This window comes from Schistocerca nitens, chromosome 5, assembly GCF_023898315.1.
Source record: "Schistocerca nitens isolate TAMUIC-IGC-003100 chromosome 5, iqSchNite1.1, whole genome shotgun sequence".
Classification (NCBI taxonomy): Eukaryota; Metazoa; Arthropoda; class Insecta; order Orthoptera; family Acrididae; genus Schistocerca; species Schistocerca nitens.
In genome coordinates, this window is record NC_064618.1 from 456,576,976 (window position 1) to 456,649,064 (window position 72,089).

The window sequence follows — 72,089 nt, forward strand, 5'->3', positions numbered from 1 at the left end:
CCAGCGTAGTTGCTTCAATGTATCCATTTGAATAGCACAAGGGAAACGCCTGCACTAAGCAATTTAGAATGTCCTGTCAGGAAAACAAGAGAATGTTCACGGTAGCAGGCAGAAGCGAGAGTGTCCTCCACTTTTTTCACAAGTCGTGCAGGATCTTGCAAACCAATTCACCACCCGAAGCAATTTTATTGGCTGGCTGAACTCAGAGTTTAAGCAGCGTATTTAAGACGTGCCTTTGCTGTTCTCAACCAAAGATGAAGTTATTTCACCAGGTGGAACACTGACTGCATGGACTCTGAGAGACGCAAGTGCTTATCCATACGCATATGGATACATAGTATGAAAGATATCTATAGCGCATGGCTTTCACGTTTCTGGAGCATGTGAAGCTTATTACGGAAGACATTATTTGTAGTCTTTCCGGAACGAAAAATTCGTTTGGGATGCATCCAGAGAACGAAAGCGCTACAATGATTTAGGAAATTATGCTGCTTCTGAAAATAACATGCTGTTACTTAATAATTGGCCAGGCCGTATGCGACGTACAGTAATATGCACTGATTAGTCAGAACATTACGACCACCTACCTAATAGCCGGTATGCCCACCTCTGGCACGTGGTGATATGGAAGCAATGAGGCCCTGATAGGTCGCTGGATGGAGGTCACTTAATGCCCTTACATTCCGGGGAGGGGTGGGGGAGGGGTGGGCGATGAACTCTGATCCCACGTTCAAATGTGTTCAAATGTGTGTGAAATCTTATGGGACTTAACTGCTAAGGTCATCAGTCCCTAAGCTTACACACTACTTAACCTAAATTATCCTAAGGACAAACACACACAACCATGCCCGAGGGAGTCGGGACCAGTCGCTAAGACCATGACTGCAGCGCCTTAGACCACTAGGCTAATCCCGCGCGGCGATCCCACATCTGATGTGTTCGATCGGGTTCAGACCTGGTGCGTTGGAGGGTAAGCACATCAACGTCACGGCACGAATTTCCTGAAATTCTGTTATATGCATGAGTTGTCCTCACAGCACCGTCTTGACACGTCTTCCATTCTAAATAATGCAATAAGGTGCACGAAGGTTGTCATAGTTAAAGTTGAATTTAATTACTTGGGACTTAATCGAAAAGTTCAGATTTCAAACACATTTCTACAAACTGGGAGACTATATCATACTGAAGTCAATGACGGCTCATAAGCATGCATACTCACTTATCTCGCAAATGGTTCATGTGCGGACCCATGAAACGTTTTTGGCACGATTATTGTATTACTTATTTTCATTTGTGTTTGTTTCTGTTATTAATTATAAACCCACCTCCATGTACTCAAGTAGCGACCGGTTGCCATGTCCTCCTATGCCAATGTTGTGACTTGGCTGTGGTCTGGAGGGGCATCGTCTCAACACACCAGTTTCCCTGCCCTTGTAAGTTTCCCAGACCCTACTAAAGTGACCTCTCAGTTGACATCACGACACGACACTGAGTCCACGCCATTCCGTTCTTCCCATCAACGAAAAATCCCTAATAGTAGGGAAGAGTATTGTACCTTAGAAGACTTTTCAGATATTCACCTCTAGTCAGACTTGCAGTGCTTCAGTATCTCTTCTTATCTATTTTCAAAAGATAGCATTCACTTTGTGCATGATGTAGTCTTTTTCTGAAATTGCAAAAGTTAATCCGGAAACGTAAAGTTTTCCAAATCTGAAAAATTGTTCCAAGGTACAATATCGTCATGTAGACAGGAACAAATATTCTATTCAAATTCAAAAGTGCTGCAATCGAGAAAATATAGTAAATATTGTATTTAATAGCTTATGTCTTACATTATTATTTTACTGGACACCAATATGCGGTAGGTGGAGTTACGTTAAGAAGAAGTATTATCAAAAACTATTTACGAGTAAAAAAACACTTTGAAACAGAAAGCTTTTGGCAACTAACACAAATTACCTTTTTCAACATAGAGAAGATTATCAAGACATTAAAAACTCAGTTCATTTGCATGGTAGAAGACCGCCTTCCTTTTCAAGGTGTAAACGGTGCAGGACCGACAAAGTAAGGCTTAACCGTCACCACGTTGTGCAATTAGTTTTAAAAATATACAGAATTTTACTCGACATAAAACTCAGTCACCGTGTCTTATTTCACAACAACAATAAGCAGAAACACTGTGATTCTAAAATCCATCACTAGATTGAAACATCGACCAGGAAACATCAGCTGGTCCTAGATACACGATCCTCCATCTGGTACACTTACCCGCTCTGGAAACTGAACCCCGTTCATCTGCATAAGCTGGACACACTAACAACGCAGTTATGGAGGCGGATTATTAATTGTAGCAGATTCTGTATACTCGTATTATCCAAGGGAATTTTAACCGTGGCCAGCATTTTCATAATAATTAGAAAATCGTCGATAATATTCTATTTTTAACATGCAGTATTTACTTCGGTCATTGTTCGTTGTGAAGAACTACTAATAGTCGTCGGACAACACTGTAGAAGTGGAAGGGAGGAGGCGATGGTATTATGTTCCTTGCCGCCGTTACATTCTTCACACTGTTCATGCTCAATTGATGGTGCCAACTGGCGTGCGTTTCATGGCACTCAGCCAGTACAGGCTGAGTTCGGGTTTGACGACCACAGAATTTCAGCTGGGTGCGGTCAGTGCCTGCAATACATTAGCACCTTAGGCTCTGTGCCTCCTCCACTTACCACTCGTGCCTATGGCGGTCGCAACGAGTGTCTTGATTTACCCTTCTGAATCGAGAGGAATGAGTCTAATATTCAGCGGACGGGTCGATTTATATTTTAATATCTAATGCAGTGCTACTTAAGACGGCTTCTGACACAACGAAACATACTAAGAGATTTTACCGGAACAAATCTGATCTCAGACGAGCTAGGCGGGAGAAGTTTGTTCTGTAGGAGAAGGGATGAATGAGAACAAACTGGAAGAAGTCCACGGAAGATCTTCATTGATTTCTTATTTCAGATGTCGATGAGAAGGATTGCACAAGATATCATAAGAAATTAAGACAAGAGCCTGAGTATTTTTATGAGAATGCAGTAGCCGTATACCCATGGTGGAGTCTGGATCAGCATCGAAACATATGTGCAGTGGAAAACATAAGAGCTGCAGATCCAGATGCCGTACGAGGGAAAATGGTGCAGATACTATTTCCTTACGTTGTCCCTCATGTTATCAGTTTACTCAATGAATTCACGATCCAGACGCTTTCAAATTGGTGTAAAACGCCAGACACACATTAAATGGAAAAAGCAAAGATCCGAAATTTCAAAAATCACGTCATCCTATTTCCGGGTAACAGTATTGAGAAGGATAGTGGAAAAAGCATTAATCAAAAAATTAAAATTTTACAGAATGCTGACTGGATTAAACAACTTCGAGTTCGGCTTCAGGAAGGGAAATCTGTAGATGGCGTTACTGATGAAACGAAGAAAGTAGTATGCGCCATAGCCGGCCGGAGTGGCCGTGCGGTTCTAGGCGCTACAGTCTGGAACCGAGCGACCGCTACGGTCGCAGATTCGAATCCTGCCTCGGGCATGGATGTGTGTGATGTCCTTAGGTTAGTTAGGTTTCATTAGTTCTAAGTTCTAGGCGACTGATGACCTCAGAAGTTAAGTCGCATAGTGCTCAGAGCCATTTTAACCATTTTTAGTATGCGCCATAGGCATAAAATATGTAATAGGATTCTTTATGCGAACTGAATTCTGTAATATTAACCTGGAACCACTATGGAAAACTTTAAAAAAACATGCAGTAACTGGTATGAGTTTTAGTTTTGCATGAATGACATTTTACTTTTAGTACGCTGGCACATTGACATACAATAACAAATATCGGATGGTAACAATTAAACGGATGCTGTTTCGAATGCTGCAGTGCGGGCTGTCAACATCGCAGGTCGCTGTAACATAGTAGGAATGTGTGGTGTCACCGCCAGACACCACACTTGCTAGGTGGTAGCTTAAATCGGCCGCGGTCCATTAGTACATGTCGGACCCGCGTGTCGCCACTGTGTGATCGTAGACCGAGCGCTACCACACGGCAGGTCTCGAGAGACGTACTAGCACTCGCCCCAGTTGTACGACGACGTTGCTAGCGACTACACGGACGAAGCCTTTTCTCTCATTTGCCGAGAGACAGTTAGAATAGCCTTCAGCTAAGTTAATGGCTACAACCTAGCAAGGCGCCAATTATACCATTGCATGTACCTCAAGATAGAGTCTCACTTGTATCATCAAGAATGCTGTATACCAAAGGATAGATAAAAGTTAAGTGTTCTAGTAGCTACGTTCTTTTCTTTATCACATTCATTACGAATCCTGTTCCAGACTTAACGCCAGACGGCGTGAGTTGACGCGTGCCCTTTCGGCTACTTCACTGTGGACTGGCTGCCTTAACAGTCCACTACATTGGCGACGAGTCTAAAAAGGGACTTTAGCGTTCGTATTGCACTAATTTGCTTGTGTCATGCCTTCGCCACAGAATGTGGAGCAGCTACAGAGTGTGTTGGGTAAAATTAACTATTATCATCGCTTTCTGCGCAATGCCTCTTCCATTTCAGCTCCGCTTCATCGCTTACGCCGTAAAGGTGTTCCGTTCGTCTGGACGACGGAATGCGAACGCGCCTTTCGCCAGTTGAAATCGGCGTTGCTTTCAAATACTTGCCTTACGCCGTTCGATCCCCAGAAACCCCTTTTGTTGATGGTAGATGCGTCGGATTTCGGGATCGGTGCTGTGCTTGCGCACACAGATGGATCGCATGATCGCCCTATTGCCTTTCCGTCAAAATTACTCTCATCTGCGCAACGCAATTATTCACAGATAGAGAAAGAAGCTTTAGCTCTCGTGTTTGGTGTTACTAAGTTCCATGATTTCTTGTATGGTCGTCACTTTACCATCATCACAGACCACAAACCTTTGACATCGCTTTTTCATCCGAACAAGCCTGTACCTCCACGTACAGCGCAGAAATTCATTCGCTGGTCTATTTTCCTCTCGCAGTACCGCTACGATATCTTGTATCGGTCCACTGCTAAGCACGGAAACGCTGATGCGTTGTCCCGTTTGCTTGTTGCTGAGGATAAAGCTTTCGATTCATCCGAACTTGCTTGCATGTTCATTGATTCGGAAACTGATGACGTGGTCGAATCGTTTCCGATTGATTTTCGTCGTGTAGCTACAGCCACAGCTGCTGACCCTGTCCTTGCTACTGTTTTGCGTTTTGTTGCTACGCAATGGCCCTTGTCAAAGTCACGGATCGAGGATCCGCTAGTTCGCCGATTTTTTGCTCACAAGGAGAGACTTTTTGTACGACATGGTGTTTTGTTGTTGCGTTCTGATAATGATCAGTCCAGAGTCGTGGTCCCGCGTTCGTTACAGTCCTCTGTCTTACGGCTCCATCACCAAGGACATTGGGGTATAGTGCGCACGAAACAACTTGCTCGTCAGCACTGTACTTGTTTCGGAATCGATGCTGCGATTGCGAATATGTGTTCTTCTTGCATGGCGTGTGCCGAACAACAATCCGCTCCGCCACGAAAATTCTTTGCATGGCCGAAAGCCACTTCCCCTTGGCAACGCTTACATATCGATTTTGCTGGTCCATTCTGGAATGCTCGATGGTTGGTTGTGGTCGATTCTTTCAGTAATTTTCCTTTTGTTGTCCGGATGTCTTCCACGACGTCTTCTGCCACCATCCAAGCGTTGTCTGCTATTTTTTGCATTGAAGGTCTACCACAGACTATCGTTTCCGACAATGGCCCACAATTCATGTCTGCAGAATTTCAGTCATTCTGCAAGGCCAATGGTATTCAACATCTGACATCCGCGCCGTTTTCGCCTCAGTCAAACGGTGCCGCTGAACGGTTGGTCCGGACTTTCAAGTCACAGATGTTGAAGTTGAAAGAGTCGCATTCTCGGGAGGACGCGTTATTGCTCTTTTTGTCCTCGTATCGCTCTCAGCCCCGCGATGGTCGCTCGCCAGCTGAGTTGCTCCACGGTCGTCCTCATCGAACCTTGATGTCTTTGCTGCATCCGCCGCATCAGGTTCCTGTGCAGCGGCAGACTCCTGCTTTTGCTCCTGGCGACGTTGTATTCTATCGCAACTATCGCGGTTCACGGCGTTGGCTCGCAGGGCGCATTCTTCGCTGCCTCGGCCGCGCGATGTATTTGGTTTTGGGGGCCTCTGGTGAGGTGCGTCGGCATCTCAATCAGCTGCGCCTCTGTCGTCACTTGGGTTCTGCCGCTCCCCGTCTGCTTTCAGCGACGGTGCCGTCCGGTCAGCGCCCTGGGGACCCATCTACTGGCTCGCCTCATCCCCAGGTGTTACCGACGATGCCTTCCATTTTGCCCCATGGCGTCGCGCCGCCGCCGCAGCCGCCGCAGCCGCCACCGGTGCCGCCCGCAGTGGACGCTTCGCTGCAACCGCATGGCGCCTCCCTGGGTCACGCGCCGCCGATCGCTTCCCGTGACCAGATGTCCTCCGCAATGGAACTCTTGCCCGCTCCGGACCAGATATCGTCTTCGCCCGTCGGGTGCCCCGACCACATGGAGGTCGACCCTTCGGCCCCTCCTGTCTCTCTACGGGCGCATACTCCGCATGTTGACGTGCACCCTGGACTAGGTTTTCAGGCGTTTCCTAGCTCCCCTCGGACCGAATGGCCGGGTGCGGGTGGCACAGCCTCACCTGTTGTTAGGCTCCCCACCTCATCGCATACGTCAACATGGGGCCCTCCCCACGGCGGGCGGAAGCCTTATAACACGACCGTTCGCCGATTTGCGGGGGAGGAATGTGGTGTCACCGCCAGACACCACACTTGCTAGGTGGTAGCTTAGATCGGCCGCGGTCCATTAGTACATGTCGGACCCGCGTGTCGCCACTGTGTGATCGTAGACCGAGCGCCACCACACGGCAGGTCTCGAGAGACGTACTAGCACTCGCCCCAGTTGTACGACAACGTTGCTAGCGACTACACGGACGAAGCCTTTTCTCTCATTTGCCGAGAGACAGTTAGAACAGCCTTCAGCTAAGTTAATGGCTACGACCTAGCAAGGCGCCAATTATACCATTGCATGTACCTCAAGATAGAGTCTCACTTGTATCATCAAGAATGCTGTATACCAAAGGATAGATAAAAGTTAAGTGTTCTAGTAGCTACGTTCTTTTCTTTATCACATTCATTACGAATCCTGTTCCAGACTTAACGCCAGACGGCGTGAGTTGACGCGTGCCCTTTCGGCTACTTCACTGTGGACTGGCTGCCTTAACAGTCCACTACAGAATGTTCATTAATCGGCGCGCTCGCAGAATATGGTTGAAATAAATAATAGTTACACTTTGTGCCATCAGATGAAAGTAACGAGCTGTAAGCAGTCAGAATGTGAATTGTTGCCTGTTTCCGCATCAGTATGCTGTTTGTCGCTTGAAGACGTGTGCTGATTTCTTTTGTGAAGTGACTGTTGATAGGCCGACCGGATTGGCCGTGCGGTTCTAGGCGCTACAGTCTGGAACCGAGCGACCGCTACGGTCGCAGGTTCGAATCCTGCCTCGGGCATGGATGTGTATGATGTCCTTAGGTTAGTTAGGTTTAATTAGTTCTAAGTTCTAGGCGACTGATGACCTAAGCAGTTAAGTTGCATAGTGCTCAGAGCCATTTGAACCATTTGACTGTTGATGTAAGGTTTCAGAAGACTGAAGCGTACGAAACGCAATGGCTATTGAGAAGAAAGACTGTGAACTGCTGGTAAAGTTGTTTTATCAGAACGGCAGCGATAGCAGCGCTGCATTGTGAGAATATCGCCGAGAGAAACAGCTGCGAAGAGGCCTCACGTCAATAAGTAGGCTAAAGAACATGATCAAGAAATCTGAAGAAACAGGTATAGCAGGGAGAAGGAGGTGGCCCACTCCCATGGCAGTTGCTGATGATGTTGCTATATCTGTAACCGACCGTGCTGCACCTGCCTCAAATTCTGCAGCTACACTACTGGCCATTAAAATTGCTACACCACGAAGATGACGTGCTACAGATGCGAAATTTAACCGACAGGAAGAAGATGCTGTGATGTGCAAATTATTAGCTTTTCAGAGCATTCACACAACATTGGCGCCGGTGGCGACACCTACAACGTGCTAACATGAGGAAAGTTTCCAACCGATTTCTCATACACAAACAGCAGTTGACCGGCGTTGCCTGGTGAAACGTTGTTGTGATGCCTCGTGTAAGGAGGAGAAATGCGTACCATCACGTTGCCGACTTTGATAAAGGTCGGATTGTAGCCTATCGCTATTGCCTATCGCTATTATCGTATCGCGACATTGCTGCTCGTGTTGGTCGAAATCCAATGACTGTTAGCAGAATATGGATTCAGTGGGTTCAGGAGGGTAATACGGAACGCCGTGCTGGATCCCAACGGCCTCGTATCACTAGCAGTCGAGATAACAGGCATCTTATCCGCATGGCTGTAACGGATCGTGTAGCCACGTCTCGATCCCTGAGTCAACAGCTGGGGACGTTTGCAAGACAACAACCGTCTGCACGAACAGTTCGACGACGTATGCAGCAGCACGGACTATCATCTCGGAGACCATGGCTGCGGTTACCCTTGACGCTGCATCACAGACAGGAGCGCCTGCGATGGTGTACTCAACGACGAACCTGGATGCACGAATGGCAAAACGTCATTTTTTCGGATGAATCCAGGTTCTGTTTACAGCATCATGATGGTCGCATCCATGTTTGGCGACATCGCGGTGAAAGCACATTGGAAGCGTTATCCGTCATCGCCATACTGGCGTATCACCAGGCGAGATGGTATGGGGTGCCATTGGTTACACGTCTCGGCCGCCTCTTGTTGTTGTTGAACAGTGGACGTTACATGTCAGATGTGTTACGACCCGGCTCTACCCTTCATTCGATCCTTGCGAAACCCTACATTTCAGCAGGATAATGCACGACCGCATGTTGCAGATCGTGTACGGGCCTTTCTGGATACAGAAAATGTTCGACTGCTGCCCTGGCCAGCACATTCTCCAGATCTCTCACCAATTGAAAACGCCTGATCAATGGTGGCCGAGCAACTGGCTCGTCACAATACGCCAGTCACTGCTCTTGATGAACTGTGGTATCGTGTTGAAGCTGCATGGGCAGCTGTACCTGTACACGCCTTCCAAGCTCTGATTGACTCAATGCCCAGGCGTATCAAGGCCCTTATTACGGCCAGAGGTGGTTATTATGGGTACTGATTTCTCAGGACCTATGCACCCAAATTGCGTGAAAATGTAATCAGATGTCAGTTCTAGTATAATATATTTGTCCAATGAACACCCGTTTATCATCTGTATTTCTTCTTGGTGTAGCAATTTTAATGGCCAGTAGTGTAGTACTCGAGCTGTGTCAAGAGAATTGTTTCTCTCATGGCCAACAGTTCAAAAGATTTTACGGCGCCTTTTACATTGCACCAAATAAAGCCCTTAAATTGGCTACAACACCGTGAGTTTGGCATTCGTTTTTTAGCATGCATGGGAATGGATGACATGTGGCCGGGGAATATTCTTTGGGCTGACGAGGCACATTTTACTCTACGTGGTGCTGTGAATACACAGAACTGTCGCATATCAGCTTCTACTGACTTTTACTTGGCCCTTCTGCGATCGGTGGAAGTCAACTGACTTCGGGCCGCCCCGGGATGTTAACAGACGCTGCCAACATTAACTACATAACAGGATTGTGCGCTGTAACAACAGACAGCCATTATGAATATAGTGTTGATACGTAGGAGGTGTTGTGCATAGTGGTTGTTAATATGCATAGTGATTGTTAATATTGTTTACCAAAATTAACAAAGAGGCTGTACCTAGTACGTGACAATTCCAGCTACTGACCATCAACTTTCGTGTCACTTCTGCGGCGCGTTAACCTATTACACGTTCGTTTCTTTTATAAGGTTTAAGCTCGCTGCTCTGGGAGAAGGAGGCGAGGCTTGTTTCAGTAGCCAGTGTGCTCAGAGACAACCGCAGGCTTCCGCTCCCAGCTCCTCCAATCAGGTGCCAAGCAAAAGTGAGCGATCAGTACTCCGCCACGTGTTGTGCAGGAACAGCGCCTTACACTCAGATAATGTGGACTGTGTGTAGTGATTTCATAAGCTCCTTCATTCTCGGTCCGTTTTTCTTCGAGGAGATGACACCTCGTGGTCAGTGAGGTGTACAGCGACATCTGCACGTTGTTAGGACTTTTTTGTGCAACACGTGATTCCAGCTTTGCGAGAACGCAACTGTGCCCACACCACTATCTTATTGCAATGTGTGGCCTTCCAGATCCCCACATCTAAATCAATATGACTTCAGGTGTGGCAATATTTGAAAGATCGTGTCCATCAGGGATGTATCCGGACTCTTCTTGATGGGAAGATCAGCATAAGAAGACGTGTTGCTCCGATTACACCAGATATGCTGCCAGCAACTGTCGACCACGCTGTGTTATGGATGCAGCATGTTGTTGATTCAGGAGACCGTATGGAACACATATTGTGACTTGTTACCATATCCTAATAAATGTGCCAGAACCACTGTTATCAGGTGTTTCATCGTTACTCCCATTTCCCTCCACATACTCAACACTGTCACTGCTAACAACGCCATATTTTCACCTGGTGGCAGAAAGTCGAACTATTATTTTTTTCAGCGTACACTGTGAGCCCACAAATTAATGAACACGTGTACGATGTTTCAGCGTCTTGCGATGTACACACCCCGCACTGCAACACTTCGAACGCCGTCAGTTTAATTACAAGCACCAGGTATCTGTGGCAAACTCTTTGAAATACTGGACACGAACTGCGATTCAGTTTAACTCTACAGAAATTGACTTATACACTCCTGGAAATGGAAAAAAGAACACATTGACACCGGTGTGTCAGACCCACCATACTTGCTCAGGACACTGCGAGAGGGCTGTACAAGCAATGATCACACGCACGGCACAGCGGACACACCAGGAACCGCGGTGTTGGCCGTCGAATGGCGCTAGCTGCGCAGCATTTGTGCACCGCCGCCGTCAGTGTCAGCCAGTTTGCCGTGGCATACGGAGCTCCATCGCAGTCTTTAACACTGGTAGCATGCCGCAACAGCGTGGACGTGAACCGTATGTGCAGTTGACGGACTTTGAGCGAGGGCGTATAGTGGGCATGCGGGAGGCCGGGTGGACGTACCGCCGAATTGCTTAACACGTGGGGCGTGAGGTCTCCACAGTACATCGATGTTGTCGCCAGTGGTCGGCGGAAGGTGCACGTGCCCGTCGACCTGGGACCGGACCGCAGCGACGCACGGATGCACGCCAAGACCGTAGGATCCTACGCAGTGCCGTAGGGGACCGCACCGCCACTTCCCAGCAAATTAGGGACACTGTTGCTCCTGGGGTATCGGCGAGGACCATTCGCAACCGTCTCCATGAAGCTGGGCTACGGTCCCGCACACCGTTAGGCCGTCTTCCGCTCACGCCCCAACATCGTGCAGCCCGCCTCCAGTGGTGTCGCGACAGGCGTGAATGGAGGGACGAATGGAGACGTGTCGTCTTCAGCGATGAGAGTCGCTTCTGCCTTGGTGCCAATGATGGTCGTATGCGTGTTTGGCGCCGTGCAGGTGAGCGCCACAATCAGGACTGCATACGACCGAGGCACACAGGGCCAACACCCGGCATCATGGTGTGGGGAGCGATCTCCTACACTGGCCGTACACCACTGGTGATCGTCGAGGGGACACTGAATAGTGCACGGTACATCCAAACCGTCATCGAACCCATCGTTCTACCATTCCTAGACCGGCAGGGGAACGTGCTGTTCCAACAGGACAATGCACGTCCGCATGTATCCCGTGCCACCCAACGTGCTCTAGAAGGTGTAAGTCAACTACCCTGGCCAGCAAGATCTCCGGATCTGTCCCCCATTGAGCATGTTTGGGACTGGATGAAGCGTCGTCTCACGCGGTCTGCACGTCCAGCACGAACGCTGGTCGAACTGAGGCGCCAGGTGGAAATGGCATGGCAATCCGTTCCACAGGACTACATCCAGCATCTCTACGATCGTCTCCATGGGAGAATAGCAGCCTGCATTGCTGCGAAAGGTGGATATACACTGTACTAGTGCCGACATTGTGCATGCTCTGTTGCCTGTGTCTATGTGCCCGTGGTTCTGTCAGTGTGATCATGTGATGTATCTGACCCCAGGAATGTGTCAATAATGTTTCCCCTTCCTGGGACAATGAATTCACGGTGTTCTTATTTCAATTTCCAGGAGTGTAGTTTCTTAACGGAAGACTGATAACAGACCCACCTATTTAAAAAAAATCAGACAATAATTGAAAGGCATATGGTGAGTACATATTTAGATGTGTAACTGCACGAATTCTGGACATTCCAAGCATATGTTGAACATGCAAAAAAAGAGTGGCTGATGTATCACTTATAAAATTATTAATATAGGCGAACTGAGACTTTGTCTCTTAATGTAATTAGGCTCTGTAACGATTGCACGTCAAGAGCAGTTGTGGGCTTGGGGGCCGATATATGGTTGTTGAGACCCACTGCTGCCATGAAGCGGAAAATAGCTTCGTTGTTGTGGGGTCTTCAGTAGCTACCGACGGTCCAATTACGTTAATGTGGATAAGTCCCTTTGACTTAGGAATAAGGAAGTTATTTTCATTAAGTAATTTAAAAATAGACGGTGCAGAAGGGTACAAGAAATCCACGAAAAGCCAGCAACGACTCCAATATTTTGTCAATGGCAACAGAGGTGAAATTTCAGTCACATTAAGGAGAAGTTTTCAGTTTCTTCACTGTTTTACAGAGAGGCTTAAATTAAAACACTAGCTGCGTGCCTGGCATTGTCTGGGAATATGTTTATTCCAGTCTTCTATTACTCCATCTCCGCCTCCTCTTCTCTCTGTCCATATCCTCCTCTTTCCTTCCCCCCCCCCTCCCTCTTTGTGTCTGACTCCGCCTCTTCCTTTTCTCTGTCGATTTCCCCCTTCCCCTTCCTCTGTCCAACTCCTCTTCCCACAGATCTGTGTCCATGTCTTGCTGTCTCTCACTCTCTTCCTCACCTGTTCTCTCTCCACTTTATCATGGGCAAGCCAACACGAATGCTTGTTCTTAACCCCACAGTATTTCTTTCCAGTTAATTAGTAATATGTGTACCAAGTTTGTTTCAAATCGATCCTGAGGTTTAAGAGGAGGTTTTTTACACGTGGCTTTGCCGACATATGCATGTGTTACATACACTCCTGGAAATTGAAATAAGAACACCGTGAATTCATTGTCCCAGGAAGGGGAAACATTATTGACACATTCCTGGGGTCAGATACATCACATGATCACACTGACAGAACCACGGGCACATAGACACAGGCAACAGAGCATGCACAATGTCGGCACTAGTACAGTGTATATCCACCTTTCGCAGCAATGCAGGCTGCTATTCTCCCATGGAGACGATCGTAGAGATGCTGGATGTAGTCCTGTGGAACGGATTGCCATGCCATTTCCACCTGGCGCCTCAGTTCGACCAGCGTTCGTGCTGGACGTGCAGACCGCGTGAGACGACGCTTCATCCAGTCCCAAACATGCTCAATGGGGGACAGATCCGGAGATCTTGCTGGCCAGGGTAGTTGACTTACACCTTCTAGAGCACGTTGGGTGGCACGGGATACATGCGGACGTGCATTGTCCTGTTGGAACAGCACGTTCCCCTGCCGGTCTAGGAATGGTAGAACGATGGGTTCGATGACGGTTTGGATGTACCGTGCACTATTCAGTGTCCCCTCGACGATCACCAATGGTGTACGGCCAGTGTAGGAGATCGCTCCCCACACAATGATGCCGGGTGTTGGCCCTGTGTGCCTCGGTCGTATGCAGTCCTGATTGTGGCGCTCACCAGCACGGCGCCAAACACGCATACGACGATCATTGGCACCAAGGCAGAAGCGACTCTCATCGCTGAAGACGACACGTCTCCATTCGTCCCTCCATTCACGCCTGTCGCGACACCACTGGAGGCGGGCTGCACGATGTTGGGGCGTGAGCGGAAGACGGCCTAACGGTGTGCGGGACCGTAGCCCAGCTTCATGGAGACGGTTGCGAATGGTCCTCGCCGATACCCCAGGAGCAACAGTGTCCCTAATTTGCTGGGAAGTGGCGGTGCGGTCCCCTACGGCACTGCGTAGGATCCTACGGTCTTGGCGTGCATCCGTGCGTCGCTGCGGTCCGGTCCCAGGTCGACGGGCACGTGCACCTTCCCGCCAACCACTGGCGACAACATCGATGTACGGTGGAGACCTCACGCCCCACGTGTTGAGCAATTCGGCGGTACGTCCACCCGGCCTCCCGCATGCCCACTATACGCCCTCGCTCAAAGTCCGTCAACTGCACATACGGTTCACGTCCACGCTGTTGCGGCATGCTACCAGTGTTAAAGACTGCGATGGAGCTCCGTATGCCACGGCAAACTGGCTGACACTGACGGCGGCGGTGCACAAATGCTGCGCAGCTAGCGCCATTCGACGGCCAACACCGCGGTTCCTGGTGTGTCCGCTGTGCCGTGCGTGTGATCATTGCTTGTACAGCCCTCTCGCAGTGTCCGGAGCAAGTATGGTGGGTCTGACACACCGGTGTCAATGTGTTCTTTTTTCCATTTCCAGGAGTGTATATGTCACACATATTTGTACACAATTTCACATGAATCTCTAGCGAATTTGGCCCTACAGTTTCGTTTTCACGCAGCTCAATGTTTATGACGTCAAATCTCCTGAACTATGTTTCGTACAATGAAATACACTCCTGGAAATTGAAATAAGAACACCGTGAATTCATTGTCCCAGGAAGGGGAAACTTTATTGACACATTCCTGGGGTCAGATACATCACATGATCACACTGACAGAACCACAGGCACATAGACACAGGCAACAGAGCATGCACAATGTCGGCACTAGTACAGTGTATATCCACCTTTCGCAGCAATGCAGGCTGCTATTCTCCCAGGGAGACGATCGTAGAGATGCTGGATCTAGTCCTGTGGAACGGCTTGCCATGCCATTTCCACCTGGCGCCTCAGTTGGACCAGCGTTCGTGCTGGACGTGCAGACCGCGTGAGACGACGCTTCATCCAGTCCCAAACATGCTCAATGGGGGACAGATCCGGAGATCTTGCTGGCCAGGGTAGTTGACTTACACCTTCTAGAGCAAATTGGGTGGCACGGGATACATGCGGCCGTGCATTGTCCTGTTGGAACAGCAAGTTCCCTTGCCGGTCTAGGAATGGTAGGACGATGGGTTCGATGACGGTTTGGATGTACCGTGTACTATTCAGTGTCCCCTCGACGATCACCAGTGGTGTACGGCCAGTGTAGGAGATCGCTCCCCACACCATGATGCCGGGTGTTGGCCCTGTGTGCCTCGGTCGTATGCAGTCCTGATTGTGGCGCTCACCTGCACGGCGCGAAACACGCATACGACCATCATTGGCACCAAGGCAGAAGCGACTCTCATCGCTGAAGACGACACGTCTCCATTCGTCCCTCCATTCACGCCTGTCGCGGCACCACTGGAGGCGGGCTGCACGATGTTGGGGCGTGAGCGGAAGACGGCCTAACGGTGTGCGGGGCCGTAGCCCAGCTTCATGGAGACGGTTGCGAATGGTCCTCGCCGATACCCCAGGAGCAACAGTGTCCCTAATTTGCTGGGAAGTGGCGGTGCGGTCCCCTACGGCACTGCGTAGGATCCTACGGTCTTGGCGTGCATCCGTGCGTCGCTGCGGTCCGGTCCCAGGTCGACGGGCACGTGCACCTTCCGCCGACGACTGGCGACAACATCGATGTACTGTGGGGACCTCACGCCCCACGTGTTGAGCAATTCGGCGGTACGTCCACCCGGCCTCCCGCATGCCCACTATACGCCCTCGCTCAAAGTCCGTCAACTGCACATACGGTTCACGTCCACGCTGTCGCGGCATGCTACCAGTGTTAAAGACTGCGATGGAGCTCCGTATGCCACGGCAAACTGGCTGACACTGACGGCGGCGGTGCACAAATGCTGCGCAGCTAGCGCCATTCGACGGCCAACACCGCGGTTCCTGGTGTGTCCGCTGTGCCGTGCGTGTGATCATTGCTTGTACAGCCCTCTCGCAGTGTCCGGAGCAAGTATGGTGGGTCTGACACACCGGTGTCAATGTGTTCTTTTTTCCATTTCCAGGAGTGTAATTTGGCAGGTACATTCAGTGCGATATGTGAAGACTGTGTGCAATATGTGTTTCGAATAAATAAGTTGTAACGAAGTAATAAATTTAAACGTTATGCCTGCTGCGGCTGTTATACTGCAGGAACAACGAAAATGTGCTAAGCGATAAATTTTTTTCATTTCATCATTTTGTGGGGGCTGTCAGCGAAAAAATGTTTCGTAAAGGTTTGAAGTTATATGTTAACTTTGTTACAACTCATTAAGTGCTCTCACCCTCAAATATTAGATTGAAATATCTTAGTATTCGTGCGTCGTAGTCTATAGTTATTTTTCATCTCTACCCCCACCACTTTGGAAGGTAGGTGATTCTTACCCCCACAGCGAGTATTTTTACACAGTAAGGGATATGTGCACCAAGTATGGTTGAAATCGGTCCAGTGGTTTAGGAGATGTGGGCCATACATATATACATCTTCAAATATGTATAGTTTTTGAACCAAGTAGGGGACTAGTTCAGTACCTCTCCGGACACGGGCTGCATTCGACGTATTTGAACATAAGTGGCAGGATGACAACGAGAAACTGTGCATATAGCGAACTGAATACACCAGACCATGTCTTATAGAAATGTCCGCTAGATAGAGACGTACCAAGAACGCCACGACAAACATGTTTAAGAAATAATTAGAGTAAGAGAGGACTTTATTAGACTGAAATCTTTTAAGAGATGAAGTTTGAGTGAAGTCAAGGTGTAATTATAAGCTACAGTTATCACAGTAGGGACAAGGAAGGCTACTAACCGAGATCAGAGGACGAGAAAGAAGCCCATTAGACCTATGATATCTTGGTCTTGTAACGTGCTAGTGAAGGGAGGCAATAAGGAGGGGAGGAATGAGCGATACAAGGCGGAAAGTGAAATGGTGCTTTTTGCCCCCTCGTCATGCGATTAGGAGGCACAAAAACGTTGCAGGGACCGACAGTAGAAAGGTTACAAACCTAGATGTCCATTAACGTCCCTCTTTATATAACCACCTTTTGCGAAAATATGTTTGACCGTGTTTGCGTGTGCCTAACAGAATAGTAAAATTTGATATGGCTATCGTTTCCGAATAAGACGTAACACCGATTACAGAGGGAAAGGCTTACAGTAAGTTATCTCTAATTATTCAGCCCAGTGTATTTTCAGTTAAATTTAGTTCAGTTATCAAAAGCTGTGCAGTCATTCACGTTATGTTCCAACGGAAAGGGTGCCACGGGACTCGGGATACAAAACAGTTAACTTTAATAATACTTTCGGAGTACATGAAAATACGGTCACCAGCCAAACTGGGCACTGTCTGTTCACTGAGTAATTAAAATTGCGAATAGCAACGAGCAAGGAATAATTTTAATACGTGCTGCAGCAGAAGACTACACACACGTCTGCAGTAACAATATACGTCACGAAATAATAATGAGAAAGTATTTGAGTTATTACTACGCTTGTTATTAAACACAATGAAATGAATTTGGAATAAATAAGTCTCTCACTGACTAACTGGAGTCCGCCTACTATAATGCTAAATAGTTGCGTAAGCTCACAGTAACGTTTACTCACTTTTGCTGACTTGGGAACTGGGAATGAAACACGAAAAGGAAATTCAGTTGACTTTAGAATTGTTTAAATGAAAGAACTACCACTGAATATCAACACAAGTGCAACTCCAAAATACCAATTAGGCCAACACACAAAACAGCATCACAGGTTTTCGTGAAATTAGCCAATATGAATGATTGTTTTCTTTTAAATAAATTATTTGTTTGAAGTGCCAGGAATTAACATACTTTCAGATAACTGAATTTGCCAACGGCCTTGCCGCTGTGGTAACACCGGTTCCCGTCAGCTCACCGAAGTTAAGCGCTGTCGGGTTGGGCTGGCACTTGGATGGGTGACCATCCGGTTTGCCGGGTGCTGTTGGCAAGCGGGGTGCACTCAGCCCTTGTGAGGCGAACTGAGGACCTACTTGATTGAGAAGTAGCGGCTTCGGCCTGGGAAACTGACATATGGCCGGGAGAGCGGTGTGCTAACCACATACCCCTCCATATCGGCATCCAGTGACGCCTATGGGCTGAGGATGATACGGCGGCCGGTCGGTACCGTTGGGCCTTCATGGCCTGTTCGGGAGGAGTTTAGCTTCGTTTTAGATAACTGAATTTACTTTTGATCTGCAAGAATAACTTTGCCTCTTAACAATATTTATCTCGACAATGGAGTTACATGGGATCTGCTTGTAATGATGACTTGGGATAATGGTTAGGTTAAAGTTTGTAAGTTTTGCAGTAATTATGATTCATACTAACGGTTCATCAGTATCACTGGGTAATGCCGTTAAAGTTCTAAAAAACGTGTACTAAGTAGTACAGTCTTATAGTCGTTCGGTTTTGAAGAGATGAAGCCGTAGCCGCCGTCGACAAAATCTGCGAGCACAGATTTACTTAGCAATGACCACTGGCGGAGCAGGATCTTGATGTGAATGGAGCTGCCTTTTCACCTGCCCACGCTCGTCGATTGCTATCGTGCCGCTAATTAACACTTCTCCTCACATTGACTTAGCACACGACTCGAGCGTTCGATCACGTCAGAAGTCCGCAGCCAAGTGTTTGTGCAGCTTGCGCCTTCTGACGTCACTCCCCTCGCGTCTTCAGACGCCGATACACAACGCGTTTTTACTCTTTGATGCACGTCCGTAACATTTCCCTAACCAGCACTCACTCAGTATAAATTACAGTTGTTTATATTGTTATTTAGACAGGTCAGTAGACATTCTTTACACAAAAAAATGTCTTTTAAGGTTTACAAGAAAATCGAAATACAGGGTGTAGCAAAAAGAATCATCCGATTCGGCACGTCTACATTTCTGAAACTAATAAGCATAAACAATGAATTTTGTTTTTGATGAACGGGAAACTCATAAGGTGTTTTTCATATCTTTTTATAGGTGTCCAATATGCCCTCTTGAGTGCACGGCATATGACAATATGGTATTCAAATGGTTGCCACAATGCAGTGAGCATGTCCTGAGTTACAACTTCCACAGCTGCTGTTATGCGATGTCTCAGTTCATTGACTATTGTTGGTAACGGAGACACATAGAATCTTTTATAAACCCCCACAAGAAATAATCGCATGCAGTTAGGTCGGGTGACCTTGGAGGCCAAAAATGTAAGACTGAATCATTTTGCCCAGTGCGACCGATCCATCGTTCAGTAATCCTTTGTTTAAAAATTCCCGCACTTCCAGATGCCAGCGTAGCGGTGACCCATCCTGTTGGTAAATGAAGACGTTCGAATCAGTCTCCAACTGTGGGAAAAGAAAGTTCTCAAGCATATCGAGATATGTGCGTCCTGTAATACTGTTCTCGGCAAAGAAAAATGGACCATACACCTTTTCCCGTGAAACTGCACAAAACACATTAAATTCTGGAGAGTCTCTCTCATGATGTACAACCATGTAAAACTCGAGAGTTTGCTCTTTCTAACAGTACGTTGTTGACGCACATATCTCAAGTAAGATAAAAGTTATTTTTTTTAAAAAAATTGTTGTACCAACATACAGTGAGACTTCCAGAGCTGGTGGTCCAGATTTCTGTGCACACCGGGGCCGGCCGAAGTGGCCGCGCGGTTCTGGCGCTGCAGTCTGGAGCCGCGAGACCGCTACGGTCGCAGGTTCGAATCCTGCCTCGGGCATGGATGTGTGTGGTGTCCTTAGGTTAGTTAGGTTTAACTAGTTCTAAGTTCTAAGGGACTAATGACCTCAGCAGTTGAGTCCCATAGTGCTCAGAGCCATTTGAACCATTTTTGTGCACACCGGTACCTCTAATATCCAGTAGCATGTCCTCTTGCATTGATGCAAACCTGTATTCGTCGTGGCATACTATTCACAAGTTCATCAAGGCACTGTTGGTCCAGATTGTTCCACTCCTCAACGGCGATTCGGCGTAGATCCCTCAGAGTGGCTTGTGGGTCAAGCCGTCCATAAAAAGCCCATTTCACTCTATCCCAGGCATGTTCGATAGGGTTCATGTCCAGAGAACATGCTGACCACTCTAGTCAAGCGATGGCGTTATCCTACAAGGAAGTCATTCACAAGATATCCACGATGGGGGCCCGTATTGTCGTTCATGAAGACGAATGCCTCCCCAATATGCTGCCGATATGTTTGCAAAATCGGTCCGAGAATGGCATTCACGTATCGTACAGCCGTTACGGCGCCTTACATGACCACCAGCGGCGTATGTCGGCCCCACATAATGCCAACTCAAAACAGCAAAACACACTCGGACAGTGTGGCTAAGCCGTTCAGCCTGACCGGGTGGCCTCCAAATACGTCTCCGACGATTGTCTGGTTGAAGGCATATGCGACACTCATCGGTGAACGTGATGCCAATCCTGAGCGGTCCATTTGGAATGTTGTTGGGCCCTTCTGTACCGCGCTGTATGGTTTCGTGGTTGGAAAGACAGACCTCGCCATGGACGTAGGGAGTGAAGTTGCTCATCATGCAGTCTACTGCGCACAGTCCGACTGGTAACACGACGTCCTGTGGCTACACGAAAAGCATTATTCAACATGGTAGCGTTGCTGTCTGGGTTCCTTCGAGCCATAACACGTAGGTAGCGGTCATCCACTGCAGTAGTAACCCTTGGGCGGCCTGAGCGAGGCATGTCACCGACAGTTCCTGTCTCTCTGTATCTCCTCCATGTCCGAACAGCACTGCTTTGGTTCAACCCGAGACACTGGATACTTCCTTTGTTGAGAGCCCTCGCTCGCACAAAGTAACAATGCGGACGCGATAGAACTGCGGTTTTGACCGTCTAGGCATGCCTGAACTACAGACAACACGAACCGGTACCTCCTTCCTGGTGGAATGACTGGAACTGATCGGCTGTCGGACCCCCTCCGCCTAATAGGCGCTGCTCATACATGGTTGTTTACATCTTTGGGCGGGTTTAGTGACATCTCTGAACAGTCAAAGGGCTGTGTCTGTGATACAATACCCACAGTCAACGTCTATCTCCAGTAGTTCTGGGAACCAGGGTGAAGCAAAACATGTTTTGGTGTGTTTATAATTCAAACCTGAAATGATCAGTGTTTGCTGTCCGCAAATTGTTAAAAAAAGGAATATAAGTTTAAAATTAATCCATCCCCGGCATCACACTCTAAAGAGGAAACTACTTCCACAAATATCCAGATTGGAGGAAAGCATGCGGGCGTTTGTTTCAAAAGCAAGCACCTTGGCACACTCGTTAGCATAACTGCGTAGAATATTTCACCATCACTGCGGCAGCTTAACTTACTTAAAAACAGACGACAAGCTACGCTGATGTCTGGGAAAAAAATTCGTAACGGGCTCCACGAAAGTGCAATACAGTGACTTCAAACTATTTACATCCTATTACACAGAAAACCCAAAATCCTATACTGAAATAAAATTTTTCAAAACCTTTGCCTGGGATACATACAATAAATAAGTCCTTTGTCAATAATGTACACTATATTGCATTCTAGAACAACATTTTTCAATGCACATCTACATCAACATCTACGTCAATATTCCGAAAACCACCTGACGAAGTGTGACATAGGGGTATTTCTGGTGCCACTAGCTGATCCCTCCTTCCCTGTTCCATTCGCGAATGGCAATTGGAAAGAATAAACGTTGGTAAGCATCTGTATTAGCTTTAATTTCTCAAATTTTCTCGTTGTGGGTATTTCGCGAGACACACGAGGGTGCAAATAAGTACTCTCCCGAAATTTAAACAGCAGACCTCTCTGTGATGCACAACGCATCTCTTGTGGCGTCTGACACTAAAGTTTGTTGAAAATCTTTATAACGCTCTTATGCGGACTAAACGATCCCGTGACGAAACTCGACGCTGGTTGTTCGATCTTTTCTTCTGTCAGTCCTATCTGATAAGGGTCCCATACTGTTGAACAATACTCAAGAATCAGTCGAAGGAAGCGCCTTACAAGCTACTCCTTTAGTGTATTAATTACATATCCTTAAAGTACTTCCTATGAATCTCAGTCTGGTATTTGCTTTCTTGCTCTTTGTTTTAAGGGGTCATTCCACTTAAGGTCGCTCAAGATAGTTTACTCCTAGATATTTTACGGTAGATACTGTTTCCAGCAATTTATCATCAATATTGAAGCTGTAGAGCAGTGGATCGTTTTTACTGTGTATGCAAAATATGTTAAATTTATTTACGTTCAGTGTCAACTGCCAGAGCCTGCACCATTCATCAGTTCTCTGGAGATCATTCTGCAAATCGCTACTGTCTTCTGGCGTTGCTACCTTGTTATAGACAACCGCAATATTTGCGAACAACGTTAAAGAGCTTCCGGCGCATTCTACTGGATCATTTGTGTAAATTGTGAACAGTAGCGGGCCTATCACACTTCGTCGACGTACTCCAGAAATTACCTTCACATCTGTCGATTTTGTTCCGTTAAGAGGGAGGGACATGCTGAGTTCCAGATGCAAGGAAGTCTTGAATCTAGTCGCAAATCTGGTCTGATAATCTCGTTTTTTTTCAAATTTCTTTTTTCTGTAAACGGCAGTGCGGGACAGTGTCATATGCCGCCCTGAAGTCACGGAACGCGGCAGCAATATGAGCTCCGATACCTGCACTGCTATGGATCTCATGGAGGAACAGAGCGAGCTAAGTTTCGCAAGATCTGTATTTGCGAAATACATGTCGATTTTCATACAGGAGAACTACGTTCTTCAAAAATTCATAATTCATTAGCATAAGACATGTTCCGTAACTCTGCAACAGATTAACATCAACGATGTAGGTCTGTAATTATGTTCATCTATCCCACTAACCTTCTTGAAAACGGAAATGACCTGCGCTTTTCTCTAGACTTCAGGTATCCTTCACTGCTGCAGCGACCTATGAGAAACTGCTGATAGAAAGTGAATGTATTATTTCGCATAATCTTCTATTTACAAGCACAGAAATTATACAGGGTGGTCCATTAATCGTGACCAGGCCAAATATCTCACGAAATAAGCGTCAAACGAAAAAAACTACAAAGAACGAAACTTGTCTAGCTTGAAGGGGGAAACCAGATGGCGCTCTGGTTGACCCGCTAGATGGCGCTGCCATGGGTTACACGGATATCAACTGCATTTAAAAAAAATAGGAACCCCCATTTTTATTACATATTCGTGTAGTACGTAAAGAAATATGAATGTTTTAGTTGGACCACTTCTTTCGCTTTGTGATAGATGGCGCTGTAATAGTCACAAACATATGGCTCACAATTTTAGACGAACAGTTCGTAACAGGTAGGTTTTTTAAATTAAAATACGGAACGTAGGTACGTTTGAACATTTTATTTCGGTTGTTCCAATGTGCTACATGTACCTTTGTGAACTTATCATTTCTGAGAACTCATGCTGTTACAGCGTGATTACCTGTAAATACCAGATTAATGAAATAAATGCTCAAAATGATGTCCGTCAGCCTCAATGCATTTGGCAATACGTGTAACGACATTCCTCTCAACAGCGAGTATTTCTCCTTTTGTAATGTTCGCACATGCATTGACAATGCGCTGACGGATGTTGTCAGGCGTTGTCGGTGGATCACGATAGCAAATATCCTTCAACTTTCCCCACAGAAAGAAATCCGGGGACGTCAGATCCGGTGAACGTGCGGCCCATGGTATGGTGCTTCGACGAACAATCCACCTGTCATGAAATATGCTATTCAATACCGCTTCAACCGCACGCGAGCTATGTGCCGGACATCCATCATGTTGGAAGTACATCGCCATTCTGTGATGCAGTGACCATCGGTAGAACATTACGTAGGACATTAGCATATATTGCACCATTTATATTGCCATTGATAAAATGGGGGCCAGTTATCCTTCCTCCCATAATGCCGCACCATACATTAACCCGCCAAGGTCGCTGATATTCCACTTGTCGCAGCCATCGTGGATTTTCTGTTGCCCAATAGTGCATATTATGCCGGTTTACGTTACCGCTGTTGGTGAATGACGCTTCGTCGCTAAATAGAACGCTTGCAGAAAACCTGTCATCGTCCCGTAATTTCTCTTGTGCCCAGTGGCAGAACTGTACACGACGTTCAAAGTCGTCCCCATGCAATTCTTGGTGCACAGAAATATGGTACGGGTACAATCGATGTTGATGTAGCATTCTCAACACCGACGTTTTTGAGATTCCCGATTCTCGCGCAATTTGTCTGCTACTGATGTGCGGATTAGCCGCTAAAACACCTACTTGGGCATCATCATTTGCTGCAGGTCGTGGTTGACGTTTCACACGTGGCTGAACACTTTCTGTTTCCTTAAATAATATAACTATCCGGCGAACGGTCCGAACACTTGGAGGATGTCGTCCAGGATACCGAGCAGCATACATAGCACACGCCCGTTGGGCATTTTGATCGCACTAGCCATACATCAACACGGTATCGACCTTTTCCGTAATTGGTAAACGGTCCATTTTAACACGGGTAACGTATCACGAAGCAAATACCGTCCGCACTGGCAGAATGTTACGTGATACCAAGTACTTATACGTTTGTGACTATTACAGCGCCATCTATCACAAAGCGAAAAAAGTGGTCCAACTAAAACATTCATATTTCTTTACGTACTACACGTATATGTAATAAAAATGGGGGTTCCTATTTAAAAAAAAACGCAGTTGATATACGTTTGACCTATGGCAGCGCCATCTAGCGGGCCAACCATAGCGCCATTTGGTTTCCCCCTTGAAGCTAGACGAGTTTAGTTCTTTGTAGTTTTTTCGTTTGTTGCTTATTTCGTGAGACATTTGGCCCGGTCACTATCAATGGACCACCCTGTATATAATTGCTATATGTCTCAAACAAAACATATACATTTTTATAAGGTGTCCAGTGCTGCATAATTAAACTGCCTGTGACTGTATTATCTCTCTCTCAAGTTTTTATCACTCACAGTAAGATGGTACTCTTTTCTTGGCTCACCTTTTTATCAACAGCACTCAACAGCCGTTTCTTCAGTGTCATGAAAGGAAAAACGAAAACAATGATTAATTTCCGCACCTTTACTTGCTACCTGTCTTATAAAATAAAACATTTAAATTTAAATTATGATTTAATTTTCATGCTGAGGAGATATCTTCATCTCTTATGTCAAAATACACCGAAGTTAAAATGAAATTTACAAACCCCCATCACAAAAAAACTTATACGTAAAAATGTTATCTAACTGTCCGTGATAACTGCCGGCCAACTCCTCGACATCGCGAGCTCCAAGCAGTTCCAAGAAAGCATTTTGACATCCACGTTTGACAGCCAATGAATCTCTGGAGCAAAATGCAGACTTTTTCACTTTCCGTTTCCTATTTCTCTAGTAGAAAGGCTCCTTTGCATGGTAACGCTTGCTCTCATAATGTCTTACGGGATTATTTCCAAAAGATGATTCAAAACACCTGCTGTCATTGGAGAATCACTAACCCTTAAGGCAGCTCAGTAACTTCCTATCACAAACGGAAAGGTCAACTTGTCATCTCTGTATGGGAATTAAATACTGCAGTAACCAATAGCATCTCAAATGCGTAACACTCAGTACTTGCCTTCTAATCTATCTAACATCACCGAACATAATGATGCCACTATCCATGTCCTGGACTCGTCTAGGGGAGGAAGGCGATTCAAATCCCCTTTTGATCACGTAGATTTATATTTTCCATGGTTTTCCTAAATCGCTTAATGTCACATGCTTGTGAATCAACTTCAAAGAATCGAATTTTTGATTGAATTTTAAATCAGTGTCTACAATGTTTAGTTCTTTGAACAAAATATTAGCTAAATGAGATTAATTGAACTTTGGGAAGTTGTTTAAAAACTAACTTAACGATGTCTCCATGTGCGGCCACACGTTAAATGTTGTCATTATATTCTTGCTCGAGAAAGATATACTATACAACTGTTTTTCGAGTTAGTAGCCCTGTTGGAAGATACGCTTTCCGATGGTCGTATGTTTTACACTTTATTTGTTGGGTTTCCGAGCGTTGTTTTGCTTATAAACGTTTATGTAGTTTTAGTTGTTGCTATTTTGTTATTTTCGAAAGTTATTATGCTCCAAAAGAGTGTGTTGGTGCTGGAAACCGTAAATTTTATGGCAACTGGTCTATTTCGTTAGGAAACAGAGATTGTAAGCATATCTACAAACCGCCTGGTAGTTAGGTCGATACCATCTACAAATCGCCTGAACGTCAGGTCGATACCATTTCTCAAGACAGACACTCCAATATTTGGTAATCCAGAGTGACACTTCTAGGAAAACTGAGCAAGACAGTATTATTAAATGTGGTCCCATAATTGCTGAACTGAGGGCTCTGTGTAGGCTTTTAATGGATGGTGCTCTGCGTGCACTCTGTGGTTAAGGTGTGGCCAGAAAACTTAATATGTTTTGGGATTTCTGTAGAGTATCTAAAACTGGATATTCTTCTAGGTTGAGCAAATGAAGAATTTGTAATTCAAATCTTAGACTAGAATATTGGATGAGGTGTACTGGGAAGGATAGAAGAGCAGCTGAAACGTTTTCTACTATCGTGAATTTGACAACACCCCCAGTTTTGAGAAATACGTACAGTTACTTCTTGACAGTCTTAGTTCAGTGAGCGCTGAGTCTACGAAGAAAGCGGTGGACGAGACTGTGGTGTGCAATGCAGGTGCCACTGACACAGATGTAGCCTATGATGGGACATGGCAGAAGTGAGGTCACCTATAATTCAATGAAGTTGTTACAGAAACAGCTCTAGAAAATGGAAAGTTGATGGACATCGAAAGTTTGACAAAATACTTCCAAGGCTGTAAAGGAAGGACTCAGGATCATCTTTCCCTCAAGAATTTTTCTGGGTACATCGGTGGAACGGGAACATAGGGAGTTCTCAGAATACTTCGAAGGTCGAAAGAGAATTATTGTGTATGCTATGAGAACTACACCGAGGAGCCAAAGAAACTGGTACACCTGCCTAATATCCTGTAGGGCCCCCGACAGCAAGCAGACGGGGCATGGACTCGACTAATGTCTGAAGTAGTGCTGGAGGGAATTGACATCACGAATCCTGCAGGGCTGTCCATAAATCCGTATGACGGGGTGGAGATCTCTTCTGAACAACACGTTACGAGACATCCCAGAAAAGTGGTCCTGGAGCCACTCTGTATCAATTCTGGACGTATGGGGTGTCGCACAGTCCTGCTGGAATTTCCCAAATCCCTCGGAATGCACAGTGGACATGAATGATGATGTGACAGTATGCTTACGTACCCGTCACTTGTTAGAGTCATATCTAGACGTATCTGGAGTCCCATGTCACTTCAACTGCACACGCTCCACACCTTTACAGAGCCTCAATCTACTTGAACAGCCCCTGCTGACATGCAGGCTCCATGGGTTCATGAGGTTCTCCCCATATCCGTACACGTCCATCCACTCGTCCGACCAGGTAACATGTTTCCAGTCATCAACAGTCCAATGTCGGTGTTGACGGGCCCAGGTGAGGTTTAAAGCGTTGTGTCGTGAAGTCATCAAGAGTACACGAATGGGCCTTTGGCTCCAAAAGCCCATTCGATGATGTTTCGTTGAACTGTTCGCAAGCTGACACTTGTTGATGGCTCTGCATTAATTTCTTGAAGGGTTACACTTCCGTCCGTTGAACGATTCTCTTCAGTCGTCCTTGGGCCCCTTCCTGCAGGATCTTTTCCCGGCCGCACAAATGGTTCAATTGGCTCTGAGTACTATGGGACTCAACATCTGATGTCATCAGTCCCCTAGAACTTAGAACTACTTAAACCTAAATAACCTGAGGACATCACACACATCCATGCCCGAGGCAGGATTCGAACCTGCGACCGTAGCGGTCGCGCGGTTCTAGAGTGAAGCGCCTAGAACCGCTCGGTCACACCGGCCGGCGCCGCAAAAATGTCGGAGGTTTGATGTTTTACCAGATTCCCGATATTCACGGTACACTTGTGAAATGGTTGTACGGGAAAATCCCCACTTCATCCTATCTCGGAGATGCTATGTCCCACCACTCGTGCGCCGACTATAACATCACGTTCAGACTCACTTAATTTAATATGACGTTTGCGTCATTAATTACCACAGCCGCAGATTTCAGTACGCAGTGGGAGGCTGGATGAACGACGATGCAGTGTTAGAGGAAACGTGGCTACCATTCTTCCAAACCGGCACCCTGGATGCTACGTTGTTTCTAATTTGTGCTGCGATTGACGTGATGTTTGTAACTGTTATTCGTCTGTAGCGCTGCCCCATGCGTCCAACTTTATATCGTTGCCGTCTGGAACCAGTAGTTAGTGCCTTCAGTAGTTAGAATCTTTTATTTAGCTGGCAGTATTGGCGCTCGCTGTATTGCAGTAGTTCGAGTAACGAAGATTTTTGTGAGGTAAGTGATTCATGAAAGGTGTAGGTTATTTTTAGTCAGGGCCATTCTTTTGTAGGAATTATTGAAAGTCAGATAGCGTTGCGCTAAAATATTGTTGGTCAGTTTAGTGTTGATCAGAATAATTAAAGAGAGAAATGTCTGAGTACGTTCAGTTTTGCTCATCTGTTTGAAAATCAAATATCATAAGAAGTTTATCAGCACTGTAATTCATTAATTTTTCTAAGGGGACGTTGCAAACGTTGCAATCAACCAATCTTGCCGAATATGTTGGACTACATGTTGGGGGTTGGCTACCAAGCAGCCTCCACAGAGTATGTTGTTATGCCTTTTAAATTTATTACATACTGAAACACCGGACAATATCTCGAGGGTAGGTTACCATACAGTCTACCGCAGCTCATATTATTAAGCCTGTTAAATTTGTTACATACTGAAATATTTCGCAGCTCGATGCTCTGTACGAAGCGATTCCAGTAACGTCAAACCTTGATAATGTGAGACTCCCCTCAAGTCACAGAAGATGGACAGGTGCGGTTTATAAGTGCTGATCTTCGCTCTGAAGTGTGTGAATGATTTGAAGACTGACAGCTGAGGGACGCCGCCAAGTTCCCGAGCCCCAAAGACCCGTTATCGGGGTTCGGGAGGATGGTGGAGGGGGGGGGGGGGGAAGGGGAGGTTGCGGGTTAAAGGCCTGCCAATTATAACACTGCTGTTTTAAGCGATTCAGGATGCAGAAAAAGCACCTTTGGAGGCGTTCACCTTTGTTTCTAAACAAAATCAGGCGTATTAGCCGCTAGGGAACCTGCTAAGGAATAAGAGGCCGAGGCCACCACCGTAATAGCAGACTTTGTGAGACTGTCGTCGGAACGCCGCTGAGTCCCTATGCAGTCCGTCGACCACTGCTGAGACATTGTAGAGCTTTTTCGAAGTAGTATCACAAATATTTGCGCCCTGTAACCAAGGCTGGCAGTGTGCAATTACCCAACATCGATCTTCATTGGTGGTGAGCCCACGAGCGACAAGACGATACAACAGGAAATTCAGTACTGTGAAGGAAAAGACTGGGTGGGGGGAGGGGGGAAATATCAAAACTACCGAGCAGGAACCTTCTGGAAATTAGGCTTGAATTTTAACCGTAGTCAAATTCAATGATTTCTTCCTCCGCTGCTGTATCAGATATCATGGATACTCAGAGATGCTGTGGAGCTATTATTAACTTCATAAATCAGAATGCGTTTTCTTTTGAGTGTAATTCTGTCAGTTAAGAAAGCTTAATACGAGGGCAGTTCAATAAGTAATGCAACACATTTTTTTTCTCGGCCAATTTTGTTTGAAAAAACCGGAAATTTCTTGTGGAATATTTTCAAACATTCCCGCTTCGTCTCGTATAGTTTCATTGACTTCCGACTGGTGGCAGCGCTGTACGGAGCTGTTAAAATGGCGTCTGTAACGGATGTGCGTTGCAAACAACGGGCAGTGATCGAGTTTCTTTTGGCGGAAAACCAGGGCATCTCAGATATTCATAGGCGCTTGCAGAATGTGATCTGGCAGTGGACAAAAGCACGGTGAGTCGTTGGGCAAAGCGTGTGTCATCATCGCCGCAAGGTCAAGCAAGACTGTCTGATCTCCCACGTGCGGGCCGGCCGTGCCCAGCTGTGACTCCTGCAATGGCGGAGCGTGCGAACACACTCGTTCGAGATGATCGACGGATCACCATCAAACAACTCAGTGCTCAACTTGACATCTGTGTTGGTAGTGCATTCACAATTGTTCACCAGTTGGGATATTCAAAGGTTTGTTCCCGCTGGGTCCCTCGTTGTCTAACCGAACACCATAAAGAGCAAAGGAGAACCATCTGTGCGGAATTGCTTGCTCGTCATGTGGCTGAGGGTGACAATTTCTTGTCAAAGATTGTTACAGGCGATAAAACATGGGTTCATCACTTCGAACCTAAAGCAAAACGGCAATCAATGGAGTGGCGCCACACCTACTCCCCTACCAAGAAAAAGTTTAAAGCCATACCCTCAGCCGGTAAAGTCATTGTTTCAGTCTTCTGGGACGCTGAAGGGGTTATTCTGTTCGATGTCCTTCCCCATGGTCAAACGATCAACTCTGAAGTGTATTGTGCTACTCTTCAGAAATTGAAGAAACGACTTCGGCGTGTTCGTAGGCACAAAAATCTGAACGAACTTCTCCTTCTTCATGACAACGCAAGACCTCACACAAGTCTTCGCACCCGAGAGGAGCTCACAAAACTTCAGTGGACTGTTCTTCCTCATGCACCCTACAGCCCCGATCTCGCACCGTCGGATTTCTATATGTTTGGCCCAATGAAGGACGCAATCCGTGGGAGGCACTACGCAGATGATGAAGAAGTTATTGATGCAGTACGACGTTGGCTCCGACATCGAGCAGTGGAATGGTACCGTGCAGGCATACAGGCCCTCATTTCAAGGTGGCGTAAGGCCATAGCATTGAATGGAGATTACGTTGAAAAATAGTGTTGTGTAGCTAAAAGATTGGGGAATAACCTGGTGTATTTCAATGCTGAATAAAACAACCCCTGTTTCAGAAAAAAATGTGTTGCATTACTTATTGAGCTGCCCTCGTATTTTGTAAATCCATTACAATAAAATGACTTCTTCCGCAAAGTGCAGTCATAAGTGAAAAAAATGTTCAAATGTGTGTGAAATATTATGGGACTTAACTGCTAAGGTCATCAGTCCCTAAGCTTACACACTATTTAACCAAAATTATCCTAAGGACAAACACACACACCCATGCCCAAGGGAGGACTCGAACCTCCGCCGGGACCAGTCGCATAGTCCATGACTGCAGCGCCTTAGGCCGCTGTGCTAAGGAGTCATAAGTGAAATTTCTTAAAATCAGTGGTATGCCTGTACCTGACACATAAAGGCTGTGTCTGTACTCTCAAGAACTACTGTGTCAATCGAGAGCAGACTCCTTTCAAAGAGTCATACAATGCGTTACAACATTTGACATTTCATTATTTCTTGTCATTACAGTTACAAAGAATACAGAATGAATTTTCCTACATTAACAGCACAGTGAACGCGGAGGTCTGCGAGCGTGAACGACGCGTCACTCTTGTGATCGCTGCCTGTTGCTTACCATCGTGGCGTTGGCCGGATCAACGTATACAGCTGCTACTGTCAAGATACCAATGTAGGAATATTGCATCGCTTGTTCAGTCCATACAATACAGAAATAAATGCAAATTTATTATGTAGGGATTACAAAGAATTAAGTTACCGCACAAAATCAAATTAATTATTTGCATAACTTGGCACTTTATTGTACACTAGCTGGCAAACCTGGCATTATCCTGATACTTATTTTGCCAGTTGTCTATTAGAAACGAAAACGAAACACATGAACAGTGTAGTATAATATCGGGGAAAGTTCATTTGCATGTATTTGTGAAAACACCTTTGAATTATGAAACAGTTTCTGTACACTGGGCGCAGCTGCTTAGAGTGTCTACAATGCGATTTTGTAAACGTCTTTATAGCGGCACCTCTTCATAGCTCTGTAGACGGCTATTGTTTTCGTCTACAGCCGCAGTTAAAAGCTGTCAAAAGCGCCACCAGGTGTCAGGGATTTCCTATAGCTGGCTCGGCTGTGGGAGCGTCTTAGTAGTGTAGAATAAATGTACTAAAAAGATAAGCATGATGCGGCATTTTTTTCGCATCCCAGTGTTTATGACACAATATCTCCTAAACTGTGATAGGTAGATGATTCTTCTCCCCACAGCGATTGTTACCTGACAGTAAGGGATATGTGTACCAAGTTGGCTTGAAATCGATCCAGTGGCTTACAAGGGAACCTCCCCATCGCACCCCCCTCAGATTTAGTTATAAGGTGGCACAGTGGATAGGCCTTGAAAAACTGAACACAGATCAATCGAGAAAACAGGAAGAAGTTGTGTAGAACTGTGAAAAAATAAACAAAATATACAAACTGAGTAGTTCAAGGGAAGATAAGCAACAATAAGGACGATGGTAACGCAGGAGCGCCGTGGTCTCGTGGTAACGTGAGCAGCTGCGGAACGAAAAGTCCTAGGTTCAAATCTTCCATCAAGTGTAAATTTAATTTTTTATTTTCAGTTTATGTGACAAACTCTTATGTTTTCATCACTTTTTTGGGAGTGATTATCACATCCACAAGAAAACCTAAATCGGGCAAGGTAGAAGAATCTTTTTACCCATTCGCCAAGTGTACAAGTTAGGTGGGTCGACAACATATTCCTGTCATGTGACGCACATGCCGTCACCAGTGTGGTATAGAATATATCAGATGTGTTTTCCTGTGGAGGAATCGGTTGACCTATGACCTTACGATCAAATGTTTTCTGTTCCCATTGGAGAGGCACGTCCTTTCGTCTACTAATCGCACGGTTTTGCAGTGCGGTCGCAAAACACAGACACTAAACTTATTACAGTGAACAGAGATGTCAATGAACGAACGGACAGATAATAACTATGCAAAAATAAAGACAGCAAAATTTTCAGTCGAGGGAAGACTTGAACCAAGGATCTCTCGTTCAGCAGCTGCTCACGGTACCACTGGACCACGGCGCTTCTAAGCACAGTTCGTCCATGATGTTGCTTATGTGGCCCATGGACTACTCAGTTTGTATATTTTGCTTATTTTTTCACAGTTCCACACAACTTCTTCCTGTTTTCTCAATTGATCTGTGTTCAGCTTATCAAGGCCTATCCACTGTGCCAACTTATAACTGTGCGATGGGGAGGTTCCCTTGTTAGAAGAAGATGTGGAAGATACACATCTACATAACATACATTTTAAAAATATGTATAGATTTCGTATTTTTACGTTTTCTCGATAGTGATAGCTTAGGGAGGAAGACCAGTAATGTGGACGTCTGAATCTTTGTCACACTGCACAACACGAAGTTGCTGAAATTCTGTTATATGCTCAAGCTGTCCTCACAACACCGTGTTGACACGTCTTCAATTCTAAATAATGCACTACGGTGCACGGAATTAGCAACAGGTGAAATTTGAGCCAAATTAGATTGGGACTTAAGAAAGAAGTTTACATTTCAGGTACGTCTGTAATAAGAAGGCAATATTTCATGCTGAAGTCAGTGTCGGCTGGTAAGCATACAATCTCATGTATCGCACAGGCAATTTATATGTGGAATGATACTCGACGAAACATTTTGATTTTGATATTTGTATTACTTACATTAATTCGTGTTTGTTTCCTCGAGGTCCATGTACTTGAGTAGCGACCGGTTGCCATGTCCTCCTCTGGTAATGTTGTGACTTGGCTGTGGTCTGGAGAGGCAGCCTCAACACGCCAGTCTCCCGGCCCTTGTAAGTTTTCCAGCCCCTACTGAAGTGACCTCTCAGTTGGCTTCACCACACTGAGTGCACCCCGTTCCGTTCCGTTCCTCCCACCAACGAAAAATCCCCAATAGTAGGGGAGAGTGTTGTACCTTAGAACACTTTTCAGATATTCGCTGCTGACCAGTCTTGTAGTAGAATTTCAGTATATTTCCTTATTTAATTTTGAAAAGGTATGATGCAGTCTCTTCCTGAAATTACAGAAATTACTTCGGAAATGTAAGGTTTTTCCAAATGTGAAAAACCGTAACAAGGTACAACATCGTCATGTAGCCAGGAACAAATATTCTATTTAAATTTAAAAGTGCTGCAATCGAGAAAATGTAGTAAATACTGTATTTAATAGCTTATGTCTTACATTATTATTCTACGAGACATCATTATTCAGTAAGTGAACTGAAATTAAGAAGATGTATTATCAAAAACTATTTACGAGTAAAAAAAGTTTTGATACAGAAGCTATTGGAAAAAACAAAAATTCCATTTTCAAGACAGAAAATCACCAAGACATTAAAGAAACTCAGTTCATTTGCAGATATCACGTGTCCCGCGTAGACGACCGCCTTTTTTTTCCAAGGTACAAATGGTGTACGACCAACGAAGTATGGCTTAACCGTCCACACGTTGTGTAATTAGTTTTAAAAATATACAGAATTTTACTCAATATAGAACTCAGAAACTGAAGAGTTGACAGTATCGTCGAGGCAGTTTTGATATATTGTACAGTACTTACATATTGAGGGCTCTTAGTATTTAGGAAAATTGTACAAATCACAGCCTCATATTTCACAATAACAAGTAGAAAATGCCAGAAACTGCTTACGGCGGTTTCTGATGAAGATTGCTTTCTGTGATTCTAAAATACGTCACTAGATTGAAACACCTACGGGGAAACAGCATATGGTCCCAGGTGCACTATCGTCCAGGTTCAGTCCTACTAGGGAGTTAACATGGTTCATCTGCATAAGTCGGACACGCTGACCATCTTTCCATGGAGGCGTATTATTAATTATAACACAATCTGTAAATTATCCAGGGGAATCTAGACCATGACCAGCATTTGCATAATAGAAAATTTATTATATTTTTAAAATGGAAGACTTACTTCGGCCATTCTTTGTTATGAAGGACTATTAACAGTCGTCGTATTACGCTGTAGGAACTGGAAGGAAGGATGTGGTGGTATTATGTTCCTTGTGTCCATTGTATTCTTTGCAGTGCTCATGCCCGTGGATGGTGCCAATTGGCCTGCGTTTCATGGCACTCAGCCAGTAAAGGCTGAGTTCGGATTTGACGACCAAAGAATTTCAGCTGGTTGCGGTCAGTGCCTCCAGTCCTCAAGGTAGGCTCAATGTATTCTCTACTTTCCACTCGTGCCCGTGGCTGCAGCAACTTGATTTACGTACCTGAATCGCGAAGAATACGATCGTTAGCTTGTAATACACTGAAGAGCCAGAGAAACTGGTACACCTGCCTAATATCGTGTAGGGTCCCCGCCAGCACGCAGAATTGCAGCAACACGACATGGAATGGACTCGTTTAATGTCTGAAGTAGTGCTGGGGGAACTGACGCCATGAATCCTTCAGGGCTGTCCATAAATCTGCAAGAGTACGAGGGGTTGGAGATCGCTTCCGAACAGCTCGTTGTAAGGCATGTCACGTATGCTCAATAATATTCATGTTCGGGGAGTTCGATGGCCAGCGGAATCGTTTAAGCGGAAGTAAACTCAGAAGAGTGGTGCTGAAGCCCTCTGTAGCAATTGTGGACGTGTGGGGTGTTGCATTCTCCTACTGCAATTGCCCAAGTCCGTCGTAAAGCACAATGGACATGAATGGATGCAGGTGATTAGACAGGATGCTTACGTATGTGTCATATCTATACGTATCAAGTGTCCCATATCACTCCAACTGCACGAGCTCCGTACCATTACACAGCCTCCACCACCTTGAACAGTCTCCTGCAGACATACAGGGTGCATGTATTCGTGAGATTGTCTCCATACCCGTACTCGTCCATCCGCTCGATACTATTTGAAACGAGACTCGTCCGACGAGACAACATGTTTCCAGTCATCAACAGTCCAGTGCCGATGTTGATGGGCCCGGGCGAGGCTTAAACCGTTGTGTCGTCCAGTCATCAAGGGTACACGAGCGGGCCTTCAGCTCCGAAAGCCCATGTCGATGATGTTTCGTTGAATGGTTCATTGAAAACTGCAGCAATTTGCGGAAGAGTTGCATTTCTGTCACGCTGAACGATTCTCTTCAGTTGTCGTTGGTCCCATTCTTGTAGGGTCTTTTTTCAGTCACAGCGGTGTCGGAGATTTGATGTTTTACCGGATTCCTGATATTCACAGTACTCATGAAATAGTCGTACGGGAAAATCCCCACTTCATCGCCACCTCGGAGATGCTTGGCCATAACACCACGTTCAAACTGACTTAAATATTGATAACCTGCCATTGTAGCAACAGCAACCGATCTGATAACTGCACCAGACACTTTTTGCCTTATATAGGCCAACGCAGTGCCGTATTGTGCTTGTTTACATATCTCTGTATTTGAATACGCGTGCCTATACAACCTGTACCAGTTTCTTTGGCGCTTCAGTGTATTTGGCGGAGAGGTTGATTTATTTTTCAGTACCTAATGCGATGCTATGTCAAATAGCTTCAGCAACGACGACGCTTACTGATAGATTTCACCAGACGAGCTAGATGGGAGAGATTTGTTCGTGAGTATCTTATAGCTGAACCATGGGGACCATCATATGAAACTGTTAATGAGAAGATTAGATCCTTCCAATGTTGTCCTCACACTTCAGGAGAAGAGACGAATGACAAGAAGCTAGAAGAAATACACGGAAGACCTGCCCCGATTTCTTACTTCAAATGTCGACGAGAAGGATGACACTGGATATTATAAGAAACGAAGACAAGAGATCAAAGACTTTTATGAGAATGCAGCAGCTATATACCCACGTGGCGGTGCCAACCAAAGAAATAATCTACAGTAATATTTTTAGAGAGAAAGAAAGGGCTGTAAATTATTTGGTTAAACAAAGGAGGGAGAAAGCGCTAAAACGTACCATAAGCAGAGTGCAAAACCAGCTTTGTTTTGTGAAATCTGAAGATGAACGTATAGATGGAAGAAAGATTTATAGGAATTGAAACTCTCGCAAGTTGAAAGAAAAACTATTCGAATGATTTAGAACTGCTCGTGAGACTCACTTTACTGTTGCCAAAGTAGATCTACGAGAGTGGGTGCTCTGAATTGCATGTCAGATGAACATTTCTGATTTCCAGACTTCTTCGATGTATTACCTCAAGTAATTGTGTAGAGAAGATGCACTTAATAGCTAATACTTTAGAGAAATTCTTAAGTGACGTGAAGACAAAGCCTCTTGTTATCCCGTAGAAGCTGCGTATAAAGCCAACAATTCAGGTTTCCTGCAAACCGCACTTTATTATTTCCAGTGAAAAAAGAAAGACAGTCACTTATGCAGTTGATGAATGCTACTTATTACACATGCGTCATTTTCAACATTCAGTGTACTACTGTTTCTGCAGTTTTATCTCTGCCATCAGGAAGCTCAATGCAGGTTAGGACTAATTATTTAAAAAAGGACTGTTTACTTACAAAATTCTTGTAATTAACATACCAAAATGTGGAAAAATGTGAGAGAATAATTTTCAGCATTGCATCTCAAAGTCTTCATACCATTCGCAGAAAATAATTCATTGCTTTTGTTGGATACTTGGCCTGGACACAACGGCACCTTTGTCTTTAGAAGGACGATGAAAAGGCTGTTACTATACTTCCGATTCCACTCGAACTAATTCCATTCGATTAAAAACATTTCCAAAAGCGTAAGGCATTTTTCAGAAAGTTGTCGAACAATATAATTTCCGATAGCTCTTTGTCATTTAAGATTATCAGTGCGACAGTATTGGTAAACTTCAGTCATTTGTATATCACGAGTTTGCATCACCCCCGTTTAGAAATTGGTAAAGTGTGTTGGTACACAGCACAATATGCAGAACTACGGCCACGTCCACATCTAACTCCATTCCAATTTTTGCCTAAATTGAGCTGGGGATTACTGTGAAGTTCATGAATGCATCAATTTTTCTTTCATCTTGTTTGCTGGTATAAGGAAAATGTTTATTTTCGTCATCCAGTACACACTTCAGATTTTTATGAAACTACAAGGAATAAACGAGGAACTGTTCCATCGATGGTAAAATATATATTGTTAGAAACTATCGTAAGAACTCAGCTAAAGGAATTGTTATAAAATATTTAATTTCAGCAAATTGAAGTCATCACTGGAGGAAGTCATCTGTAATGAAACATCACAAAATGGTTCAAATGGCTCTGAGCACTATGGGACTCAACTGCTGTGGTCATAAGTCCCCTAGAACTTAGAACTACTTAAACCTAACTAACCTAAGGACAGCACAAAACACCCAGCCATCACGAGGTAGAGAAAATCCCTGACCCCGCCGGGAATCGAACCCGGGAACCCGGGCGTGGGAAGCGAGAACGCTACCGCACGACCACGAGATGAAACATCACATACTGCCTTGATTTTCTTTCGTCTGCTAATCACTTGCATAACAATTGTATATGCAACGATTTAGCTGTCGATATGACCAGCAAGTTATTCAAAAAATATTTTTAAGTTCTTAAAATTCTCCTGTGTGCCTTAAGGAGTTCGCGCTAAGCGGCGTTACGGTCGCTTGCCACGGCTGCGTCTGTTTATTTGGCGATTCACGTGCCATGCAGAGAAAGTACTGTACAAACCCCTGTTTTAAGCGGTCCTTCGTGTGGCAAAAATGAATAACTTCAACATTTACTTAAAAAATACTTGCGATGCACCTTAGCAGCTAAAATTTTGACTGTACATTTCTTTCGGTGTCTTCGTCCTATGTGAAAACTTTCAGGCTAGGTTTCAACCTGTCAGATTGGACCATTCCCTTGTAAGGTCAAGCGTTAAACGAAGCACATAAAACTACAATATAATATTAAAATGTAACCTAGTTTTATACTTGGATTATAGCGTCCTAGTGTTGTTTAGGGAAACTAGTCTATACTGAATGAGTAATTAAATTTCTCTAGAATGCTTTAGAAATGTCGACAACCAAACGGTTTATATAGAAAGTGGATGACAGGAACCCTGGGGTACGTTTCTAGAGCCGCATCGTATTGCAGTCCGATACCTTGGAGTACATGCAGGCAGAATGCTTACATTGTGTGTACTAAAACAGCACAAACGTAACACAACTGGATGTGTATCATGTAACGTTGCAGTGACAATATCCCCTCTCTTATTAGCCACGTTAGGTTTAGGATGCAACCACAGAGATTAGCATGGATAGAGTCACCACTGTATGATTGTGGGACGAAGGAGGACATCAGCGAAATACTGTCTTGGATTTTACCGGCTGCTGCCTGCGATCCCAAGAAGCCACTAATCCACTACAGCGTCTAGCAAAGTGCAATCAGACAGTTAATACAAAGACGTTAACAGCAAGCATAGCGTGTGTTCCTGTTTCAAGCCGCTAGATTCATGCCAAGGAAGTACTTTACCTCACAGGTACGGGAACTTCCACAATACATTGAAGCAAGGTTTGAAAGACAACAAATCAAAGGGTCTATTACAACATCAGTCACAAGGTAATTATCCAAAACTCCATACCATAATTAGGAATTATAAGCAGACCTCCATGATAAGGAGCCTCGTGCAAAACAGAAGATCATTTTTGGAACACACTTCCATTTCCACGTTTCAGTATTCACCCAACAATCTGTCTCTATCGAAAGGAACCGAGAATTTCACATGTTTTATTATCGGAGCCATCACTGTGCAATAGAGCTTGTATGAAATTGTTGAACGCACACAGTCAGACGCCCTAAATGAAATTCCTACACACTAAGGGGAAAACCATTTAAGGTGGAACCCAGACGCTGTTCTTTTCATTTTAAAAACAGAGAAGCAGATACACCGCTACTTATCAGTTGGGAGAAAGTTCCATTAGAACAACACACAAGCCCGAAATATTTGGTAGTGAGTCTGGACCGAACTCTCACTTCAAAGAAATACTGCTCGAACATCAAACAAAAAGTATTATCCTCAAAAACATTGCTTGGAATTTGATGGTACCAGGAGGAGAACGTAGCTATTAACAATTTGGTCGATTCCACTGGCACTAGGCTGTTATGCTGCTGAATATGCATGCCCCTACAGACTAAACCATGCCAAACCAACAGGATGTTGCATTTACAGAGAAAAACCTACGAACAACACCAACAGAGAAACTTTACTGACATGGAGACATTGTGCCTCCTGGCTTTCGCCGAGTAATAGTTTCTCAGTGAACGGGAAGAAGCAAGGACTCAGCTTTCCAAGGCCACCGTATGTGTGAATACCAGCCAGCACGTCCACAAATAAAGGAAATGTTTTCTCAGAAGGAAAGGGACGCTTGCAGTCTCAGAGATCTCTGTTCCATTAATGGCACAAATGTTTTGTCTCCTTAGGAATGACTTTCACCAAGCGGAAAATTTCATCTTGATTGTACAGAACACTGGGGAATTACAGTCTCTTAACAGTCTGAAATCGGGCGTTACGAGGTGCGGATTTCAGATGAAATAAACGAAGCGTGAATATGGATCACCACAAGCAATCTCTTATCGACTCCATTGTAGTATGTTCCCCGTTATGTTGACTGAGATCAACCACATCCAGGAAATGGCAGAACCGTTGCAGGTCGCTAATTTCGAGAAGCATTTACAGGGTGTTTCAAAAATGACCGGTATATTTGAAACGGCAATACAAACTAAACGAGCAGCGATAGAAATACACCGTTTGTTGCAATATGCTTGGGACAACAGTACATTTTCAGGCGGACAAACTTTCGAAATTACAGTAGTTACAATTGTCAACAACAGATGGCGCTGCGGTCTGGGAAACTCTATAGTACGATATTTTCCACATATCCACCATGCGTAGCAATAATATGGCGTAGTCTCTGAATGAAATTACCCGAAACCTTTGACAACGTGTCTAGCGGAATGGCTTCACATGCAGATAAGATGTACTGCTTCAGCTGTTCAATTGTTTCTGGATTCTGGCAGTACACATGGTCTTTCACGTGTCCCCACAGAAAGAAGTCACAGGGGTTCATGTCTGGCGAATAGGGAGGCCAATCCACGCCGCCTCCTGTATGTTTCGGATAGCCCAAAGCAATCACACGATCATCGAAATATTCATTCAGGAAATTAAAGACGTCGGCCGTGCGATGTGGCCGGGCACCATCTTGCATAAACCACGAGATGTTCGCAGTGTCGTCTAAGGCAGTTTGTACCGCCACAAATTCACGAAGAATGTCCAGATAGCGTGATGCAGTAATCGTTTCGGATCTGAAAAATGGGCCAATGATTCCTTTGGAAGAAATGGCGGCCCAGACCAGTACTTTTTGAGGATGCAGGGACGATGGGACTGCAACATGGGGCTTTTCGGTTCCCCATATGCGCCAGTTCTGTTTATTGACGAAGCCGTCCAGCTAAGAATAAGCTTCGTCAGTAAACCAAATGCTGCCCACATGCATATCGCCGTCATCAATCCTGTGCACTATATCGTTAGCGAATGTCTCTCGTGCAGCAATGGTAGCGGCGCTGAGGGGTTGCCGCGTTTGAATTTTGTATGGATAGAGGTGTAAACTCTGGCGCATGAGACGATACGTGGACGTTGGCGTCATTTGGACCGCAGCTGCAACACGGCGAACGGAAACCCGAGGCCGCTGTTGGATCACCTGCTGCACTAGCTGCGCGTTGGCCTCTGTGGTTGCTGTACGCGGTTGCCCTACCTTTCCAGCACGTTCATCCGTCACGTTCCCAGTCCGTTGAAATTTTGCAAACAGATCCTTTATTGCATCGCTTTTCGGTCCTTTGGTTACATTAAACCTCCGTTGAAAACTTCGTCTTGTTGCAACAACACTGTGTTCTAGGCGGTGGAATTCCAACACCAGAAAAATCCTCTGTTCTAAGGAATAAACCATGTTGTCCACAGCACACTTGCACGTTGTGAACAGCACACGCTTACAGCAGAAAGACGACGTACAGAATGGCGCACCCACAGACTGCGTTGTCTTCTATATCTTTCACATCACTTGCAGCGCCATCTGTTGTTGAAAATTGTAACTACTGTAATTTCGAAAGTTTGTCCGCCTGAAAATGTACTGTTGTCCCAAGCATATTGCAACAAACGGTGTATTTCTATCGCTGCTCGTTTAGTTTTTATTGCCGTTTCAAATATACCGGTCATTTTTGAAACACCCTGTATCATCTTGCCTGATACATAGTAATAAAGGTAAGCACTCCATTTTTACTTCCTCTGTTTCCTTGTGCTGGCGCCCACGATAGTTGCGCGCGCACTTGTGTGTGTGTGTGTGTGTGTGTGTGTCCACGTTTCTTGTGCGACTGCATGAATAGATGTGTGTATTATATTTAGGTGTATACTAATGTTTGTGAAAATTATCACCAAGGAGGTAAGGTGCGAGGAACAAACATCACGCTGCAGATTAGATTCACGGCAATAGAGAAATTGAAATGAAGTGATCGTAGGGCATTGTTGGCCGAGAGGCCCCATGCGGGGAAGTTCTGCCGCCGTATTGCAAGTCTTTTTTAGTTGACGCCACATCAGCGACTTGCGAGTCAATGATGATGAAAAACACACAACACCCAGTCATCACGAGGCAGAGATAAATCCCTGACCTCGCCGGGAATCGAACCCGGGACCCCGTGCGCCAGAAGCGAGAACGCTACCGCAAGACCACGAGCTGCGGACCAATAGAGAAATTATTATTATAGGGTTACAGAGATGTATATGATATCTGCCTGTCAGAGTTCAGTATGGTGTTAAGCATGCACAGTCTTAGAGCGGAGCCTCTGAACGATGCAGCATTTAATCAAAGCGGATACATCTCTGGGGCATTTCACTCCAAGGAGTTTCTATGTATTTCCAGGTTATTATCCACGATCGACATGTCGGACAGAACTGAGCAGTGACGTATGCCGTTCTTCGGAATAAGGGTGGAATTTTCCTATCGCATGAGGTTGGGAAATGTCCTATTAAAACACCGACTACCTCAACGGCAGGCAGTCCCTCAGTCTGCAAAAGCTTCCTAGTGTAGTGTCTCTTGTTGTTTTTGTCATCTATGTCTCACATCTCTTCTTCGGAGAGGTCGTGGTACCACCCTAAGTCTTACTCGAGGTGGCGGTCAGAATACGCACTATCTGATTGAAACTACTAGAACAGTCTTTTGTAAGGCGGAGAGGTCTCGAGAGGCGGATCCGCCAGTATAGCGCGAAGCGAGGAGTATTGTGTCGTCAGCAGAGAAACAGTGGGAGCAGAATGGGTCTGCCAGGAGAGCTCAGTGATTTCGAACGTGGACTAGTCATTGGATGTCAACAGAGTAACAAATGCATCAAGGAGATTGCAAACCATTTAATTCTGTCCAGATCGACATTTGGTGATGCGACTGTGAAAAGGAAACGTGAAAGAACAACCACAGCTAAACCAAGAAAACCAGGCAGACCTCATGTACTGGTGGACAGGGACCGTCGAGCATTGCTGAGGGTGGCTGTAAAAAACCGCAGGAAGTCAGTGGAAGAAACGACTCGTGAGACCCAAAGTGGTAGTAGTAGTCCAGCTAGCACAAAGACAGTGCACAGGGACTTAAAAAGAATGGGATACAATGGTCGATCAGCTTCTTATAGGCCACACAGTTCTACAGTCAATGCTAAGCGATGGTTGAGGTGATGTGGGAAGAGTGACGTCACAGCACAGTGGATGACTGGAAGCGAGTGATGAATCACGCTATACCCTGTGGCAATCCGATGGAATTGACTGCCAGGAGAATATCACCTGACAACATGTGTAGTGGCAGGTGTGAAGTACAGAGGAGGTGGTGTTACAATATGGGCATGTTTTTCGTGTATTTAGAATGTGGTCCCATTATTGCGCTTGAAAAAGTTCCAAATTCGAGGGGTTATGGACACATCTTATGGCTCTGTGCACTGCGTGCGGTAGAGGAACAATTTGGAGACGATCAGCATGACAGAGCACAGTTATTACGCAGCATCTGTGAAGCAATGATTCGTGGAAATTAAATTTCCTGAAAATGACCTTCCTGCCCAGAGTCCCGATATGAACCTGATGGAAAACCTTTGGGATGAGTCAGATCGCCGACTTCGGTCAAAACACCAGTTTCCAACATCACTGCCTTTCTGGTTTCGAGTCTTGAGGAAGAATGGGGCTGCCATTCCTCCACAGACATTCAGACATCGCATTGGAAGTGTCCCCAACAGAGTTGAGGCCATCATAGGCGGAGAGTGAACACTAGCGATATTAATGTATGCTAAAATGTGTCCGGCTAATTTTGATCAGAAAGTGTTTGTGCTTCACCCTTGTGAACTCTTATAAGATTTCCGTATTGTAAAAATAACTTTTTTAATCACTAAGAATCACCAATTACCGGCTTCAGAACTGTTACAGAGGCCTTGCCTCACTGATCCTGTATTGGTACTACGCCAGTAGTAACGGTACACTGAGACAAAAGTCGTGGTATAGCGATATGCACGCATACGGATGGCGGCAGTATCGCGTACACAAGGTATAAAAGCGCAGTGCATTGGTGGAAGTGCCACCTGTACTCAGGTCACTCACGTGAAAAAGTGTCTGACGTGGTTATGGCCGCATAATGGAAAGTAACAGACTTTGAACGTGGCGTGGTAGTTGGAACTAATCGCATGGGACATTTTATTTTGGAAATCGTTAGGGAATACAATATTCCGTGAACCACAGTGTAAAGACGGTGCCTAGGATACTAAATTTCAGGCGTTACCTCTCACCACGGAGGTCGCAGTGGTCGAAGGTCTTCACTTAACGAGCGAGATCAGCGGTGTTTGCGCAGAGTTGTCACACTAAGAGTCAAGCAACACTGCGAGAAATAACCACAGAAATCAATGAGGGGATTACGACGAATGTATCCGTTAGGACAGTGCGGCGAAATTTGGCGTAAGTGGGCTACGTTAGCAGGCGACCGACGTGAGTGCCTTTGATAACAGTATGCAGTGCCTCTCCTGTGCTCGTCACCATATCGGTTGGACCACAGACGACTGGAAATCCGTGGCCTAATCAGATGAGTCCTGATTTTAGTTGGTAAGAGCTGATGGTAGAGTTCGAGTGCGACACACACACACTACGAAGCAACGGACGTAGGTTGTCAACAAGGTGCTGTGCAAGCTGGTGGTGACTCCATAATGGTGTGGGCTGTGTTTACATGGAATGGAATGGGTCCTCTGATCAAAGTGAAGTGCTCATTGTCTGGAAATGTTACCAAACAACGATGGAATTTTTATGGCTGGCAATGTGTCATGTCACAGGGACACAGTTGTTCGTGATTGGTTTGAAGAACCTTCGGGATAATTCAAGCAATTAATTTGGCTACACAGATCGTCCGACATGAATCCCATCGAACATTTATGGGACGTAAACCAGGCATCAGTTCGTGCATAAAATCCTGCACCGGCAACACTTTCGCAATTATGGACAGTTATAGAGACAGCATGACTCAATATTTCTGCAGGGAACTTCCAACGACCACGTCAAGTTGCTGCATTACACCGGGCGAGATCCTACACTATATTAGGAAGTATGTCATGACTTTTGTTCCCTCAGTGTGTAGTGAATACCGTCTGAATCGGACTTCGCCTGTGAAGCGAAATGAAGAACAGTTATCCATAAACTATATCAGAATCAGCAATTCGGTCTCCGGGTTATCGACAACCATTAGATCTGTGTCTGACATAAAATGAGTTTGCTGGTGGAAAGTAGAAATTACAACCTGGGATGATCGGTGTTTGCTCCCCGCAAACAGTAAAAAAATGAATACAAGTTTAAAGGTAAACCACCTCCAGCATCACACACTAAGAGACAGCCGCTTCCACAAATATCCGAATTACAGGAAAGCTTGTGGGTGTCTGTTTAACAGCAAGTGTTCTGGCACACTCCTTACTATAACTATATAGAATATTTCACCGTCACTGCGACAACATAGCTTCCAACCATCTATAATGAAACACGTTTTCTCTTTACTACGCAAAAACATGACAGGCCACGCTGTTATCTGGAAAAGAAATTCGTTTTGAGCTCCACGTAAGTGCATTGTAGTGATCTGACTCGAAGCTATTTACATCCACTTACACAGCAAACCTAAAATTCTATACTTATTTCTCTGTAAATAAAAGTTTTCAAAATAGCAGGCAGCAGTATGTATGGCAATAACATTTTTTTCAACGCAGTCAAGAATAAATCACATCTGGAACAACATTTTTCAGTGTACCTCTACATCAAAACTCCGTAAGTCACCTGATGGTGTGCGGCGTAGGGGGTCCTTCTGTTACCGCTAGCTGATCCCCCCTCCCAGTTCCTTTCGCGAATGGCACATGGGAAGAACGATTGTTGTTAAGCCTATGTATTATCTCTAATTTTTCGAATTTTCTCATCGTGGGCGTTTCATGAGACCTATGTGGGGGGAAATAATATGTCGTCCGACTCTTGCGGAAAATACTGTCTCTAAACCTTTCCGTGATGCACAACGGCCCGCATCTCGTGGTCGTGCGGTAGCGTTCTCGCTTCCCACGCCCGGGTTCCCGGGTTCGATTCCCGGCGGGGTTAGGGATTTTCTCTGCCTCGTGATGGCTGGGTGTTGTGTGATGTCCTTAGGTTAGTTAGGTTTAAGTAGTTCTAAGTTCTAGGGGACTTATGGCCACAGCAGTTGAGCCCCATAGTGCTCAGAGCCATTTGAACCATTTGATGCACAACGCCTCTCTTGTAGCGTCTGCCACTGGATTTTGTCAAAAATCTCTGTTACGCTGTCGTGCGGAATAAACGATCCAGCCGCGAAACTCGTCGCTCTTCGTTGGATTTTCTCTATCTCTCCTGTGATTGTGTAAGGGTGCCAGATTGATGAGCAATACCCGAGAATCGGTCGAACAAGCTCCTTGTAAGCCGCTTATTTGATGGATGAACTACGTTTCCTTAAGATTCTTCCTATGAATCTCAGTCTGGCATATGCTTTTCTTACTCTTTGTTTTATGTGGTCATTCCACATAAGGTCGCTCCGGATGGATACTTCTAGATAGTTTACAGTAGTAACTGTTCTACAAATTTGTTATCAATATTGTAGTTGCACTGTAATCGATTTCTTTTCCTATGTAGACAAAACAGTTTTGGGGAACGGGACCAAACAGCGAGGTCATCGGTCCCATCGGATTAGGGAAGAATGGGGAAGGAAATCGGCCGTGCCCTTTCAAAGGAATCATCCTGGTATTTACCTGAAGCGATTTAGGGAAATCACGGAAAATCTAAATCAGGATGACTGGCCACGGTTTGAACCATCGTCCTCACGAAAGCGAGTCCAGTGTGCAAACCACTGCGCCACCTCGTTCGGTCCTTAATATTTTACTCAATCAATAAGAACGATAGACGTTACCAACTTCAGCGATTCGTACTGAAGCTACACCGGTAATGTTGCGACTCTTAGCACTGTTGATGAAAGAAATTCTCATTGAAATTTGTTCAAACATAATAGGATACAGATTATAGCTTGGGTGACATAGTAGTTAGCAGTCAATGAAACGCGTTGAACTTTTTACATGATGTATTATCGGATTCGAAAATGACAGTAATCGTCACTTTGTTACAAAACTAAACTGCAATAAGAAAGGCTGTCTATGATGGTGTGATTTACACTCAGTTCGTTGGTACTCAGACATGTTGCATGATACTACACAGCTCACGTACCTCATTACTTGAAATTAATATTTCAACAACTGCACTTATTATAGGACATCGATCTGAGGCTAATAATCCGTTTTTTGAGCAGAATGTAGTCTCATTTCGTTTGCTACAAGATTTCCTCCTGTCCCACACACAGCACAGAATAGCTACAAGGGGGGGATTAAAATATGGAAACTCCAAAAATACAACACATCAACATGTCTAATACGACGTAGGAAAATATTTGGGATTCAAAAAGTTTCCCTTCATCTTGAAGTGGATAATGTAGTTCGTGTATGATTTTGAAGGGATCTTATACCATTCGTCCTGTGAAGTAGTGGCTAATTCAGGTAACAATGATGGAGGTGGATAGTGGTCACACACTTCTCTGCAAAGTAAACCACAAAGGTTCAATAATACTGAGATGTGGTGACTGTGGCTATCAGGGGAGATGCGAAAATTCATCCTCGTGCTCACGAAACCAGTCCTGGACGTTGTGAGCTCCGTGAACCCATCGTCTTGAAACACAGCATCACCACTGCGGAGCAAACATGGCACCATGCAATGGATCTGATCAGCCAAAATGGTCATATATTCCTTGACAGTAATGCGACCTTTCAGCAACCATGCAGCCCATGGAATACCACGACATGACTGCCAAAATCTTCACTGTACCCCTGCCATGTTTCACTCCAGGGACGTAAACTCGGCCAGAAGTTGGAAACCGTATGAAACAAGACTCATTCAACTAAATGACACTCTTTCCTTGCTCCATAGTCCAGGTTCTATGGTTTCAGGCCCATGTTTTCCTGTTAGATTATCAGCATGTGGGACAACGGGCGAGTTATGGCGCTCTGAGAACATTCTAAGTTTGGAGTTGGCGTGGCCGCAAGGGCCACTCGGCAGATACCACATGGTCCCGAATGTTAGCTGGTGTCCAGGGAGTGCATGACTGGGAATTCCTTGGTGACGCTGTGTCGATGAAGGAGACACGCCGGGAGTGCCAAAGATGGCAGACTTTGTGAAACCTTAATGGCAGACATTTCACAATTCGTATAGAAATTAATAGTAGCCAGATGAATCATGATACTTCAAAAAGAAAGATGTACATTACCATTATTTGCACGACGATTCTGATGGTGTAATCAGATTTTCAATATCTTTATTAGTTCAAAAGTTTAGTATCTGACAGTAAATTATACAAGTAACACCTAGCAACGAATTTCCAAAATATAAACGGTTCATCCCATTTCGTTGATCGACGTGTCTTTAGAAAGATATTAGTGTAAACCTAAATTGGTATGAATTACAGGCATGTAACTTGAACAGTACATGATTTATTGGAGGTCAAAGTGGCTGATTACTACTAATCGTGTCAGGCCATAAGTACTGCACAGAGACACGAAAAAACGGTAGCAGCATGCTTATAAATATATTTATTCGTCTATGTCTTTGTTTATATCCAAGATATACTATTCATGAAGAAGTTGGTTAAATATTCACTGTGTTTTAGAACGCTACTGGCCTACCTTATTCCTTTGATATATGTTCATTTAATTTGTTTATGTATCTAATAATGTGTGTGAGAGCGTGTTTATGGTCCCGTCGTAGGAATATGTATTTAATTTCAAGTTATTTAAATGTAAATCCAGTATTTAGAATGTGTTTCATTATGTTTGTGTGGGTGTGATGGCTTGAAGACATGGCGGGAGCGCTCTAACCAATCACAGTGCTCGTGAATGGGGAGACTGGATGGAAGCGGCAGAAGAGTGCTGAGGAGGACGGCACAGGACACGGAGTATGGGACAGGACACGGGGAGAGCTGGACGTGGCGGCACGACGGACGCACGGTCGCGTTACAGACTTGGAGAGTGTGAAACGGTTTGGGCGTGGTCGCGAGAGATAGAAATACTTCGGAGTGCCGACTTGTGAACTTGTTAGATTTCCGAGCTTTCTATAGTGAAGACGTAGTATGCATTTAGAAGTGAAAATCTCGCGAGCTATGTTGCGGTTCATAACTAATTACGTGCAGTAGGAATCTATTGTTTCCCTGTTATTCAACTTATATTTTATTTAATTGCTGGCCATCGACACCAATAAATGTTTTGCAGAAATTTTACCACATTCTCAAAAGTACTTCTGCTATTGTACTCATCATTTAAAGTCGTCAAGATAGTAGCTGCAGATTTTATTGATTGCAATCTTTCATTTATAAATTTCTGCGTTACATTCGCATTCCCGAGTGATAGGAACTTTCGACCGTCCGATTCATGTGTATATTCGTATTGTATACTGTAAACTCAGCAGTATTTGGCTTGTAATGCGGCAACTACGTATCGCAGCCCTTAGACAACGAAACCAGCCAAAACTTTTAATATTTCAACTCTGAGTCAGAGGGTACGTAGTTGAGGGCCACCAACCATCACATCATTTTTATTTGAAAGCCCGCAAGCATCACTGATCAATGAATGGTTTTGGAATTCCAGACCGCCCTGAATTTCCCTGCTTCTAGAGCTACCTCGGTGTTGTTTTCGTGCTGACACGTTTCGCGAGTGCGAAATTCTGTTCTGCAGTGACTATTTTGTTTTGTCACAATCGTCTTCAAAGATCGTGTGTCAAGATCACTCGACATACAGTTTCTTACGCGTTGTTACTTAGTGGGTAATGTTTTCCAGCTTTCCCCATATGCGATGTGAATCTTCTTTATGGTCCCACTGGGAACACCTTTCGGCTGCCTTGGTTACGGAAGCACCCACCACACGAGCAACAATTTCCCCACATTCGAATTAACTTGGCTCAGAGATAAAGCACTCACAACTACACAGAACACTTTTCCGACCACCATTGAGACCTGCAATGTATTCAGAACATTGCACAGGTGCAGTTCGTGGCCAAATACAACACCACAACCTGCAGGCTTTGCTAGCATCAGTATTTAAGTTCAAGGAAGCATATCTGCCGATATTTCCCCATTTTTGTCCACCCCTGTACGCCTTTTACGGGAGGACACATAATTGCGAACTGTTAAATATTGAACGTTTTGCGGGTGCGCCAATATGAGGAGGAGGAGGAGGAGGCGGAGGAGATTAATGTTTAACGTCCCGTCGACAACGAGGTCATTGGAGATGGAGCACAAGTTCGGCTTAGGGAAGGATGGGGAAGGAAATCGGCCGTGCCATTTCAAAGGAACCATACCGGCATCTGCGCCAATATGTCATTGCACCTCTACCTGATAGGAGGTTCCCCAACATGTTTCGGCCGAAAGCATCCAAAGATTTACAAATGATCTGCCTAACCAGATTGAGATTACACATTCTGTTTGAAAGTTACAATTTATTTGATGTAATTACTACACATTGCTATTGAAACAATTACACAGCAAAACAACAATTCAATAAGCTACAATAATAATATGGAATCAGTAAGTGCAGTAAATGATAGTAGACACATAAAAAGACATTCGACAAAACAAATACAGAGCTGTTGTTGCAGTCACATGTAGTAAGCGCTGCTTCACGCAGTGGAGAATGGCAAAACAGAGGCACGCCGGCGACCGAGGTGTTGCAAAGTAGGCAGGCACTTGCTGACAGCAGCAGTCTACCAACAGGCTGACGCAAGGACGCACACAGACCGAGCGCCGAGTGAAGCCTGGAGAGTGCTGAGTAAGGGGAAGTGAGGCCAGCACGCTAAGTTACGCTGCAATATACTGCGGAAGTAATAACAAAAAGCTATCCTGCCGGATATAAACAGTGGAGTGCAGGCAGCAACAGACAGAAGCCATTAGGAAGCAGTTCGGATATGAGGACGGACGTGGTCTGTGTCCGAATGTTAAATCTTTGTAGGTGACGATTCGGGAAGTCTGTTCCAGCTCGCAGGAGTCATCCGTTCGCCGCCAGATGTCAACTTCAGCTCTGGAGGTCAGCCCGAGTTCGGTCGGCACCATGGCTGACTAACTACAGCGAGAACTTCCAGAAGGACCGGCCGCAGCGTGGTCTTGTTCACAGGCGCCGCCAGGGACTGTTGCCCGGACTTCACGGCAACCCGGCCCCACGGCGTGTGGTCCGTCCATGACGGGACCTCGCGGACATCGCGACTGACGGCTTCCCAGCCGCCGGTGCAGCAGGCGTCGGCAGCTGACCTCACGGCGACGCGGCTCTGTGGACGTGCCCATACTGGGGCGCCGAGCGGCGACGAGTTCATCTCAACCATAGGGCATCCTAGCTTTAGCGGAGCACTGGTGGCCTGAGGCTCCCGAGTGCGATCAGCGGCGAGCGTTGCGCGCATTGTCGGAGAATCTACACAGCAGTAGCCAGGCGGAGGGATCCGCAGGGCTGGGCAGCGACGACGAGGGAGAAATTGTAAAGAAAGTTCAATATATAAGTGTAAAACTCCACGCCGTCTGTCTTTGGCGCAGCCACTGTGTCTGCTGCTAACAAGTGGTGCAGAAGTCGTCACACTGTGCTAGATATGTGCAAACTATCTGCATGATTACGTTACATGGTGGTTTAGCTGGCTCTAGAATGGATATCAGGCGCTTTTCCTTCAGGTTTTTGGTATACAGTGTGCTGTGAGACTATTATTATACAGGGTGAGCCACTAAGTATTCTCACCGAGAATAACTCCGAAAGTACGATAGGAGCCGAAAAGTTTGTGGGACAAAAGTTGCATACGACAACGGGGATCACAATTTTTGCTAGGTGGGGTCGCTTCAGATATATGAAGGTCAGCTTCGTTTTTTTAAATGGGGTGCTATAGTCCGGTACCTATTTTCTGATAGCGGCTATCGAGACGAATCCAACGATGTGTAACAGTAAGGTCTTGGAAGGTCAATGAAGGTCACAAAAATAGCATGAACGTCCATTTACAGAAGGTGTTCAAAGTGATGACCATTGGCACCAATGCAGTGCTGAAATCTTATCATGGATTGAGTGGTAAGCCTTATCAATGTGGCACTTATCGAAGCACAAGCTCTGACAATTCTCTCTCGCATATCTTCAAGTGTAGTTGGAAAGTCTTTATAAACAATGTCTTTTTACGAATCCCCACAAGAAAAAATCCAGTGGCGTCAAGTCTGGCGAATGAGCCGGCCACCTCTGCGTCCAATCCAACGATTTGTGAATTGTCTGTGCAACTCATTTACAGCCATCAGCGAAAAATATGCCGGACACCGATCGTGTTGATACCACATTCCCTCTTGCGCCGGAGGTTCGATTCCTCCCTCGAGCATGGGCGTATGTGTTGTTCTTAGCATAAATTAGTTGAAGTTAGTTTAAGTAGTAGGTAAGTCTAGGTACCGATGACCTAAGCAGTTTGGTCCCTTAGGAATTCACACACATTTAAACGTCTGATACCACATTCTGTTCCTTTTTCCTAAAGGTATTTCCCCAATAACAGACCTGATGTTTCTTGCAGGAATGTGGTGTACTTCCTACCATTAAGATTTCCTTCGATGAAATAGGGGCCTTTATTTCTGTACTCCAGAATCTTACACCATATATATTCACCGATCGCGGTTTTTGGTGTCAAACTTGCCGCAGTCAACATGGATTTTCAGTTACCTAATAATGTATGTATGCAAATTAAATATCTATGATTCATGAATGCAGCCTCGTAAGTAAATAAATATCAAATTAATAAATGTGTCATCCCTCTGAATCTTAAGTTGAGCCCATCGGCAGAATTAAATGCAACGCATACAATCCGTACCAGTTAATTAATTGTTGGTTGAGACTGACATGGTAAAGATGATATTTATGGCGATGTAGAACACGAACAACACTACTCTGGCTCATGCCAGATTCCCTTGCGATTTGATGCGAACTGACAAAAGGATCTTGGACCACAATGACAAGATTACCAGTTTCCGTTTCCTCGTTAGTAACTTTCCTTCGCCGGATATGTTTCCGATGCGTTAAAGATCCACTTGTTCTCAATTTATCATACACATATTTAAATGTACGATGTATAGGATGAGTACGTTGAGGATACCTTTCAGCGTATAAGTCTCTAGCTCTCACTGAATTCCGTTGGTATTCTCCGTAAATGAGAAGCATATCGACTTCATCGAAGGAATACATCATTTACATTAGCTTGATTCGACGATACTAGTCTTACCGTTCATATTAGTGTTGTACTGTGAAACCGTCGAATGGTGTTTACATGTCAATGGCACGTTACATGGATGCGCCGTATTCGGCGAATATATACTATTTGCACGATATATGAGAGAGAATTGTTAGAGTATGTGCTTCGATAAGTGCCGAAGTGATAAGGAATAACACTCAATCCACGATAAGAAGATTGCAGCACTGCCTTGATACCAATGGTCATCACTTCGAACACCTTCTGTAGATGGACATTCATGCCACCGTCGTTGACCTTCAAAGACCTTACTCTTACACATCATTACATTCATCTCGACAGCCGCTATCAGAAAGTAAGTACCTAGCTATAGAATCCCATTTTACAGAACAAAGTTGACCATATCTCTGACGCGACCCCACCTCATCGTACTTTCGGAGTTGGCCGGCCGGGTAGCCGAGCGGTTCTAGGCGTTACAGTCTGGAACCGCGCGACCGCTACGGTCGCAGGTTCGAATCCTGCCTCGGGCATGGATGTGTGTGATGTCCTTAGGTTAGTTAGGTTTAAGTAGTTCTAAGTTCTATGAGACTGATGACCTTAGAAGTTAAGTCCCATAGTGCTCAGAGCCATTTGAACCATTTTGAACTTTCGGAGTTATTCTAGGTGGCAGCAGTTAGTGACTCACCCTGTAGAGCTCATTAGCTATGTTTCCCTTGCTTTGTGTAATATTACATCTATTCCATTTACCCTGACTGCGTTACCATTCTCGCAATCAATAACAGTCTCCATTTTACGCTATGTTAAAGGGCTGCATTAGCTTATTAATTTCATATTCTTTAATCCGGTTTACTTTACAGTATGAAGCTCCTACACGATTTCCATTCATGAGCTGCTATGGTGTAACTGATTGCCAGTACGTTTGCAAGCTCTATAATAGCTGTTAAATACCTTGTGAGTCTCTTAAGAAGTCCCTAGGATATTTTACAATGTGACGAAATATCGTGTAATTTATTGACATAGTTTATAGCACTACATGGTGTTCACGGTACATAAATTGCGTTTTTTACATCATGATGAGCCTGTTGGTGGATTAATCACACCTGAAGACACCGAAATCAGTAATGCCAACATTGTGGTTATTAGGCGATCTGGACGTCATTATATAAACATTTTGTAAGATCGCGTGTTTCCGTTTAACAATATTTTTGTTCTTTAAAAAATGCCTAGTGTCAATAAAGGTATCTAGACTAGCGGCGTATTACACAGTGAGACCGAAATAATTTATAATCATTGTAATGAAAGGAAAGAAATGAGATTAACACTTATCTTAGCGAACTAGTCACCGATTTAGTGCAACGACAAACGAGTGTGCGCTGAAATAAATAGAAGTACATTTTGGAGACTGAAATATTCAGAACAAAATTTCCATCGTATCTGAAATGGAGAGTCTGTGATCCATGTACACTGTCGCGAGGCATGGTTCTAAAATCCACCGTCCAGAAATTGAAAAATAATCTTGCTGAGAATAAGGTGAGTGATACTAAACTAATAAGAACGGAAATAAATGTTGATGCTGCCATTATGATTTACACAGTTGAGACAGGGAAGAACTTGGGCCTCATAGAGGAATTGACGGAAGGTGGAAGAAAGAACATCAGGAAACAAGCAGGGTATACGTAAATGCATTAATTTTAAGACTGTAATATGCAAGTTGGTGATTGGAACTATTTTATTAAACTCACTCTTAAACCCACTCTTGAAGTACAGTTGCTGTCTATAATGACTCCAGCTAAGTCTATATTCTTAGCTCAGTTATTCACACTGTTTACACAAAAGATTAGGTAGATTAATTTCGACGATTTTGTTTGGTTTGGTTTACAGCGCTACTTTCTTAAGGAAATTACAACTAACGCTCGCAGTCACAGAAGAAGAAACGTTCTTACATTTCATTTTTCACCGATGAAATTCGACAGCCGGAGTTTCAGCCTAACCACACCACTACGCCCCAGACGTCGGTGTTAATTGGTGTTGAAAAAACGTGACGCCCTGTACGTTGTACCACTGGCCCATTGTCAGGCTCCTCCTGGTCTGCTGATGAAGAAGTATTTGGTACCAGAATCCTGATATGTTTAGGAGCAGGTGGCGTATCGTGTTCGTCGTTATTAGTCTCGACGTCACCAGCAGCACAAGATCCGCCCGACAACGGTCCAGTGGTAACACATTCTCGATGTCACATTTTCCTAACTGTTACTGACACTTGGGCGAGAAGCGTGGCTACTCTGACACTTCTTGCTTTATATAAAGACTCTCTGAACTAAATTTCATGGCTGACAAATCAAATGTGGCAGTCAGGTGCGTTTTGTTTGAACAAGACTCGAACTGTCCGGACACTTACGTCAAAGTTCGGGAAATTTCGGGTTCTGTTCGATCTTTTGGTCTGTCGGCAACCTAGTGGTTTTTCTCGGTACTATCATAACGCCCCTGTTTTAGCGTGGATTTTAATAATAAAAATAACCGTGAAACACCGACTGAAATATCTTTCCAGTGTGCGGGTCATGCATAAAAACGGAAACTAGTAAATAAATATTGTTCAGTTATCGAGCTTTCGGTCGTCCCACGACATAGTGACGTCTGGTGGTACTATCTCCAAGATGGGTGTTTCTGCTGTAATTTATTTTCGGATAAAAATTATAGCCACTTTATTACGATACATTTCGATTGTTCGGCATTTAATTATTGAATAACTGTCCTGATTGCTTCATCTGAATGTTGGCCTCTTGTTTTCAACTGGCAAAAATCTGGTAAAGTTTTTATCTGTTAATCTAATACGTGAACAGCGATTGCATTGCTCATTTCCAACCTACTTGGTAAATAATTACTGCATCTCGAAAACAAGTAAAATGTCTTTGTTTTTTTTTTTGGGGGGGGGGGGGGTTCAGTCAAGTAACACAATAGGAGTTTGTGCAGTGTAAGGATGTAATGCTGTTTCCTCCAGTGTTTCACGATATTGTCAGATTTTAAGCTGAACCATAGCTTACTGTTGTGGCTAGTTCGTAATTTCTTGCGTATCCCTTGCAATCACGCCGCGCTCGTCAAATGTCACGTGATAGTTTGAACAAGTCCCATACTGTTGGAACACTGCGACGTATAGGTAAATCTCGAGCCTGTTCAAACGCGGGTATCGCTTACCTAATCGTAGTAGTCAGTATTTTTCCGTCTTTGGTTGGGAACGTTAATTGTAATTTCCACAACAAAATAATGTTGCAAACTCAACAACCTGACTTAGGACATACAGCTGACCGGTTGTTGCCTTACAGTTTAATACCTGTTAATGAAATTGGAAACGCAGGCAGCTGAAGGATGCTCCGTTTAGCTGAGGGAAAGCTCTCTCAACCCGTCTCGCGACATAACCACTCTCAACGTCATTGAGCCAAACATTTTATGCGGTGAACGTTAAAACAGCTGCATGGGTAAGCGCCCAGTAAACGAACAATAAAACTGCAAACAGTTAATTACTACTCTTTGTACTCTTACATATAATTAAGAAACTCTTCCTGTGAAAACCACGGAAAACGCGTCATTTCACACTTTAAAAGAGTTGCACGGAAGTACTTTGCAGTTACAACGAAAACAGTGAAAAACCGCTAGAACTACACATCCTTTCTGCTCGGTTAATTAGCTTTCAGACTTCTATTCTCTGCTAATATTCTCAGAAACAAAGCGGAAAAAGAGTGACTACGCCGGGCTGCAAATGGAAGAAATTCTTTCGAGTTGCCTAGTATATTTTTTTATTTTCGTCTTGCCTTTATCTTACGGAAACATTACAGGTATTTAATATTTGCCTATTTAATATATATATATATATATATATATATATATATATATATATATATATATATATATATATATATAGGTCGAATTTAGATGCAGTAGGCAACTAAGGATTCTCAGAGAGAATCTCACCTTATCAATAATAATGTTAATAAAGACGGTGGTAGAGCTTCTGATACTTTCCGATCAGACTGCAGTAGCACACTGTTCGTCTTAAAGGTGATTTAAGAATGAAGAAACTGGTTTATCTTTCATATTTCCATTCCTTAATGAGCTCAGTTTCATTCATTTGCGGTGACTCAGATTACAAGGATAGTATTCTCAATGCACGGAAGCATGTTATAAGCATTATATCGGATGTTATTTCTAGAATCATGCTGAGACCTCTTCAAAAAGATAATTTTTTTACAGCTCTTTCACAATATTTATATTAATGTCCTTTTTCATCACCAATATTACTCTTTCATCAAAAAGTTAAACAATCCATGAATATACTACTAGGGTCAAAACAAACTCCATAAAGCTTTCATAGGACTAAAATCAGAAGAGAAATTACAGAAGTAAACCAGACATATGGGTACACGTTAGGTGTTCAACAACTTGTCAGGGTATCTGAAATGTGTTATGAGTAAACAGAAGAGTTAAGCGTGCGTGAAAAACTTTTATATTGACCAACTGCTTTTACTCTACTTAAAAAGTACCTTTGCAGAAACTCTTAACATTCCTAATGTTCCAAATTATTTGCTATTTAATATTTGCATGAAATTAAAAAATATTTCTTATGGTAAAATCATTTCATTCTAATGAAGTTCTGTAACTTAAAACAGTTATTTATTTTCACGTCTCAGAGGTCACTCTTCGTAGACTTTTAATGTAGTAGCACTCATTACATTGTCCTGGACGATTAATGTGTATAAGAGACAGGAGTTTCGCGAGAAGTTCCCCAGGGCGGTGTGATAAGGCCGCTCTTTTTCTCTATGTAGGTAAACGGTCAGACGGATAGCGTGAGCTGCAGTCGCCGACTGCTGATAACACTCTAATGTACGGCAAAGTGCCGTCGTGGGGTGGCTATGAGATGATACAGAATGACTTGGATGGAATTCCTATTTGGTGTGCTGTATGGTAGCTTGCTCTAAATGTATATAAATGCAAGTTGATGCAGATAGTCAGGAAAAATAATCCTGTAATGCTCGAAAAGATAATTAGGTGTGTGATGCTTGGCAGAGTCATGTCGGTTAAATATTTAAGCGGAACATTGCGAAAGGATATTAAGTGAAATGAACATGTAAGGTCGGTTGTAGGGAACGCGAGTGTTCTACTTCAGTTTGCTGGGAAAATTCTAGGAAAGTGTATCTAATCTATAATGGAGATCGGGTACATAACATTTATGCGACCCGTTCTTGACTGCTGCTCGAGTGTTTGGGATCCACGACAGGTTGGTTTAAAGAAAGACATCGAAGCATTTAAGAGGCGTCCTGCTAGATTTGTTAGCGGGAGGCTCGGTTCCATCAACATGAGAGTTTTGCTCCATGTACTGAAATGGGAATCCTTGGAGGAAAGAAGCCGTTCTTTTTCGCGGAAGGAAAATTTAGAGAACACGCATTTTCGACAGACTGCAGAATGATTCTACTGCCACCAACATATATATTCCGCAAGTACCGCGCAGACAAGGTAAAAAGATCAAGACTCTTACAGAAGCATAGAGACAGTCGATTTTCCTCGGTGTATTTGCATCTACAATAGAGCACGAAAGGGAATGGCTAACAGTGGCAGAAGGTACCGTCCCCCACGCACCCTGTGGTGGCTTGTGGATCATGTGTGTACATGTAGATGTGGATCCATTGAAAGCGACCGGCGTAATGAAATACTGAAAAGAGAAAATCGACTACTTCCGGCTTCCCATACTAATTTATCTTGAACAATCATCTTCATCTCTTCATAACGACATTTCACGTCCATTTGAATCTGCCTGTTGTAGTCATGCCTTGATCTTGCTCTGAAATTATCAGCCTCTTGTATTCCCATACTGACAATTCTTTGATGTCTCGGAATGTGTCCTGTCGACCGATCCCTTCTTTTTATTTTTCTGTTAAGCTGCGTCATAAATTTCATTTTTACCCTATACGATTCAGTACTTTGTACTGTGTCATTCGGTCCAATCGTGGCTCTCAACACTATGGGACTTCACATCTGAGGTCATCAGTCCCCTAGAACTTAGAACTACTTAAACCTAACTAACCTAAGGACATCACACACATCCATGCCCGAGGCAGGATTCGAACCTGTGACCGTAGCAGTCGCGCGGTTCCAGACTGTAGCGCCTAGAACCGCTCGTCCACAGCGGCCGGCTCGGTCCAATCGTCTAAGCTTTAGAATTCTTCTGTAGCACCACATTATAAGCTTCCGTTCTCTTCTTGTCTGAACTGTTTATCGTCTGCGATTCATTCGCATACATGGCTATGCCCCAGTCAAAGACCTTCAGAAAAGATATCCTATCACTCAAATTTACGAACCAAGTTTTTTTCATAGATGATTCACTTTTTATTGCCAGTTTCATTCTATATGCCTCCTACTTCGGCAACCATTTTGCTGCCCAGAAAGCGAAGGTCATCTATCAAAATTAGTGACTAATTTCTTAGCAACGTCTTAAGTAATTCGAATATATTTCATTACCATTGTTTTGCTTTTACAGTTGTTCATCCCGTAACCTCTTTGCAAGACACCATCCGTTCCGTTCAACTGCTCTTCCAAATCTTTTGACATCTCTGACAGTATAACTATGTCACCAGCAAACCTCAAAATTTTTATTCCTTCCTTCTGACCTTACATTCCTTTTCAAGATTTCTCGTTTGTTTCCTTCATAGCTTGTTCGATGTACAGATTCAGTAACATCGTGGATAGACAATAATCTTGAGTCACTCTCTGCTCAACTGGTGCTTCCATTTCACGTCCTTCGACACTTAGAACTATTTCCTGACTTCTGTACAAGTTGTAGATAACCTTTCACTCCTTGTATTTTGTCAGCTGCTATCTTATGAATTTCAAAGAGTGTATTGTAGTCAACATCTGAAATCTAGTTAGCCGTGACAAGCAGCAAGGACTGATCGCTACAAACCGCGGTGTATCTGTGCGGATCTAAATCCTACTGTTAAACCAGAAACAGTAGAAAACTCAGCGTGAATTCCAAACTTCGTTAGAAGCTATAAAAGTTCATTTACTGTCACCGATGCTAGTACTGAGCGTCTAGGGACTGTGTGTGCCAAAAGCGTTAGCAGCCACTGCTGCTCCCGTGTTTCGGCGAGGTTCCATTCACGTGTCAACATCAGCATTATAAACTAATGACTTGTTATTGACTAAGTTAGTTAACCTATTGATGGTCCTTTCCGCACTTCATGCATTATTTTGGAATTAAATCATTGCTAGTTAATCGGGAGGCTTAATTAGTCTAGCCAACTGTTTCGTGACGTCGTCGATATATCGATATCTTGTCCTGTGGACCTTCACAGGGAACGGGTGCGCCGTTTCTTGTATCCCTTACTGTGCAGAAGATCTACATGTGTCACGAATATTCTAGAATATTCGACAAAGATGTAATCTGACCACTTACAGGGTAATAAGTTTCTTTAATTTACGTCTATGGTCACAATCTTTTTTGTTTAACAGATTACCTTTAATGACCATCATCAGATCTGTTTCATAAAAACAAAGTCCTAATGCACTGCAGCCATAGTGGTATCGTCAAATGTTAAATGCGGAATCAGCACCAGCATCGTCAAATACATATAAATCACATCACATGCACGAGTCATGTTGTCAGTAAAGCTACTGTTGTTTTAAACAGTAGTTTTACTGACAACATGACTCTTTTAAGCACTATATTATACACGCAAAGTAACAGTTTGGTAAGCAATATAGTACAAGTACGTAATAATAATAATAATAATAATAAAAACGCATCTCTGTCATTTAAATAAGTACTTTCCGACTACTGTTGTTTTAAACAGTAGTTTTACTGACGACATGACTCTTTTAAGCACTATATTCTACACGCAAAGTAACAGTTTGGTAAGCAATATAGTACAAGTACGTAATAATAATAATAATAATAATAATAACGAATCTCTGTCATTTAAAAAAGTACTTTCCGACTATAATATATTTATGATTTTCTGAAAAACCTTACTCTAAATGTGGCGTCGATAGTTCCGCTGCCACAGCGTAGGTGCTCGCTCGCACGTGGGCACTACGAGAGCGGACGAACTACGCCGACCACAGCGCCCTCTAGCCGATGCTGTTGAGCTCAACGAGCGCCGATCAGCTTTCTGCCCAGTTGATCAAGAGCAGACGACCAAGCAGCTTAGCTTCTACTTCATAGGGGTAGGGGCTTTGCCTTTGTAACTTCTAGTAACTGTTAGCTTTGATACATGAACGGCTTCCCACTTACGTGCTCATCTGTACCAAAAGCTACGTAATGTGTTTGTATATGTTTGTACACCAGTAAAGGTGCTTTAACTTTACTTGCAGTACCGAAGTGCTTTACCTCACCTGCTCCAACTCGCTTCCTTCATTCGGCCTATTTTACAGATCTTAGGAGCAAACCCACGCGCTGCCTTCCAGGCGGGATACAAAATAAAGCTCTGCAGTGGATAATGCTAACATCTTATCCTCCTTCTGAGCTCAACGCCGGTTGGAGTGGCCGAGCGGTTCTAGGCGCTACAGTCTGGAACCGCGGGACCGCTACGGTCGCAGGTTCGAATCCTGCCTCGGGCATGGATGTGTGTGATGTCCTTAGGTTAGTTAGGTTTAAGTAGTTCTTAGTTCCACGAGACTGATGACCAAAGAAGTTAAGTCCCATAGTGCTCAGAGCCATTTGAAACATTTTTGATCTCAACGTATCACTCGTTATGGGAGGATGCTGACTCTGTTTTTCAGGCAAGCAAACGGAAAGTTTCCGTACGCAAAATTGAAACGAAACTTCGTCGCTGTGGTCCTGACATCAGTTGATAGTGTGCGTAGTGTTCCGTTACATAATAGTGTGTATGTATAGTGCATGTAATCTGTGGGGGATCAGTACTACGAAACGAATGACCTGTGTAGCACCAACTCTTTATATTACCAAATAACCTTTGCAAAACAGTGTTGTATCTACCTGTCCCATCTTTGTCAAGCTGCAGTAGTAAACATGTAAATGCCCTTATAAATTACATTCGCGTGCTTCCTGAAGTGTCGTACAGTGACATGTTCAGTATCCTTGTACACATGGCCCACCGATGAATAAAACTATTACCACTACTAGTACTATTACTACTACTAGTAGTAGTAGTTTTATAGATTATATTTTTTACTATTTCTTTAACATATATAACATATATATTTTAATTATTTCTTTAATCTCATTCAAAAATTTACAGTAGCTTATTTTCTGAAGATTTTTCGTCGTTTTAAATGTATCACTCGAGGTTAAACCATTCTTGAATCACATTCTCCCAGTAAAAAAGGTTATGCGAAAACGACTTACATAAGGATAATGTTCGAGGTACTTCCAATGATTTACTTCTATGAGAGCCGTGATATATAAATATAGAAAGACTGGAGCCTTAAACGTGACCAAGTTCCCAATACAGAATGGCTATTTCTCGTCTGTGTACTACTCTAAACTGGCATGTAATGCAAGTGACACGAAGCAGTGGCACAGTGCTTTCCGAGGCTTGTCCCGATTAAAGCAATGTGTCTTGCATAATCGATCATGCCAATGCAAGTTCAGACCTAAAAAAATAATAATTTTTTCTCGTTACCCTAAGCATCACTTAATCCAAGTTTTTCCTGGACGTAAAAGCTAAAATTTCACGATCATCTTCAATAGCTCGTTGATGACGTCAACTAGCAATAAACGCTGCAGCAGAGTTGGTTTCATTGCGACGTCAAGGCGTTCCGCCTTTTCCTTTCACTTCGTCGGCGGTGCATCGTCGAAGAATCTGCTTATTACGACGTAATGTCCTTAAATAAAATTAGAATGTTGGCTGTTCCAAGAACAGCCGTTTTAATGTTACTGAAAAGAATCAAAGAAAACAAGTAACTTTCACCCGCCTGGCATTGAAAGCGGTAAAAATCGTACGGGTAATTAGCAACAACTAATATTTCACTTGCACGCACGCACTCGTACTGTGCTGTTTATTTACATGTACATTCATTATTTCTTGCAAGGAAACGAGAAGGAAGAGCCTGATTACCAGGAAGTTATGATGAAGGTTTTGTTTGCTTGTCCATAAGGTGGCTCTGTTGTATCGTATTTACATTGTCCCATGACAGAACGTGCTATGAACCAACAACAGATCCATTCATTGCCCAGTGCTATTCAGAGACGTATAGTACAATACGACGGAGCAGCACCGGTACAATATTTCCTGGTCACTGGATTGACCGGAATCGCCTTGATTATTTCCCATGGGAATATCTAAAGTCACTTGTGTCGAGACGCTAATGGATACGGAGAATTGTAGCGGCTTGTGATGTGTTTCAGAACACATCAGGGACATTTGCCAGGGTGCATCAGAATCTTGTTCGCCGATGTCATGCTTGCACTGAGATTGGTTGCCGTCAGTTTCAGCACATTTTATAAGATGCAGTACAAATAGTACGTTCATTTTGTCGGTGATCGTATTTACAATTAGCTAATGTAAATAGAAAAGTACACAGTAATATGATTTTATCCCTATTGTTTCCTTAAGTTGGCTTATCCTACCCCATGTACTCTGCCTCATATTGTCCGGTGGAGCATCCTCTATGTCCTGTTAAAGTTTGCACGCTCTTACGGAAACACCCTTTATGTAGGATAAATTTCACAGTGTCTGATGCTCGTACATTATCTGACACTGTGGCTACATTCTATCCTATAACAAGTATTTAGTGAACATTGAACACATCATAGAAGCAACTGAGTAATCGCCGCGCTGTGATTGTCTTTGCGGTTCTGGAGTTCCCCGCTTCGACCGATCTCTTCACTCAAATGCCTGCTTGCTACTTCATACTCTAACAACTTGTTACTGAATGAGGCTGCTTCCTAGGATGAGGCTATAGCTAGGTACTTCACTTCTTTGCCCTCACTTATTTTCTTCTTTATAACAATTTCGCTACGTTTAGGAGCAATTTCTGTAAGGAATTTGTTATATAATCAGTGCCGTTAAAAGTATAAAACCACAAATAACACCTAATTTGGGAAGATCGGGTGGGGGGAAGGGGGGGAGGGGAGGGTTGCTTTGCTAACAACTATGATTCAAAGAGGTTTCCATTCTGTGGCAATAATTGTACAAGTTTATTTCATTATCATATTCTTTCATTTAAATACTGTACAACTTCACAGTTAATTAATCAACATATTCTCCATTTGTGGTGAACTTGACATGAAATTTAACATGATACTGCAGCGCATGTGTGTTTAAGAAGTTGCATGCAATCTTCCTTTGGACATGCATGCATGTCAGAGGGAACGGACACTGCGGCGACTACAGCCTTTATGAACTACATGAAATGTCTTTGCAGTTGCGAATACGGGTAACCATCAGATGTATAATTGGAATGAAGACAATAAAAATTCATCCCGCACCAGTACTCGATGACGGATTTCCCGCTTCGCGCGAGCGGCCACTTTAACTGCTTGAGCTGTCTGTGTACAACTCAACGCCCCCCCCCCCCCCCCGCAAACTTGCATATCTCGTCGTTCATGCGTCACAACCTGCACACATACACAATATGTAATTCCTGTACAGGAGAAGGACATTTCAATTGAAGGTCGCTCCCTGGTATCAGTAAATAAATACGATATTTTATTTCGTGTGTTGTTAAGAAGTATGATACAATTTTCATCGGACATGCATGCGTTTAAATCTGCTTTCATCAGTGGAGTGCACGGACTCTTGTTTACGTCACTGCCACCATTGCGCACGCTCGGTGTTGTTGTGATTTACAGTTGTCTCTGTGCAGCTCACTTCCTTCGACGTACCTTGGCAAGTCGACCCTGAAGTTCAGATATACAACTGAGAATGCATGACAAAAAGCATTAAAATTGTACAATTTTTACGAGATAACGTTGAGAGGGAACAGATTACTCTCCCACCTATTTTTCAGATTCAAAGCTACTCTTTAATGTTAATTTTACACCCAAGACATAAGTTTTGTGAGCTGACAGGAAGTTATCACCATGAGCAGGCATTGATGGGGAGCATGTACATTGTTAATGGATGTGGGATCTTCCTGATGGCTTTCCTCCGAATACTATTTTTTTGAGTTGAGTACAAGCAGCCAGTTTTGTCATTTAACAGTAAATCTTGCAGTGGACGTTTGGGGCTTGGAAACATGTACAGCTCATAGGGAAAGGAATATCTCGAAGCACTTGGCGGCGACAGAATGCTGGTCCCAAGAACTTCTCGCACCTGTGTGCAGACAACGTTGTCAGCCAAACGGACCAAAAAACTACCTACCTATGTGTACCTGTTAGGCGCCTCTAGCAATGGCAGGGGCAGGGAAGCAAGAGAAATTTACGTCCCCCAGCCGAGGTGTTTCAACAATGCGTAAACCCCCTTAGTGAAGAGGGATGAGAGCCATAAAAATTGGCGACTTTCCATGTTCACTGTCGACTGGACACTATCCAGAGAGCCATCAGGTGGTGTATTTTATGCCAAAAAACTTTTACCATAATTTATTATAAAAGATCAATCCTGTGTTGATGTCTTAATCACTTATCAATAATTGACTACAATAATGACACGGGCACTATTTCATTAAATTATTTCAGCACTTAAGTTCATTTAGATTCTGATAAAAGTGATAACCTCTAATGCACGTTGACAACAACCATTGTCAAAGGGCAAAATCAATTTAACAGACACATTGGCCAGTTAGACAAGTGGAAGGCTTACTAATTAAAGTGACTACTATCAGGGCGTAAACTCATAGTCGCCTGTAGCTTTCCTAATCATACTGCAAGACGATGTGGTCTCGCAGTGTCTGCATCGGTTATCACAAACCGGTAGGGATTCACCTCTTCATTGTTAGTAGCCCAGTCTTCGTGAACTGGCCAACAATGAGGCATGTGAGATGATCCTCAATAACACGAGGGACCTTCATTTCAGACAATTGGATGGACACATTGTCCCCATGAAAATGGAACATGTAGGTCCCAGCGAGACAGCCAGTGTGTTTGAGCTGCCATTTGAGATGCTAAGCAGAGATGGTGATCGCAGTGTTCAGGAAAAAGCTGTCTTTACCATGTACCTAGTTCTGAATTGGGTGCGCCAGATGCACATGGAACTTACTAAACATGTCCCATCCTATTTTAACCTATGTGGATAGCATTCCATCATAATTTGCGATGGACAGTGAAAGACATGTTCGGGTTGTGAGTAAGAAGGACATCTCAGATTAAGCTTATGCAACGTCGCATCTCGCAACTGTCTCTGGGGAGAAGAGATATCACCTGATCCAACATTGCTCCTGTTGATGTATGTGTGTGCCCCTTAATCTGTGCCATCTGATCGTTTGTCAAAAGAAGCGTCTTCTCTGTTCGACCGTGAAGCACTACTGATGAACAATCTGCACTGCCAAAGCACCCCCCCCCCCTCCAAGCACTGGTATTACAATGTGAAGAGAAAATGGCGCCACAAGAGAGGTTGGCTGTGGAAGACTTGATGGTGAGAACCGATGGTTTACTCCCCAATGACGATTCCAGTCATTGTCAGATACTGACCCTCATATCTGAAACAAAGGGCTTTGAAGCAAAGGAAGAAATGCCAACTGACCATGTCAGATGCCTTCAGAATGATGTCTATAAAAGGTGGAGATCTCGACAGTGGCGATTGTCCCCAGCATGTAGGTATTATTATTGGTTCCTCTGATGGGATTTGACCGGCAGCAGATATGCTGTGCTTCTCGATGATGGATAGCAGCTGGATTAAGAATCTGCCCCCATCTCAGGAGTACTACAACCTTCAGACAACCCTTTAATCCCACACAAGCCAGACTGCATAGGCCAATGATGTCGAGTACATGACATATGCTTCTATAGCTAAAGAGATAGCAGTTGCATTGCACCATGGCAGTTAAATGCTGATCGCTATAGGAGGGGACACATTGTCAACAGTGGGGCCTTCTTCAGGTCTCCAACTTCCACTCCTCCCAACAGGCATCAACAACAGTGCCTCTCCACGCCAGGCCTACCAGATTGGCGCCATAAACCACAGTACCATCAGTTCCAAAGTCAAGTGCTCCTTCAGGAAGTGCACTTCAACCAGTTCCCATCTATTTATGCATATGAAATTTACCAGGTGCTGTACACAGGCAATGGTAATAGTATGGCCATCATTGTGAAGGAATGCATCATGATCAATGGTGTGGCTAACATTCCATTAGCATGAGGACTTGCTCTCACATTTAGGGGCATCAGGATCGTGAATGCGTGCACCCCTTCTGGTATGGACAAGAGGACAGATTGTTCGAGGTTTCACAAAGAGGAGGTCGAGCCATTATTTGAGGAACGCTAGGATCATATCATCTGAGGGGGCGACTTCAGTTGTGTCCTGTCTCCACAGGATCAAATGCCACACTTTAGCACAGGCCAGGAATTGCAATGGATGGTGAAAGACCTTTGTCTCATCGATACCTGACAGTGTATTCACTGTCACAGATAGATATAAACATACAATATTTGACACACCAGTAATAGGGCAAAGCCGTTTCTGGGACACTTTTGATGTAAACTGATATCAAGATAATTACACAAATTAATTAAATTGCTCAATTAATTACACCCACCCCACTGATAATATCATTGGATTTCCCTGGACAGCACATGGATCCCTTCCGCCACCATGTCTCTGGGAAATCCCAACCCCTCACATGCTCCTTTCCCCTCCCACTCCCCCAATAGCCCCACATCCCTGGAACTGTCTGGAAATTCAAATTTATTGGCGGGAATATCAAATTTTATGTGTTTACCTTGAGGTTAGGAGACCAGCAGTATACAAGACCATCAGAGGCTGCTGGCCATTCCCACTCCTCTCTCCCCCTCTCATCGTCCACTTGTGAGGGAGCTTCAGTCTGTGCTGAACTGTTGGACAGGATGGATATAAGTCTTTATTTTGTGCGATATGTTCAGTGGATGGGAAGTCATTGTTGGACAAGGAGAGTTTAACAGCTATATTAGCTGTGATCATGCAGCTGAGGAATGTGTCCATAGCTACCTGCACTACCCTTGGAAAGCGATGATATTGGCCGAATATATGAAGAAGGCGGATATGCTTCATAAACTCACGAAGATGCAGCAGGACGGGAGTAAGTTACACTTCTCAACTCATTTCGATAAATGCTTGTGATGTAGAACATCCAAGAAAAGTCCAGTCTGTCTTCTGAAGTGGAAGGGGCTAGATGCTCATCCTCTCCAGCTCAAGTACCCATGAGTACTATTGAGTAGATGCTGGTGATTGTAACCTCCCCCTCACTTATCGACCTTAATGACAGTGAAAAATGAAACCGCGTGTACCTAATGGGAATTTTGGAAAAGCAATCGTCACCGAAGTTAACCTGTCGGTAAAGAGGGAGGAAAGGGTTACATCTAAATGAAAGGAAAAATGCAAATGAAACTGGTGGAAATTAATTTTGAAAAGGGGTAAAGTTAATAAAGAAAGTAAATGTGCGGCCGTTACGTTAACAATCAACTAGCGGTAATTAGATATTTGAGATTTGGGGGAAATTACGGCCGCCAGTCCTATGGACAATTACTATAGTAACTGAAAAAGAAAGGTTATTACACATATAATTAGCACTAGAAGCGTGGCAACTGAAGGTTGACACGTGTAGTGTGAAAACTGAAAGTTTGTCAGAAGTAATAAATTTCGCTGCACTCTGACTTAATTTAGCAAAAGAATTAATGAAACTGGAAAATCGAAAGTTAATTTAGTGACTGAAGTTAATAGTGAGCTTTCTTTCTGAAGCACATCGAAATACAGTTAGTCTTGGACTACCTCAACAATCATTTCTAAAGCTACTTGAATCTACGCAATTTAGAAAGAAGAGATTTAACTTTGAACTTGAATTAAACGATTCTGAACAATTAACAATAGTAAAATTTAGTACGTACCAAGCTGAGCTGCAGTCACAGGTAAGCTAAAATATGGTAACAAAACTCACACTCTTAATTTGTGCTTGTGTAATCTAACTATTGTAGCCAGCTATGAATACTTAAAGTGAACTTTGAAATTAAAGCAGTGAAATGGAATTATGCTGGCGTTTGAATTTCAACGACACTCGGGTTCATTTCGGAAAAGGAAGGGACCCTGCTTGGCAATGCAATTGGGACAATGAACAACAAAGGTTCATGCTAAGTTGCTGTAATTTTGCGAGGCAAATGGAACATTTTGAAAAGCTGAGGTCTGCCATACAGTTCTGAAACTTTACGTGCTTTTAGTCTTCCTTGTTGGTTGATTGAAGGTTTGAAGCCGTCGATCGAGGAGGTGGCGACAGTCACTCATTGTCGGCCGTCGCTGTTGCAGAAGCTGGATGTTGGCGCGCCTTCTTCTCGACACGGTCACCAGGCGAAACGGGCTCTTGATGTGCGCCAGCTAATGCTTCCCGTCCGCGACACCATGTCAGAAACTATTATCGCGAGTCGAGCGCAATTACATGCTGCCAAACCCCGAAAGCGCGGCAACTCGCGGGAGCGTCACACAACACACCTGCTCCACTCGCTACTCCAGCCAGACCCCGACTGCTCTGCCCGCGCCCCACGCGGCAAAGTTAACACTACCAAAGATCCTACACACTTTGATTCTTCACACGACCTATCGATGTAATCGTTCGATAGCAGTTTTCCCTAGGCAAGACCCAGCGTAGAAATACAAATAATATTTACGAAACAAACCAATTATACATCGACATAAATGCATATATATATATATATATATATATATATATATATATATATATATATATATATATATATAGGCATTATCCTGTGTTTTGGAAAGACTGAACAGATGGCTGCATTGTGTTAAAAGTGTGTATAAAGACATTGTAGACTATCTCCTAGTGAAAAGTGCGCATGCTGATGATTTACAGCAGTGTATCAATACCGTGCCAAAAGAAAGGACAACCAGTATATAAATAGTAAAACAATTACAATATACGAAGACACAGAAATGTTATATATTCAGGTAACAAAAATAAGGAAAACAAATTTATAGTACAATAGATGGAAATAGGAGAATATGCATTTCCGGCGTTACATGATGAGTGGCGATTATTTTAATAAGTGTACTACATGCAAGATATGTCTAAGAGATGAATGTCTGCAACAACCCTGACTGAGTGAGGAAGTACACACAACTAGCACCAGAGGTCTCTTGAAACATGTCTTGCCCCTCTCCACCACCACCACCTCAAACAGAAGTGCAGGAACACTACATCTGATCATGCGATCACTACATCGGGTATATAGGGTGGACATAGCAGCTCGCCTGTCTCGCCTGCTCGCCTGTCTCAGTCAGTCTTTGGAAGAAGGAGAACCATGACGGGTCACCAGCTGCAGTCGGGATCGTGCAGCACACCACAGCAGCAGACTAGGAAGAACTGTAAAGTGAGTGTGTTGCAGTTCCAATTTTTTACTTTGTTCAACTCCATTTTCTTTGTCTGTGCGGATGCTTATTGCTTCTTCTTCTTTGTTCAGCGGTGACCCCCGATGCTTCCTGACCTCAAGTTGCAATGACCACCAGCTTCTTGGAGCCTGCAGTGACCTTCAACGTGTCTGGACAAGCACAGCGTCATCACTGTGGGATCCTGTTATGCACCTGGTCAGCATGCTGGAGCAGGAAAATGCTGTTCCGTTATTTATACCACTGAGTGATGAGTACACCCATCCTGTCCCTGACTCATAGAAGTGTATGGGTGGTCCTACCATGTATAGTACAGGTCAGTACCGACTACCAACATATGAGCCATCTCAGGAGATTTCAATACCACCGCAAGAAGAACAAGTTGTTGAGATTTTAGATGAGAATCTACCACTTCCACCTAGCACTCCAACGCTTTTCGCTTCAACATACAATTGAATCTCTGCAGGTTCAAAGCGTTTGAATATCGGTATACCAGTAGCTGTAGAAGCCAATGATTGGTGGTGTGTGTTGTTAGAAATTGAAAATGTATCTAAAATGTTA

The 72,089-nt window shown here is 44.2% G+C and overlaps 1 pseudogene; it reads left to right on the forward strand.

Annotated features, from left to right (window-relative positions):
• Positions 1–18,106: 18,106 nt before the first annotated feature.
• On the forward strand, positions 18,107–18,224 carry LOC126261339 (5S ribosomal RNA; annotated as a pseudogene).
• Positions 18,225–72,089: the final 53,865 nt, after the last annotated feature.